This window comes from Nuphar pumila, chromosome 12 (genome assembly GCF_984573655.1).
Source record: "Nuphar pumila chromosome 12, dmNupPumi1.hap1.1, whole genome shotgun sequence".
Taxonomy (NCBI): Eukaryota; Viridiplantae; Streptophyta; class Magnoliopsida; order Nymphaeales; family Nymphaeaceae; genus Nuphar; species Nuphar pumila.
Window position 1 is genome coordinate 37,827,537 of NC_143260.1, and position 72,089 is coordinate 37,899,625.

Consider the following 72,089-nt stretch of genomic DNA (forward strand, 5'->3'; position numbering starts at 1 on the left):
ACTCCTATTTCAAAACATTCAATCCAGATTTGAATTTTAAAGCTTTATTTCAAAATCAATTTCAAAACCTGGGTTTTTATTCAATACTCTGTCATTTTCCAACCCCAGGACTTTGTATTTTGAAATATTTTCTCAGAAAACAATCCGGATTCCTTTCAAATTCAAACTTTAATCGATTTCAATTCACAGATGAGACCCATTTAGATGGTGTCGCTTCTGAATACCTCTATTCATCAAATTTCTCAATTTTTTTAAAGTTTCAGTCCGATCAGGACTCTGTCTCAGAGTCCTAATCCAGTCAGAAGTCTGGTTTTTAAGTCTGTTTTACTTCCATTCTCAATCTTTTTCGTTTGTTTTCGAAATTTAGGTCATTTCACAGAGTCTAGTTAGTTCAGGACTCTATTTTAGAGTTCGGTCGAGTTGGGAGTCTAACCCTGACTGTGTTTTCTGACTTATTTCATCATTTCTTGATGAAATCTTTTGAAAATTCTTTCATTTGGCTTTTAAAATCTAAAATCTCAGAGTCCTAAGAGTTTAGGACTCTAACCCGGAGTTCCAGTTCGCTTGAGACCCTATTTTCAAAGATCTTGAATTTCAAATACTGATTTTAACCCCTTTTCAAAGCCATTTTCAGTGTTTATTTCAAAAATGTTCAAAATTCGATGTGGGCCCACTCAGTTGGCACCATATCCAAAGGAATTCTAACTCAGTTAGGACCTTATGCCATTTCAAAAATCCTAATTTTAAATTTACTTTTGAAAATCTTTTGAAAACTCCTTCAATTTCAAGTTTTAAAACCGCTTTTTGAAAAACTCAAGTAGGGCCCACTTGGGCTGGCGCCATATTCGAGTAAGTCAGGGCTAGACTAGGGTTAGTTGATGTCTTGGTTAGTGTTAGAGGTTTAGAAAAGTCAAAACCATTTTGAAAAACTCATTTTTGAAAGTTAGTTTTTAAAAGTAGTGTTTTTAAAGGTTTTTAAAAGTGTTTTAAAAACCCAATGTGAGAGAATGCCAAGTGGCACCACATTTGGGGGATTCTTAGGTTTAGCTAGGGGTTAATTAGGAACTATTTAGGATAATTTAGACTAAGGGCATATAGGTAACTCCACCCAAAAATCGCCCCCCCCCCCCTTTAGAGTCCAAAATTTTCAAAATTGTCAATTTTTAAACCTAATTTTTTATTATAAATAGATACATAAGGGGGGTCGATTTTCCCATCTCTCTCCTATAGGATTCTTGGAGCTTCTCTCTCCTCTCCAGCCCTTCCTCCATTGCTGCAACTCCAAGGTATGAACTTCTTCACTTTTCTTATTTTATTTAATGTTTTTTAATGCTTTAAACCTAGATTTAGGCTTGGACACCCCTCCTTATGGAAGATCAACCATGGTTTCACCTCAAGAACTATCAAGAACCAGCAAGAACAATCCAAGAAGGTGATCTAACCCTGTTTTGGATAATTTACAGAGATTTTAATCCATTAGAATTGATTTTAACATGATTCTTTGCATTATTAACCAATAAAATATATGATTCACCCTTTTTAATGGGTGAAATCTATGTTTTAAAGGTGATATCAAATTCCAGCCATTGATTCCCTGTTTTTAATTTATTTTCATGGTTTATTCATGTTTGTTTTACGTTCTATAGCATAGAAATAATTTTTTTTACTGTTTATGGTTTATTTTATTTATTTACATTAGTTAATGCATGGTTTTTCAAGTTTTCTTAAATTTCTGTGTGTTTTAGGTTTAGAACAGTAAAGATGATGTTAGTTCGGATTGAAGCACTCATTGTTTATTTCTGATTTTTTTATATGTGATGCATGCATGAGTTATTGAGTTACTGTAGAAAAATCAGAGGTTTTGGATCTCGGGAACCCTGTCAAAAAAAATCAGACATCAAATCGGGGTTTTAAAGCTTTAAAATCGTGGTTAAAATCAAGAAGGTAACTTGTTGTGATGATATTTCTCTCATCTTATATCCGATGTTAGATCTGTAAAGTGCTATGGATTCACATTGAGTAGATCTGTCTTCTGTGAAATTTTCGGATTTTTTTATCACTGTTTAGTATTTTTCCCCTTTTAGAGAATCTGTTTTTAAATTTAAAGCTCGTTAGGGTTTACCAAAACCCTAATCAGACTTGTGTTAGTCATAAATCCCAAACCACAGATCCGATTTTAGATTTGTAAAAAGTGAGTATTGTTATTTTTATGTCTACTGTTCACCACTAAAATTTCAGAGAATTTTGTTTAGAATTGCTATTTATGTCTGTATTTTCAATCTGGAATAGCTGTTTTAATCCCTGTTAAGAGTGATATATTTTAGCTCAGATTTTCGGAAGGGTTTCTCCCTAACCGGAGATGATTTTTCCAATCTGTAAATTGGGAAATCTCTGTTTTTCTTCTTAGTAAGTCTCTGTAAAATTTCATAAATTTCCATGGAGATTTGACCCTTGGTTCATGTCTTGGATTGAAACTGGTTGGTGAATTAGGTCAAAAATAGCATATTTTTAGGGTTTAATGCAATTTTTGGATTAATGCAATGTCAAAAAATTATTTTTATAATTCCAATTCGACATTAAGGTTATAACAAGTGTAGGTACCAATTTTTATGGATTTTGGAATCCATTTGATGGCTGAATTAAGCAAATTGCAAAACCGGGTTCCTGAAAGATCCAAAACACTGCTAAAATCACAGTTTTTTTGATATTATTGGATTTTCGTGCATAAGCATATATTTTTAGGGTTTTATTATGTTCATAATCATATTAGGATGCTTTAGGTTTAATTTTGTATTCATTTGATTTTATTTAGTGCATAAAACCTAAGTTTTTACCAAAATCTCTTTTTAAAAAACCCTGATTTCAAGGCCATAGTCTTGCTATCGGGGGCAATTTGGTCATTTGACCTAAATTTCGAAATCCCTAACCCTAATTTTCATATTTTTAAGCATGTCACATCATATTTAGCTTAGTTTATTACATTCAAATTTCAAAACTTGCATTTTATCAAAATATCTTTCTGAAAACCCTAATTTCAAGGCCATAGTCTTGTTATTAGGGGTATTTTGGTCATTTAGACCCCAATTTCGAAATTTCATATTTTATCTTCCTTATTTATTCAATTTTATTTCATACTTTATCATTTTGATTTAAGGGAATCATGGCAAAAAGGCTTATATCTAGCAAAATCCCACAATTTCCTGATATTGTTGGATAAATCTAGAAAAGCCAACATATATTCATTAACCAAGTTTTCTAGTTTTGCAGATACATTGAAGACTTTATTTTTCATGTATTTAAATTTCAATAGTGATGTAATTTGTAATTAAACTTTGGAATAAGAATTTACATTTCCTGCTTAGCTTAGGTTGCATTGCATATAGTTTATTTTTATAATTTTAATGTGTGATGGATGATGATTCATGCATATTTTTACAAATTCACCATGGTCTACACGAATGGCACATGCACTAGCTTCTATGAAGTTTATAAACTTGGTGGAATTTGTATTTATGGCCATAGTCAGAATATGAATGATACTTAGATTTATGATCTTCACATTAGCCACATTCAGCCTACACTCTTAAGCTAACTTCAAAATGCACTGCATTTCTCAAAAATACGAAAAGTATTTCTCAATTCCTTAAATCCATATTCATTCATTTCATGCATTTGCCAATTCCAATCTCAATTCAAAGAAGTTCATTTTCTCAAAATCTCCTAAGTCTTATAGCAAAATCGATTTTCCCAAAAGCATTGAATTTCAAAGAATATTTCAAGTGTTTCTCAAGTTCAAAAACTCAATTTTCCAAAGTTATGCAGTCAATTTCAAAGTTTGAAGTTAGAATTTTTCTAAGTCTTATTCAAAAGAATATGGATTTGCCAATGATATTTCAAATATTTCCCAAGTTCCAAATTCAAATTTTCTAAGTTAGAATTTCAATTTCCAAGTTTGAATTCAGAGAAACCAAGTCTCTCAGAATCGATTTTCACCAAATGTCAAGGATTCCTCAAAATCGATTTTATTTCTCTCAGAAGTATATTTCAAATCCCAATTCACGATTTACATTTTCTAAATATTTCAATCATTCAAAGCAAACATCATGTTTTCAAATGTGCATTTTCTGAAAATTCATAGCACATGTCTGATTCTATGTGCATCTAGAAATTAGAATATGATTTAGACAAGTTGAATAGAGTAAAGCATAAGATTGATCCTTGGTTCAATTACCCCTGTTAAAGGTGGCAGGAACGGTTGAACCTCGTACCGACAGGCGAGTCCTATTCTACGGAATTTTCTCGCATTTTAAAACGGAGGCGAGTTATTTTCAAAAACTTTTTCAAAGGTCAGTTTGATTTGCAAAAGTAAAATTTTGCGATGATAACAGGTTTGGCGACCGTGATGGGACCTGTCTTCGCCTGATCAATCTAATGCTCTACTTAGTTCAAATTGTCAAAATCGATTTCCATGGAATGTCAGCTTTGCTTTATGATATCATGTGAACCTAGGAGCCTAGACTTGAACCCAGCTGACATGGAATGCATATAGACTAGGTATGGATTGGTAGGACCATATTGAGGAGAATTATTCATGCTCACATAGACTTAGGTCTAATACAACACTCCTCAATTTAGGAATTGTATGAAAACAATGTTTGCTTCTTCAAATATTTCAAAATTCTATCTCTTTAGGACTTAGAGCCTTCTGTTTGATTGCATGTGCTCATGTTTTTCAAAAATCACCCCACCTATATTGTCCCGGTCTTCACGTTGCTGGGCTCTCTTCCAGAACCATAGTTCGGGAAAGAGCCTCACAACTGGGCCACTTATTTGGGTGAAAACCCCCCTGCCACGTACCAAGGGCCATAGTCCAACGTATATCGGCAGGTGCTCAAGGATGTTGGAAAACTTGAACCTAGAACCGAAGAAATTGATTTTATGCCACGTACATCGAGCCTTGACTTGAGTATATAGGCATAACTGGATTGGATACAGTTGATCTGAACCTTAGAGTTAGGATTAAGGTCCTACAGCTATTTCAAAATTTGTGCATCTAGAGTCAGCTTTTAGGGAATGCTGTTTGTGCATACTTGTTTATGCAGAATGTGATTGAATGTGTTATTTTCTTTTTATTTTCCATATTTTTCCCAATTTTCTAAAATACTGAACGATTTTCTCAAAATTCCCCAATCTATGTCCATGTACTGTCCATGTTTTCAAACCTTGAATGATTTTCTAAATACTTCATTTTCCATTTATTTCTTCAAACCCTGGACGATTTTTCAAATTTCCCTTAATTTCCTTCAAAACTCCAGGTGATTTCCCATCTTTCCTGTCTTCTGGATCTCGAATTTCCTACTTTATTTTTATCCTGCCTGCATTCCTGTATTTTTCCAAGTCTTATTCCAATTTTCCATGTTTTCCAGTCCGATGGCATCCAGTCAGCTTGATTCAGTCTTCCCTGAGGGTCACATCTCCTACGAGGTGCGACAAAGTCTTCCCAAACATCGAGTCCTCAGCACCGGATCCTTCTTTCCCCGGTGGTATTATTCATGGTTCAAGAACTTCTCTCGTAGGTTTCCGGACCATCTGGACGAGTGTGGATTGGAACTGGAGTCCGCAGTGGGAAAGCAGACAGTCAACAGCAACTTGATTCATGCACTAGCAGAGCGGTGGAATCCGAGCACTTCTACCTTCTGGTTCCCGTGGGGCGAGATGACAGTACTGATGGATGAATTTTCAGAGATTATGGGATTGACCGAGCCAGCCGGTCAGCCTGGAGATCCATTGGAGAAACAGTTTCTGATTAATATTAAGGGTCTGGACCCTAAAGATGCCTTAGCTCGCATGACGGGACGCAAGTCTTGGCCTCTGATTGAAGAAGATGGAAATGAATATGTGGACCTGCTCGAAATCTACAGACAGCATGGGACATTTGTGGAAGTCAGCTCGTTGTCCAGGACAGCTCGAGAGAGAATTCAGCACGCGATGGTTTTGTGCACGGCAGGATTAGCTTTCTTTCCAGATGGACGAAATTACATGGATATCAGAATAGTTCAGCTTCTAAGGAGATGGGGAAGTTGACAGACCAGTCGCCTCTCAATAGCCATGCCCACACTCGCTTTTCTATACCGAGGGTTGACTCATTTCGCACTCGGAGAGTCGATCCTAGTCGAAGGGTGCACCTACGCGTTGCAATCTTGGTTTCTCCAGCATGTGCTAGCTCGAGCCAGTTCATTCAGATACAATGGTGAGAAGTTTCTTTCAGTTGCGCGATACTGGTTCTTGATCCACAACCTTCAGGAGGAAGAAGTCGTATGGGACTACTTTGATCGTCAAGAGTCACCTCCCAGATATACCTATGCATACGGCAAGCGGTTCAGGCTACTTGGCCCCTTCTTCTGCGCATACTATCATCCAGAGCGGTGCGTCAGGTAGTTCTCTCAGAGGCAGAAGCGCGTTGAGATTCGTCCACTAGCAGGGGTTCTGCCAGAATTTGACCTCGCATCAGATCAGTGGTCCGGAGCATACCATTCTGCCAGACATGGCTGGGATTCCTTTGTCCATCTTACTATTTTTCCTGGCCCTCGAGTATCGTCTGATTATCCAGAGTGGTGGAAAATTGTATGTCCCCCTCCCCTCTGTCAAGTATATTATTGATAAAATCATGTTTTTCCCCTCAATAAAATTCCTGTATTTTACATTTCACTTTGGTTTGACGACTGTAAACACCCCAAATTTTCACTCACATTCTTGACATTGCCCTTAATCGGCACATTTCAGTTCTCCAGAAGCAATGAAGGGCAAAATAGTCATTTTTAAAGATTTAACCTGACAGAAAGTCCTAAATTTTACTCTTGAGCCTCAAAATTTCTATATTTAGGTTCAGAGACATCTTCAAATGGCAAAATTTCAAAATCCTCTTTCTGGACAAAGAGTTAGAATTTCCAAGTCCGAGCTCAGAGTGACATTTCACTGAAACATGTCTTTGCATCGCATTGCATGAACACTTTGCATCATTTCATTGCATAGCACATCAGTTTGAGATCCAGAACTCCTAATTTTCAAAATTGTCCATCCAGATTTGATTTTTAAACTTTTCAAAATTGATTTTTAAAACCCTGGGTTTTCAAAATTGCCAATCTTTCCCATTTTACCCCTAGGACTTTGAATTACAAAAATTTTTCTCAAGAAAAACAATCTGGATATTTGGATAATGATTTTAAAGATTTTATCTCAAAACTTTTTGCAAAAGATTTTAAATTTCTTTACAAATTTTGTTTTTACATTTATCCATATTTTTGCCCTGAAAACCCAATTTTTCCAAATTCTTGAAAAACAAATAATGTTTTATCTCGTATTTTCAAATAAATTGAGCGGGACCCGCCTTTGAACTAGCATCATACTCAGACTCTCAGGTAAGTATCTTATTCTCAAGTGGGACCCACCCGGCGATGGCACCAATTTCGTAAATTCCTCTTCTTTTTATTTTCTTATTTTTATTTTATTTTTTTATGTTATGTTCTAAAGTAGTGGGCCCACACATTTGCGGCACTCCACTTGAAAATAAAAGATTTGCTAAAACAAAATAAAACTTTATTTTCAAAAAGAATTTAAAAAAAAAAATTGGCTGAGGTGGCATCTCCAATTTAATTTTATTCTTTTTATTTTTTTTATTTATTTCTTTTATTTACTATTCATTTTTTTAAAAGAAACAGCCCCAAAACGGCGCCACAGCCAAACTTTCCAAAAAAAAAAACATTCATTTTACCCAAAACTTAGGTAAATGAAATAATTTTTTTTTGAAAAACATAAGATGCGCCCCTTTTGGAAAACGGCTGATTTTCAAAATCTCAGTTTTCAAAAGTTTTAAAAACATAACGGAGCTCTTAAAAGAAGACGGCGTTTTTTTTTGTTTTTGAGGAAAGAGGCTGAAGGTCTTTAAAAGACCCAGCTATTGATTGAAAGAGGGGGGCAACCATTGAACGAGAGAGGGGGAAATTTTGAATTGGAGATTTCGGTTTTTGCAGGAGGCTCTCAAGGTGGAAAGGAGGTGGTTTTCCTATTCTTCAGCCATACATTTGCTATCGGAGATCGAGCTTCAGACACTACAGCCCCAGCCACGCAGGAGAGTCACCACCAGCGTCATCCTTCATCCACTCCAGCCCAGCAGCAGGAGAGCCACCATCGTTTTTCCCTCTTTTCCTTCAGCCCTCAGTAGAAGCCACCACACGGTTGCTGTCATTTACCTTCAACCCCATCAACAAAAGAGCCCAGCCGCAGGATTTCCACCAGGTGCTACCCTTCCTTCAACCCAGCCAGCAAAAGATTTCAACGTCTCTGCATATTCTTCAGCATACCAGCCGCAGGAGAAGCCATTCAGCGTGGAGCTCTTCCACCTTCAGCCAGCTGCATCACCATCCTCCACGTTACCTTCAACCTTCCCATCTTCTTCAGCCCTTCTCTAGCCCAACAGAGGAAATCCAGCAGTTGCTGCTCTCATCTCTTCCAGCCCAGCCCCAGGGGACCTAGCCGATCATCAACAAGAGATCCAGCCTCCCACCTGTGAGATTAGTTGCGGTAATAACCTTCCAGGAGATATTATTTCCTTTGATTCACGGTAGGCAATATCATTTCCATACTTAATGTTATTTTTCCTCTTTTTCCCCTTTCATTTTTTTTCTCTTGTTTTCCATTTCCCATGTCCCTATTCATCCAAAACGCAGCCTGTGTATTATTAGATTATCAATCGCAGCCTCAATGTCTAAAATTGTTTCTTGAAATGGCTATAATTTATCCATCGAATTCATGTTTCATTATGTAGAACTGAAACATTGATCAACGTCTCACCTTCTACATGTTATGTCATTTTTGAATTGGACTAAAATTGTCAATTCGGATCAGGTCTTCACATTTTCTCTATAGTTGTTTTGGGTGAAATTTTACATAGGTTTGAGGCCTGATCGTAACCAGCTTTTATATAGTAGCTTTAGAAATGTCTTTACTGAGAAGTCAGCAGGTCTGTTGATTATTTGTTGAAAATTTTTCTGTTAAGGGGATGATAGGATCGTAACATTGGTTCAAAAGGTTCTAAATGCTTGGCCTGCTCTTGTTCTCTTTGTGATAGCCGAGGATATCATATTGATGGCTTAATTATGAACTGTTTGCAGAGATTGGAAGTGATCGTTTATGAACAACCTTATATATATATATATATATATATATATATATATATATATATATATATTAGTTTTTCTTTCTTTTCAGGCCCGGATGTTCCTACATTCATCATCACTCAAATGATGCAATTACTAGCAACTCTCTGCAACGATCCATCGTTCAGTAGGGCAGAGTGTAGAAAATAAAAAGCCTGGTGAACAGATGACATGTTTTTTTTTTTTCCAGATTGTGGATATTTGTCGGTGGTTGCTGAATGCTTTAGGCTATGGTCTATTGGCCTTCAATAGTTTTTTTTTTCTGAAGTTATACAGATTTTTCTTGCAGGATTTCTGTTACTGTTTTGTTAAGAATGTTTTGGCAGGCTGTTTGTGTTTCGCCTCTCTTCTATAAGTAGTTTAAACCCTAAGGCTTTGTGATATATTTTCTGTGTATTGATTTTATGGTAATTTACCACAGTTAGCATTCTTTTATGATCAAATGAGTCTTTGTCTTTATGTGAAATGAGTCTTAAGGAGGAAGCATATCAAAGAAAATTTTTTCTATGTTTTGCCAATACTCTGCATACCCCTTTTTCTGTATTTTTTTTTATGCCATCAAGTCCATTTGTAATAGCTAATGTACGGAATTCATGGCAATTTGTTTTCCTTATTTTGGTCGGAAGGGTACAGAAATTCAGTCCCTTTGGTCGTTCACCATCATTACTATTCATGGGTGCATCATCCATATGTTTTCATTCCCCTTTTTGCAGGAATACCCATTCTTGATAATTGGTCATGTTCATGGATGTATATTTTTATATCCATTCATGATCTATAAACCATCTTTTGCATTCTTCATTATTGGTATATAGGGAAGATCCATACCCAATTTCGTTGAGAAATATGTTGTAATTTGAGAAATATGATTGTGTAAAGTCCCCTACAGAAACTGTATATAGCTGTATTTTCTGGTTTTACCCATTATATGGAATTTCCATTAAACATATATATTTTCTCATTATATGTATATATATATCTATGTATATGTATATCTATTGTATATCTACCTATATGTATGTGTATATATGTATATATATATCTATATATATATACATGTATATATACTTATATATATATATATATATATATCCCTTCATGTGTACTTGTTATTGCATATATTTTTCTTTTCTCTTACTTTTGTAAATATATCTTCATTGTCATATATCATTCATCACAAATTCAAGTATTTTTATATCTATATGTATATCTTTGTTGTATATAGTATATATATACCCATTCCCTTAGTTATCTTCTACTAACTCTCATTTTGCAGGAAAATCTAGAAGATGCTGATTCCTTGGCTCCATTTCATTTTTTTTTTTTTACTTTATGTTAGCAATGTAACAATCCAATGTAAACCTTGGAATAAGATTTACTTTTACTGCTTAGATTAGGCCGCATCTCATATAGTTTTGATTTTAGTAATATCCTGATTCTATGATGCATATATCTCAATTTTCCAAATTCACCGTGGATGAACACGAATGGCACGTGCACCAACTCTTAGAGAGTTGATGAACTCGGTGGAGTCCATATTTACGGCCCTAGTCGGAATATGGACGAGACCCAGATCCATCATCTCTCTACCAGTCACATTGAGCCTACACTCTTAGGCTATCTTGAAAATGCACCTCATATTTCCAATGTTTTCAGAACATTGTGAATTAACTCAAATAAACCCTGAATATATTCATGGCCACAGTCAGAATATGTGAAGGATTTACTTTGGCTTAATCCACATTTTTCCAACAAATTTTTCAAAAAGTTTTTCAAAGTACATTCATTCATTCAAATCATCTGCATCATTCATTTTTCTCATGATTTTCTCAAAAGATTTTCACTTCATGGAATCGACTTTCTCAAGAAACTATGATGATATTCGGAGTTGGATTTCCCAAATCAACTATTTTCCTGTGATTTTCCTTAAAAAGTTATCTTTTTAAGATCCATTTTCAAAGGAATTTCTCATTTTCTCAAGAATCCAAGTTGATTTTCAGATATTTCAAAAAACCAGATTCTCAGGATTTCAATTTCCTAAGTTTTGAATTTCCTTCTCCAACGAATCTTTCCTATAAATTTTCTATCATTTTCTTAAGAAAATTCTCAAAATCCAAGTTTTCCTGATAAGTGTTTTTCTTTTCAAATGATCATCTTTTCTCAAGAATTCCTTCATTTTCCTGAGATTCTTATTTTTTCATGGTTTTCTAAGTCTTTCTAAACTTTCTCAAAATTTTCTTGAGATTCTCATTTCTTCATGGTTTTCCAAAGACTTTATAAACTTTCTCAAGATTTTCTTGAAATTCTCATCTCTTCAAGATTTTCTAAGTCTTTATAAACTTTCCTGAGATTTTCACACCTTCTTCGCCTGAGTTTCCTGAGAGATTGATTTCCATCTTTTTCCTGAGAAATACTTTTCAACTTCAAATATTTTCTAAGCATACATCATATTTTCCAATTTACATCTTCCAAAATTCTCATAGCACATGCCTGAATTCTCTGTGCATTTAGGATAGAACATGATTTCGGTAATTTCACTACGTCAAGCACAATTTTGGTCCTTGGTTCGATTACCCCTGTTAAAGGCGGCAGGAACGGTCGAACCTCGTACCGACAGGTCGAGCCCCATCCCATGGATTTTCCCGCAATTTTTAAAACGGAGGCGAGTATTTCAAAACAATTTCCAAAATCCGGTCAAGTTTGAATCGCGAAAGCCATTCCATCTCTCTTCCGCAAGGAAGGGAAGATGGGAAAAATTTTGCGACGATAACAGGTTTGGCGACCGTGATGGGACCTGTCCTTGTCTGACCTAAATTGTGCTTGACTTAGTTTAATTATCAAAATTATGTTCACAAAATGTCAGCTCTTTTACTTTTGATATCATGCGAGCCTAGGAGCCTAGATTCTGACCTAGCTGACATTGATTGCATATAGACTAGGCATGGTTTGGTAGGACCAGATTGAGGAGATATTTTCATGCTCACATAGACTTAGGTCTAAATACAACTCTCCTCAATTTAGGATCTGAATGCAAACAATGTATGCTTCTTCAAAGTTTTCAAAATCTATCTCTCTAGGATTTAGAGCCCTCTATTTCTTGCATGTGATCATTTTTTTCAAACCCCAATTACCTATCATTACCCGGTCTTCACGTTGCTGGGCTCTCTTCCAGAACCCTAGTTCGGGACAGAGCCTCACAACTGGGCCAACTATTTGGGTTAACACCCCCCTACCACGTACCGCGGGCCACAGTCCGAAGTATATCGGTAGGCGCTCAAGGATGTTGGAAAACCTTACCTTAGAACCGGAGTTGAAATTATATGCTACGTACCTCGAATTTCGATTCAGGTATATCGGCATAACTGGATTGGATAAAGATGATCTGAACCTAGAGTTAGGATTAGGTCCTACAACTATTTTCAAAATGATGCATCTAGAGTCAGCCTTTTAGGGAGTGCTGAATGTGCATAAATGTTTGTGCAGGATGTGATTATATGTGTGATTTCCTCAATTCTTTATATTTCTCAATGTTTTCCAACTTATTAGGGCTTTTTCAAATATCCTTATTTTGCATGAGATATTTTTCTCAAACCCTGGATGATTTTCTCAAATATCCCATTTCTTCCAAAAATTCCAGGCGATTTTACATTCTACCTTTCTACTGGATCTCGAATTTCTAGCTGCATTTTTATCCTGCCTGCAAAATTTTTTCAAAATTTCTCACATTTTCCTAAGTCTCATTCTGAGTCTTTCTCTGTTTTCAGTTCGATGGCATCCAGTCAAGTCGATCCTATCTTTCCTGAAGGTCACATCTCCTTTGAGGTGCGACAAGGTCGTCCTGAACATCGAGCCCTTAGCACCGGAACTTTCATTCCCCGGTGGTATTATTCCTGGCTAAAGAGCTTTTCCCGAATGTTCTCGGACCATTTGAGCGAGTGCGGATTAGAACTGGTGTCAGCAGTTGGGAAGCAGACCATTAACGGCAACTTGATCCATGCAATGGCAGAACGATGGAATCCTCGAACATGTACCTTCTGGTTCCCATGGGGAGAGATGACCGTTTTAATGGATGAATTTTCAGAAATCATGGGATTACCAGAACCAGCCGGTCAGCCAAGCGATCCATTAGAATATCAATTCCTGATCAATGTCAAGGGTTTGGACCCCCGAGACTCCTTAGCTCGTATGACAGGCCGACGATCCTGGCCTTTGATCCAGTTGGAAGGGAATGAATATGTCGATTTGCTCGAGTTGTACCGCCAGTAGGGGACCTTCGTCGAAGTCAGCTCGCTATCAAGAACAGCCAAAGAAAGGATTCAGAATGCAATGGTTCTGTGCACCGTAGGATTATCCCTCTTCCTAGATGGACAAAACTACATGGACATCAGAATAATTCAGCTCATGAGAAGATGGGGAAGTCGGCAGACTAATCGCCTCTCTATAGCCATGGCAGCGCTCGCCTTCCTATATCGAGGTCTGACTCGATTCTCACTTGGAGAATCCATCTTAGTTGAAGGATGCATCTACGCGCTTCAATCCTGGTTCTTTTAGCATGTTCCAGCCCGAGCAAGCTCTTTCAGATATAATGGTCAAGAACTTCTTCCAGTGGCACAGTACCAGTCTATGATCAACAACATTCAAGAAGATGATGTAGTCTGGGACTATTTTGATCGGCAATTATCTCCTCCCAGATACACCTATGCTTATGGCAAGAGGTTCAAGTTACTGGGCCCATTCTTCTGCACTTACTACCAACCAGAGAGATGTGTCCGGCAATTCTCCCAGAGACAGCAGTACGTCGAAGCCCGATTGTTATCAGGTGTTATGGCAGAGTTTGATCTCACTTCCGCGCAATGGTCCGGGGCATATCATTCTGCCCGCTACAGCTGGGATTCCTTTGTCTCTCTTAAAATTTTCCCTGGTACTAGAGTGTCTGCTGATTATCGTGAATGGTGGCAAATTGTTTGTCCTCCACCTCTTTGTCAAGATCAATAAAATCATGTTTTCTCATTTTAATAAAATTCTCTCTTTTTCTATTATGGCTTGATGACCTCGCTTAGGTAACAAGGCATATTTTCGTTGTTTGTTTCTCGTGCTAAGAATTGACAATACAATTGTCGTGATTCTCGCAACGACTCAGTCCCTAGTAATGGGACATCTTTTTCGAATTGTCTATCATATTTTTCAATAAATATTTCTTCCAAAAGCCAATTCCTTCATAATCTAATTAGGTCTTTGCCCTGCAGAGAGCATCCGCAGCAAAATCTGAGAGCATCCATATCATTTGATGGTTAAGACAAGATCAGGCAAAAGAACAACGGTATCGCAGTACTCGTCAGCCTCAGAAGAAGAGATGGGCTCTCCCCGATCCGAGAAGAGTCAAGAGCAACAACAAGAGGATGATGGCATAGACCCTCAAATGTATGCCATGTTCCGAAAGATGATGAATAAAATGATGAGTGAACAGGCTGGGACTAGTGCAGAAAAAAATCAATTCAGAGAAAAGTTCCACGGGCACAAGAATAAGAAGGCTCCCAAGAAGCAGATTCAGTCAGAAGAAATCTCAGATGAATCCGAATCAACTGAAGACACTGAGGAAGAATATAAGGTGCATCCGGCATTTCAGAAACGTGGCCGAGAACAAAGGAGGAGCCGCAAAGCAAAGAATCAAGTTACAGAGGAACCCCTGCAGTCGCAATTCAGGGAAATGGCCCGAGTTGTTAAGGATCTCCAAGCCCGTGACAAGGGCAAGAAAGTCTTTACCAGTGAGGACTTCTATGACGGCCTCGAAGGGGATGATGATCTCGAAAACCTTCCCCAAAAATTCATCAAGTTCGATGGCTCTGGCGATCCGAAAGCCCATCTCGCCACTTTCTTCGCAGAGTGTTCAAGATTCAAGAGAGATAACAGAGCATTGTTCCTGTGTTTCCCTCGCAGCTTGGAAGGAGTTGCAGCTAAATGGTATGCTGAGCACATCAACCCCATCGAGCTCAAGGAGTTCGATAAAGTGGTAAATTTATTTATTGAACGCTTTTTGTTCAATACAGAAGCGCTCCCGACATTAAGTCATCTCTACAGTCTGAGGCAGAATGAGAATGAAAAAGCACGGGACTTCATTCACAGATGGAGGTCAGCCTGTAATAAGATGAGAGATCCTATCTCGGAAAGGCATGCATTGTCCCTAATCCTCAACAATTTTTCGCAGTCGTTAAGAGGATTGATCTCCACAGCGCCATCCAGGACCTTCATTGAGCTGACTGAACGAGCCGAATGGCTCGAGCTGAGTGTGAAAAATGGAGTCTATGAAGGCTTTACCTTTTCCAAGAACAACTCTCAGGGTGAGCAGAAGAAGAAAGCTCACTTCACCTTCTCTGCCAACAATAACAACAACAACAGCCGAAATCAGTACAAAGGGCAGAAGAAAGATTACTGCTACGGTACAGGCAATCCTAGCAATAAAGGAGATCAGAAAACGAAGCCTGCTCCTCAATACAGCAAGCCTTCTCAGCAAGACCAAGGGCCGAAACTGCGTGAAAAGGTTAAACATGAAGGATAGAGTTATGATCGAAAATTTACTCCTCTCGACCAATCATTCGAAGATGTGCTCGAGTATATGCTGTCGAAAGAGATGGTCAAGTTGCCTAGATTGGCTGATCCCCCTGTGCCTATGGGGAAATGGAAGGATCAATTCTGCAAGTTCCACAGAACAGTGGGACATAGCACTGAGAACTGTTTCGTTCTCAAGAACATTGTGCATGATCTTATCGATAAAAATCTATTGGTAGAAGGAGAAGAAGAAGAAAAAATGGACATTCTTAAGCAGCCTTTTCCTGCACACACCACAGCAGTAGTATCTGCCCAACCATTCCTGCCTCACGAACACATCAAGCCGTGTTCTACACAAGATCTACAAGTTCAACATCAGGTATCAGTGCTTCGACAAGCGACTCCTGATTCTAAGAAGATGGATCTAATCTCAGCATTGGGTAAGATGAAAGTCTCCGAAGCATCGGTAAAGTCAGTCCCCAAGTCAAAGGGACTTCCTGATTTTCTCAATCAAATCATCAAGCCCAAGCCGGGGAATTCAAGTCAGAAGCCTCTGACCGCTCTGTCTAATGTTTCCATTCTTGACTTGGCCAAGAGTTCCTGCAAGCATCAGCAAGTACTGGACGATCTGCTCAGAAAAATCAAAGTTAAGCCCAGTATTACTCCTGAAGACATGGCACAAATTGTGAATTCAGCTATGACTAATGCGCTGATTACTTTCTCGGATGAGGACCTTCCAAAGCCTCATTCCTTTCACAATAATGCTCTTTACATCGTCGTTCGGGTAAGGGGAATGACAGTACCCCATATACTAGTTGATGGAGGCAGCAGCCTCAACATATGTCCCGAAATGACCGCAAAGGCGCTAGGCATTAAGGAAGAAGAATACATTCCAGATCCTATCACCATCTATGGGTTTGACAACCATGGTCAGACGGCAAAAGGCAAGATATTCCTGGAAGTATTCATTAATTATTCGGTACATTCAGTGCTTTTTCATGTGGTCAATGTGCCACCCACCTACAATTTGCTGCTCGGAAGGACATGGATTCATAATGCAAATGCATTACCTTCCACCTTACATCAATGCGTAAAATGGTCAAAAGGTGGAATGATTACAACAGTGCTCGGAGAGGACCCGGAAGAAAGGCTCCCACAGCCTATGATACCTCGACCATCATTCACTGCAGATATTCCTAGCATCAGAGAGAATGAAGAAATCAGTCTCAAAGAAAGTCATGAGATACTCCAGGCAACATCAGAATTATCCCTGCACACTGTAGCCATGACCCGGTGGAAAGGTCCCAAGTTCTTCAAGATTGGAGGTCGTGTCAGCTACGACACTGTCAAAGATCATCCATTGTTTCCACAATTCATGAAAGTAAGAAAGAGATTCGATTTACTTCTGAAGCATGGTTATCAACCCTTTAAAGGACTGGGCAAAAATGAAGATGGTCGTGTCGAGCCAATGATCCAAAAGCATCGTCCCCACAGGGCAGGATTAGGGTTTTCCGGCCGGAGCTCACCAAAGAAGACTGTTTTTGTTAGAGGGGCACATTGAGAATCGTTGTTGCATTTCCTTTCTATTCCTTTCAAAATAAATGTCTCAATGTCTTTTATCAATTCAAATCAATAAAATGTCAAGTTTCCTTGTCTATCTGGATGCCATCTGCCTCTTTTGTCTCTACATCCTCATTTTATAACTCAATGTCATTTTATGCATAATTCTTTTTTTAATGATGGTTTGTTGTATGATGGACGATTTTTCCTGAATCCCATTTCTTATCCAAAATTTCAGAAATGTCTTCCCGAGCAATCAAGAAACTCGTTATCAATCCAAAGGCTTTCCAGAAATCGGCAGCAATTCACTGAGTCAAAGCAAGCACAGGAGATGACAAGATTGCAAAACAGTTAGATGATTATGCAGAATTTGATCCGTCTCTTCAGGAATTACCAGAATTCGCCTCAGTTCAGAAGCAAGATGAACCATCCGCTCTAGTACAAGATCCTACTGAAGATGTCAATATCGGCTCAGAGGAAGATCTCAAGATTCTCAAGATCGGTACCAGTCTAAGTCCGAAAGAGAAAGAAAGGCTTACAAAGTTCCTCAAGCAACATGAAGAAGTGTTCGCGTGGACATATGAAGATATGCCGGGTTTAGATCCCAAATTGGTCGAACACCGACTCGTTTTGAAGCCAGATGTAAAGCCAGTTAAGCAAAAGCTAAGAAAAATGGATCCTAGAATAGAGCAACAAGTCAAAGAAGGACTTGAAGATCTGCTAAAAGCAGGATTTATTCGAACTATTGACTATCCAGACTGGTTAGCCAATATCGTTGTTGTCCCAAAGAAAAGTGGCAAAGTCAGGATTTGCATAGACTTCAGAGACCTCAACAAGGCAACTCCGAAGGATGACTATCCACTGCCAAGCATTGATCTGCTGATTGACAGCACAGCGGGACATGCCATGTTCTCCTTCATGGATGGATATTCCGGCTACAACCAGATTAAGTTGGCCGCTCGCGACCAATCTAAAACTTCCTTTACTATGCCTTGGGGCACTTTTTGCTATACAGTTATGCCTTTTGGGCTCAAGAATGCTGGAGCAACATATCAATGGGCGATGGCCGTTATCTTTCATGATCAAATGCGCAAAATCATGGGTGCGTATGTTGATGATATTCTCGTGAAATCTAAAGAGGGAGAGGATCACCTCGAAGCACTTGATCAAGTCTTTAAAAGACTTATTCTTTACAAGTTAAGGCTTAACCCACAAAAGTGTGTCTTTGGAGTCGAATCAGGCAAACTGTTGGGTTTTCTGGTCAGTAAAAAAGGAATTGAAGTTGACCCAGCCAAAGCCAAGGCTATCATTGATATGCCACCCCCGAAAAATCTCAAAGAGTTGCGTAGCCTTCAGGGACGCATGCAATCAATTCGGCGATTTATTTCCAACTTGGCGATGAGATGTGAACCTTTCAACCACTTGCTCAGAAAAGGAGTAAAGTTTGAATGGGGACCAGAGTGTCAGCTATCGTTCGATCGGATCAAGAAGTATCTTCTCAATCCTCCAATCCTGAAGCCGCCAGAATTGGGAAAACCTCTTCTGTTATACATCTCAGTCAATCAAGTCGCATGTGGCAGATTCTTGGCCCAATACAAAGAAGGCAGCCTGATAGAACATGCCATCTATTATGTGAGTAAGACTTTCATAGATTATGAAAAGAAATACTCTCAAATAGAGAAGACCTGCCTAGCTCTGGTATGGATGTGTCAGAAGCTAAGACACTACCTGCTAGCATCAGAAGTCAAAATCTTGTCTAAACTCAATCCTCTCAAGTATATTTTAGAGCAGCCTTTCCTCAGCGGACGAGTCACAAAATGGCAAGTCTTATTGATGCAGTATGACTTAGAATATGTCTCGCAGCAATCAATCAAAGGCCAAGCAATTGCAGACCAATTGGCGGATTTTCCTCTGGTAGAGGAAGTGAAAGCCGAAGATGATTTCCCTGGTGAGCAGATTTGCAATATCCAGCAATTTTCAGTATGGAATTTATTTTTCGATGGTTCTAAGAATATGGCCGGAATAGGCATCGGAATTTTATTAATCACTCCTGAGAAGGAGATGATTCCATTTTCCCTCAAGTTAGATTTTCAATGCACTCATAATATGGCTGAATATGAAGCCCTAATTCAAGGTCTAAAGATTCTACTAGACTTCAATGTCAAGAGAGTACATGCCTACGGTGACTCATTACTCGTTGTCAATCAAGTTCGAGCCGAATGGCAAGTGAAAGATCAGAAGTTATTTCCCTATCAGAAAATTGTTTCAGCTCTTGTCTGCAAGTTTGAAGAATTTCAGTTATTCCACATCAAGAGAGATTTTAATCAAGTGGCTGATAGTCTCGCCAGTTTAGGCTCCATTATGGCATTCAGAAATGGAGAATCTTGTCGCTCTTTTGAAATTGGCAGACTTGACCAACCTGCTTTCCTTCCAGCGGAACAAGTAAACCAGGCTGAGCAAAGGAAGAAACCTTGGTATTACAACATCAAAAATTTCATAGAAACCAGCGAATTTCCTCCAGAACTCTCAAAGAAAGAGCAGCAAGCAATCCAGCGTATGTCTACTCGATACTTCATTTTGGCCAATGTCCTCTATCGCCGTGGATTCAGTTCAGAGTATTCCAGATGTTTAGATGAAGACGAAGCCAAAGAAGTCGTGCGAGAAGCACACGAAGGCATTTGTGGTGGCCACGTCGGCTACCAAACCCTTGTCAAGCAAATCATAAGAGCAGGGTATTATTGGAAGACTATGCAACAAGACTGTTATCATTATGTGAAGAAGTATGTACAATGTCAGATACATGCACCTTTCATCCATGCTCCAGCAACTTATTTACAGTCGGTTGTTTCTCCATGGCCGTTCTCCATGTGGGCCTTCGATGTCGTAGGTCCCATCACTCCTTCAGCTTCAAATGGCCATAAATATTTCCTTGCTGCAACAGAATATTTCACCAAGTGGGTAGAAGCTATCACTCTTCGCACAGTAGAAGGCCGACATGTGGTCTCTTTTATTCACAAGAGCATCCTTTGTCGTTTCGGCATCCCGCATGACATTGTATCAGATAATGGTAGTCATTTCAAGAATGAAAGAATGAAGACATTCTGCTCAAAATTCAAGATCTATCACCATTTTTCCGCTCCATATTATCCTCAAGGGAATGGTCAGGCAGAGGCCACCAACAAGATTTTAATTCGTATCTTGGAGCGAACTGTGGAAACAGGCCGTGACTGGCATGAGAAGATCCACGATGCACTATGGGCCTACCAGACCACTATTCGCACCCCAACGAATGCTACTCCATCAGAATTGGTATATGGAACAGAAGTAGTATTGCCGCTACATGTTCAAAAGCCCGCTTTGAAATTTGCATCGCTGCTAGAATTACCCCTTGATCGATATCAGCAGCAGCGATTGGTACAGTTAGACTTACTCGACGAGAGAAGGCTGAAAGCAGCAGAACATGCTCAATCCTATCGTCAGAGAGTAGCCAGACAGTATGCGAAGTCTGTCATCGAAAGAAGGTTCAAAGTCAATGATTTAGTACTTCGATCCACGGCTTATCTCAAGCATCATACCGGCGGGAAATGGTCGCCAAATTGGGAAGGCCCATATGTCGTCAAAGAAGCATTACCCCGAAACTCATATCGGCTCATCAACGCTGATGGGGTAGAATTGCCAGATCCCATTAATGCTCGACACTTGAAAAAGTTCTACACTTGAAACATTTAGTCTCCTCTTGTAATCTGCCTGTTTCCTTCAAATAATGATTCAACTTTCCTAGTTACACTGGGGCATTTTAAAATTTTGTTCTGTATGCAGGCAGGATAAACAAATTCCTCATTTCACGCACTTGTGTATTCATGTGCATCAATTCATATTCATTTGCATTCAACTACATTAACAACAAGCCCAGTCAGTAGTGGGATTTCAATAAACAGTCCCATCACAATTTCTAATGATTCAAAATTTGAAGGTAATTACCAATACTGAACTAAAACCCAGTGCTCGAACTGGTATTATTTCAAAATCCAGTACTCAAACTGGCACATTTTTAAAATCCCAATTTTTCAGAAAACCGAGTTCCGACTCGGGTTTTTTATTCAAATCATTTTCATTTATTGATCAGGGTTCCGACTCGAGATCTCTCTATGTATTTGAGCTCAGATTCGAGCTCCTCATTTTCATTTGTTGATCCGAGTTCCGACTTGTGATCTCACTATCTTATTCAAGCTCAGAGGCGAGCTCTTCATTTTCTTTTGTTGATCCGGGTTCCGACTCGAAATCTCTTTAGTTACTCGAGCTCAGATTCGAGCTCTTCATTTTTCCTCTGTTGATCCGAGTTCCGACTCGTGATCTCATTATCTTATTCGAGCTCAGATATGAGCTCTTCATTTTCTTTTGTTGATCCGGGTTCCGACTCGAGATCTCTTTAGTTACTCGAGCCTTGACTCAAGCGCTTCATTTTCTTCTGTTGATCCGGGTTCCGACTCGTGATCTCTGAATTTTATTCGAGCTCTGACTCGAACTCATCATTCTCCTTTGATTAATCCAAGTCATTTCAATCATCAAAGTCTGTCAATTGCTCGAATTTGACATTTTGACCTCCAAATTCCAATTTAAATCTTCAAATCAGGCAATTCTCCAATTTCGACCTCTGGGTCACCCAATTTCCAATTCTCAATTTCAATTACCAATTTCCAATTTTCGACCTTCGGGTCAATCAATTGCCAAATTTTTGACCTTCGGGTCAATCAATTTCCAATTTTCGACCTTTGGGTCAATCAATTCTCAATTTTGACCTTCGGGGTCAAACATTTTCGACCTTTCGGTCAATCAATTGCCAATTTTTTGACCTTCGGGTCAATCAATTTCCAATTTTCGACCTTCGGGTCAATCAATTCTCAATTTCGACCTTCGGGGTCACACAATTTCGACCTTTCGGTCAACCAATGCCAAATTTTCGACCTTCGGGTCAATCAATTCTCAATTTCGACCGTCAGGTCATCCAATTTTGACCTTCGGGTCATTCAATTTTCAACAACCAATTTTCCAATTTCCAATTTCGACCTTCGGGTCAATCAATATCAATATCCAAGTTCAATCATTTTCTCTTGCGAGAGACCCTTTTAGGGAGAGTTCGAGGGAGCTCGTTCTTTTCGCATGCTATCCAATTTGTTCACTTAGCCCTTTTTTATAGAGTGTTTGAAGGGACTCGCGTCTTTGTGAACCGTTTGCAAAATAATTTCCAATTTCACACGAGGAACCCTTTTTAAGGGAGAAGCTCGACGGAGACTCATTTTTCTTGTGACCCCCCAATTTCATACTAGGCCATCTTCATCATGAAGGACCCTCTTTGCAGGGAGAGTATGATGGACTCGTTCCTTTCATGACCCAATTTTCAGACCTCACTATTATCGGCCCCCTTTCCATAAGAGAAGCCTAATATTATGGAGTTTTGACGAAAGCTCAATTTCTCTTCGAAAGTTCGTTTTGCAAACACCTCCTCTTCGGGGAAGAGAGGAGTATTTCCCATTTCCCATTCAGGTAAGGGCTAAGCCTAAGTCTCTCTTTTTGGGGAAAAAGAGAGAAGAATTTTCGTCATGGATGTGTTGAGCCGGATTTCAAATACTCATTTTCACCAAGGATTTCAAGAAAATTTTGTCAATTTGTCAAATCAATTATTTGTTGATTTCAGAATCTTTACGGCACAAATCTTTATTTCAGTTTGCCTTTAGCATTACTTCCAAAAGAGTGAAGCTTTTGCGAGAAGAGATTCAAAACTCAAATTCTTTCTATTGGCCAACCAAAAGGATGAAGGATAAGTCCTCGATATGGCCAGAAAAGAAGATTCAATGTTATCGAAAAGTCGTAGATGATCGATATTGATCGCAGTCAATGGCGCATCTTTAAAGGCTATTCTTGTAAGGACGAGGCAGTGGAAATATCCTGAGCGCTAGAAAAGAGAGCATTTACCCAAGCCTTGTCTCCTCCAAATCACCTAAGCTGCAATTAAATATCCACAAAAGGGATCTCTCACCTGTCGTCAAGATGAAGGCAAATTAGGCGAATAGACCCCCGGGGCCAAAGAAGATTCGAAACATCTCCAAGATGACAGAGTTTGTGACGGATCCTTCCAGAGAAAGTCCAAAGCACTGTCAAGATGAAGGTAGATGCGATGGACCTCTCGACAATCCCTAAAAGATATTTAATTTCAGCTATCGCCCAAAGATCTCCAAACCCATCATCCAAGAAGGATCGAAACATCTCCAAGTTGAAGGAGTTTGTGACGTACCCTTCTCAAAAGAGAGAAAGAGAGGAAAAAGAAAGAGAGAAAAGTCAGAACATCTGCAAAATAAAGGAGAATGTAGCAAAAACCCAGAGAGCCAAAAGAGTGCAGAAAGATTATCATGAGAGAAGCCCTCAGGATATCAAACTGCCAGATCTATCAAGAATCCTCTTTAATCTTGTGAAATTCTATTATCAATACTCTTTCATCAATTGCTTTCATAAATATCAAATTCTCTTTCTTGCTCATATCAAGGAAATTGATAACTTCCTTGAAGAAGGTCAATTGCAAGCAATTTGGATTTCAAGTCTCGATTCTACGAAGTGAACCTTGTTTGGAGGTAATGCTTTAGGTAGAAAAGAAGGAATGTCTTTGCAACAATGTGCAACATTTTCAAAAATTTTGAATCAACAGCAGAATTTCCAACATTTTGACAATATTTTCTAGCTATCCTGACATGAAGTGAGAGCTCGATGTCCATTTTCGATGCATCCTGACACCAATTTTAAATCCCTCCTAAGGACTTGATTCCTTCCCTTCTTTGAGAGCATGAACTCTTAGATTGCACACTTCCCTGTGTCCCCACTGTCCCACCATAGACAGTCCCATTTCGGTTCGAGGTCGAACCACCAATCATTTTCCAGCAAAAGGCAATTTCAAAAGTTAATTAGTCTCAGCTATGAGGCGCCCAAAATCAACCCCTTTTCAAGCTTTAGGGACCCCATTTTCCTTCTTTTTGCAAAACCTGTAGGATTTATTGTGCAAAATCCGAAGGTTCCATCATACCAATTCATCTTCCGCCCGATCAGGATAAGGGTACAAACCTGAGCCTCAATCAAAGAGGTATTTCATCTTCCGCCCGATCAGGATAAGGGTACAAACCTGAGCCTCAATCAAAGAGGTATTTCATCTTCCGCTCGATCAGGATAAGGGTATAAACCTGAGCCTCCTTTAATGAGGTATTCCATTTTTCTGCCCGATCAGGTCAAGGGTTAAAAACCTGAGCTTCGTTCCACACGAAGCATTTTCTGTCCCATCCAGGTTAAGAGCAAAAACCTGAACTTCGCTTTCACTGAGCGAATTTATTTCCTCTTTATTCTCCATTTCATATTTACCATCTTCTTCGGGCTAACTTCTTCATACCTAGTCAGATCCTTCTAACTGGGGCATTTTTTTTATATATAGCCCAAATTTGGTGTGTTTTCTTTGCCACTAAGCTTGACCACAAGCCGGCTTAGTAGCAAAGAGGGGCATCTGTAAACACCCCAAATTTTCACTCACATTCTTGACATTGCCCTTAATCGGCACATTTCAGTTCTCCAGAAGCAATGAAGGGCAAAATAGTCATTTTTAAAGATTGAACCTGGCAGAAAGTCCTAAATTTTACTCTTGAGCCTCAAAATTTCTATATTTAGGTTCAGAGACATCTTCAAATGGCAAAATTTCAAAATCCTCTTTCTGGACAAAGAGTTAGAATTTCCAAGTCCGAGCTTAGAGTGACATTTCACTGAAACATGTCTTTGCATCGCATTGCATGAACACTTTGCATCATTTCATTGCATAGCATATCAGTTTGAGATCCAGAACTCCTAATTTTCAAAATTGTCCATCCAGATTTGATTTTTAAACTTTTCAAAATTAATTTTTAAAACCCTGGGTTTTCAAAATTGCCAATCTTTCCCATTTTACCCCCAGGACTTTGAATTACAAAAATTTTTCTCAAGAAAAACAATCTGGATATTTGGATATTGATTTTAAAGATTTTATCTCAAAACTTTTTGCAAAAGATTTTAAATTTCTTTACAAATTTTGTTTTTACATTTATCCATATTTTTGCCCTGAAAACCCAATTTTTCCAAATTCTTGAAAAATAAATAATGTTTTATCTCGTATTTTCAAATAAATGGAGTGGGACCCGCCTTTGAACTAGCATCATACTCAGACTCTCAGGTAAGTATCTTATTCTCAAGTGGGACCCACCCGGAGATGGCACCAATTTCGTAAATTCCTCTTCTTTTTATTTTCTTATTTTTATTTTATTTTTTTATGTTATGTTCTAAAGTAGTGGGCCCACACATTTGCGGCACTCCACTTGAAAATAAAAGATTTGCTAAAACAAAATAAAACTTTATTTTCAAAAAGAATTAAAAAAAAAAATTGGCTGAGGTGGCATCTCCAATTTAATTTTATTCTTTTTATTTTTTTTATTTATTTCTTTTATTTACTATTCATTTTTTTAAAAGAAACAGCCCCAAAACGGCGCCACAGCCAAACTTTCCAAAAAAAAAACATTCATTTTACCCAAAACTTAGGTAAATGAAATAATTTTTTTTTGAAAAACATAAGATGCGCCCCTTTTGGAAAATGGCTGATTTTCAAAATCTCAGTTTTCAAAAGTTTTAAAAACATAACAGAGCTCTTAAAAGAAGACGGCGTTTTTTTTTGTTTTTGAGGAAAGAGGCTGAAGGTCTTTAAAAGACCCAGCTATTGATTGAAAGAGGGGGGCAACCATTGAACGAGAGAGGGGGAAATTTTGAATTGGAGATTTCGGTTTTTGCAGGAGGCTCTCAAGGTGGAAAGGAGGTGGTTTTCCTATTCTTCAGCCATACATTTGCTATCGGAGATCGAGCTTCAGACACTACAGCCCCAGCCACGCAGGAGAGTCACCACCAGCGTCATCCTTCATCCACTCCAGCCCAGCAACAGGAGAGCCACCATCGTTTTTCCCTCTTTTCCTTCAGCCCTCAGTAGAAGCCACCACACGGTTGCTGTCATTTACCTTCAACCCCATCAACAAAAGAGCCCAGCCGCAGGATTTCCACCAGGTGCTACCCTTCCTTCAACCCAGCCAGCAAAAGATTTCAACGTCTCTGCATATTCTTCAGCATACCAGCCGCAGGAGAAGCCATTCAGCGTGGAACTCTTCCACCTTCAGCCAGCTGCATCACCATCCTCCACGTTACCTTCAACCTTCCCATCTTCTTCAGCCCTTCTCTAGCCCAACAGAGGAAATCCAGCAGTTGCTGCTCTCATCTCTTCCAGCCCAGCCCCAGGGGACCTAGCCGATCATCAACAAGAGATCCAGCCTCCCACCTGTGAGATTAGTTGCGGTAATAACCTTCCAGGAGATATTATTTCCTTTCATTCACGGTAGGCAATATCATTTCCATACTTAATGTCATTTTTCCTCTTTTTCCCCTTTCATTTTTTTTTCTCTTGTTTTCCATTTCCCATGTCCCTATTCATCCAAAACGCAGCCTGTGTATTATTAGATTATCAATCGCAGCCTCAATGTCTAAAATTGTTTCTTGAAATGGCTATAATTTATCCATCGAATTCATGTTTCATTATGTAGAACTGAAACATTGATCAACGTCTCACCTTCTACATGTTATGTCGTTTTTGAATTGGACTGAAATTGTCAATTCGGATCAGGTCTTCACATTTTCTCTATAGTTGTTTTGGGTGAAATTTTACATAGGTTTGAGGCCTGATCGTAACCAGCTTTTATATAGTAGCTTTAGAAATGTCTTTACTGAGAAGTCAGCAGGTCTGTTGATTATTTGTTGAAAATTTTTCTGTTAAGGGGATGATAGGATCGTAACATTGGTTCAAAAGGTTCTAAATGCTTGGCCTGCTCTTGTTCTCTTTGTGATAGCCGAGGATATCATATTGATGGCTTAATTATGAACTGTTTGCAGAGATTGGAAGTGATCGTTTATGAACAACCTTATATATATATATATATTTTTTTTTTAGTTTTTCTTTCTTTTCAGGCCCGGATGTTCCTACATTCATCATCACTCAAATGATGCAATTACTAGCAACTCTCTGCAACGATCCATCGTTCAGTAGGGCAGAGTGTAGAAAATAAAAAGCCTGGTGAACAGATGACATGTTTTTTTTTTTTTTCCAGATTGTGGATATTTGTCGGTGGTTGCTGAATGCTTTAGGCTATGGTCTATTGGCCTTCAATAGTTTTTTTTTTTCTGAAGTTATACAGATTTTTCTTGCAGGATTTCTGTTACTGTTTTGTTAAGAATGTTTTGGCAGGCTGTTTGTGTTTCGCCTCTCTTCTATAAGTAGTTTAAACCCTAAGGCTTTGTGATATATTTTCTGTGTATTGATTTTATGGTAATTTACCACAGTTAGCATTCTTTTATGATCAAATGAGTCTTTGTCTTTATGTGAAATGAGTCTTAAGGAGGAAGCATATCAAAGAAAATTTTTTCTATGTTTTGCCAATACTCTGCATACCCCTTTTTCTATATTTTTTTTTATGCCATCAAGTCCATTTGTAATAGCTAATGTACGGAATTCATGGCAATTTGTTTTCCTTATTTTGGTCGGAAGGGTACAGAAATTCAGTCCCTTTGGTCGTTCACCATCATTACTATTCATGGGTGCATCATCCATATGTTTTCATTCCCCTTTTTGCAGGAATACCCATTCTTGATAATTGGTCATGTTCATGGATGTATATTTTTATATCCATTCATGATCTATAAACCATCTTTTGCATTCTTCATTATTGGTATATAGGGAAGATCCATACCCAATTTCGTTGAGAAATATGTTGTAATTTGAGAAATATGATTGTGTAAAGTCCCCTACAGAAACTGTATATAGCTGTATTTTCTGGTTTTACCCATTATATGGAATTTCCATTAAACATATATATTTTCTCATTATATGTATATATATATCTATGTATATGTATATCTATTGTATATCTACCTATATGTATGCGTATATATGTATATATATATCTATATATATATACATGTATATATACTTATATATATATATATATATATATCCCTTCATGTGTACTTGTTATTGCATATATTTTTCTTTTCTCTTACTTTTGTAAATATATCTTCATTGTCATATATCATTCATCACAAATTCAAGTATTTTTATATCTATATGTATATCTTTGTTGTATATAGTATATATATACCCATTCCCTTAGTTATCTTCTACTAACTCTCATTTTGCAGGAAAATCTAGAAGATGCTGATTCCTTGGCTCCATTTCATTTTTTTTTTTTTACTTTATGTTAGCAATGTAACAATCCAATGTAAACCTTGGAATAAGATTTACTTTTACTGCTTAGATTAGGCCGCATCTCATATAGTTTTGATTTTAGTAATATCCTGATTCTATGATGCATATATCTCAATTTTCCAAATTCACCGTGGATGAACACGAATGGCACGTGCACCAACTCTTAGAGAGTTGATGAACTCGGTGGAGTCCATATTTACGGCCCTAGTCGGAATATGGACGAGACCCAGATCCATCATCTCTCTACCAGTCACATTGAGCCTACACTCTTAGGCTATCTTGAAAATGCACCTCATATTTCCAATGTTTTCAGAACATTGTGAATTAACTCAAATAAACCCTCAATATATTCATGGCCACAGTCAGAATATGTGAAGGATTTACTTTGGCTTAATCCACATTTTTCCAACAAATTTTTCAAAAAGTTTTTCAAAGTACATTCATTCATTCAAATCATCAGCATCATTCATTTTTCTCATGATTTTCTCAAAAGATTTTCACTTCATGGAATCGACTTTCTCAAGAAACTATGATGATATTCGGAGTTGGATTTCCCAAATCAACTGTTTTCCTGTGATTTTCCTTAAAAAGTTGTCTTTTTAAGATCCATTTTCAAAGGAATTTCTCATTTTCTCAAGAATCCAAGTTGATTTTCAGATATTTCAAAAAACCAGATTCTCCGGATTTCAATTTCCTAAGTTTTGAATTTCCTTCTTCAACGAATCTTTCCTATAAATTTTCTATCATTTTCTTAAGAAAATTCTCAAAATCCAAGTTTTCCTGATAAGTGTTTTTCTTTTCAAATGATCATCTTTTCTCAAGAATTCCTTCATTTTCCTAAGATTCTTATTTTTTCATGGTTTTCTAAGTCTTTCTAAACTTTCTCAAAATTTTCTTGAGATTCTCATTTCTTCATGGTTTTTCAAAGACTTTATAAACTTTCTCAAGATTTTCTTGAAATTCTCATCTCTTCAAGATTTTCTAAGTCTTTATAAACTTTCCTGAGATTTTCACACCTTCTTCGCCTGAGTTTCCTGAGAGATTGATTTTCATCTTTTTCCTGAGAAATACTTTTCAACTTCAAATATTTTCTAAGCATACATCATATTTTCCAATTTACATCTTCCAAAATTCTCATAGCACATGCCTGAATTCTCTGTGCATTTAGGATAGAACATGATTTCGGTAATTTCACTACGTCAAGCACAATTTTGGTCCTTGGTTCGATTACCCCTGTTAAAGGCGGCAGGAACGGTCGAACCTCGTACCGACAGGTCGAGCCCCATCCCATGGATTTTCCCGCAATTTTTAAAACGGAGGTGAGTATTTCAAAACAATTTCCAAAATTCGGTCAAGTTTAAATTGCGAAAGCCATTCCATCTCTCTTCCGCAAGGAAGGGAAGATGGGAAAAATTTTGCGACGATAACAACGACCTCGCCTAGGTAACAAGGCATATTTTCAGTTGTTTATCTTGCAAAGAATAGCAACACAATTGTCATAATCCCAGCGACGACTCAATCCCTAGTAATGGGATATTATTTCAATTGTCTACCAAAATTCTCAACAAATATTTTTCTCCAAACCAAATTTCCTTCAGAAGCCTAACCATCAGTTCTGCCCTGCAGAGAGCATCATCAACATCCAAGAGAACATTTGTGATACCCGATGGTTCATACAAGATCCAGAAAGAAAACCACATCAGTTGAAGTCAGTAGCTTCAGAAGAAGAGATGGACTCACCTCGATCCATCCAGAGTCAGGGTCAGCAGGCGGATGATGGCATCGATCCCCAAATGTACGTCATGTTCAAAAAAATGATGACCAAGATGCTGGCAGAGCAAGCTGAGGCCAGTACTGAGCAAATTCAGACCAAACAGAAAGATAAGGGTCATGCCGTCAAGAATGTGAAGATCATTAAAAAGCAGAATCGCCATGAGGAAATGTCTGATGAGTCAGAATCAGCAGATGATACTGACAAAGAGTATAAAAACAAGCAAGAATTCAAAAGGTCGACTCAGGGGCAGGGGTCGGCCTACAAATCCAAGAATCAGTCTGTTGACGACCCTACGCAGTCACAACTGAAAGATGTGATGAAGATGGTTAAGGATCTTCAAGCTCGTGACAAGGGCAAAAGAGTCTTTACAAGTGAAGACTTCTATGATGCACTGGATGGGGATGATGATCTCGATAACCTCCCCAAGAAATTCATTAAGTTTGATGGTTTGGGTGACCCAAAGTCACACCTCGCCCTTTTCTTCGCAGAGTGTTCCAAGTTGAGGAGGAATAACCGAGCCTTATTTCTTTGTTTCCCTCGCAGTCTGGAGGGTATTGCAGCAAAATGGTATTCAGAGCATATTAATCCCATAGAGCTGAAAGAGTTTGATAAAGTCGTCAATTTGTTTATTGAGCGCTTTTTATTCAATGTTGAAGCACTCCCGACTCTCAGTCATCTCTGCAGTCTGAGGCAGAAGGAAAACGAGAAGGCCAGGGATTTCATTCACAGATGGAGATCCGCTTGCAATAAGATGCGTGAGCCAATAGCAGAAAGACACGCACTATCTTTGATCCTGAGCAACTTCTCGCAACCCCTGAGGGGACTGATTTCTACATCTCCATCGAAGAGCTTCATAGAACTGACAGAACGAGCTGAATGGATTGAGTTGAGTATGGAAAATGGATCTTATGAAGGTTTCATATTCACCAAAAGCAGCAGTCAGCAAGAATCTAACAAGAAAACCCATTTTACCTACTCTACCAGCAACAACAAGAACCATTATAAGGGAAATGTGAAAGATCACAGCTCTGACCCAGGGGGACCAAACCCCAACAAAAATGAGCAAAAAGGTGAGTCGATTCCCCAGTATGATAAGCAACCTCAGCGATCTTTTGAGCAAGGGTCGAGACCTCAAGAAAAGTCGAAGCACGACAACTGGAGTTTTAAACGTGACTTTACTCCCCTAGATCAACCGCGTGAAGAAATCCTTGAATATATGTTGGCCAAAGAGATTATTAAGCTCCCAAGAGTCGATGATCCTCCTATCACTAGGGGAAGATTTAAAGGACAGATTCAGCAAGTTCCACCGAACTGTGGGACATGATACCGAGAACTGTTTCGTTCTCAAAAACATCATACAAGATTATATTGACAAAAATCTGTTAGTAGAAGGGGCTGAAGATGAGAAAATGGAGATTCTAAAACAGCCTTTCTTGCAGCACTCCACAGCAATGATATCTGATCATCCCTTTCAGCCACAAGATCATATCCGACCATGCCCTAGCAGTGATATCAAGGTGCAGCATCAGGTATTAGTATTGCATAAGGCCCAGTCCAGTTCTCAAAAGATGGACCTCGTTTCAGCATTCAGTAAGCTGAAAGTTTCGAGAGAACCCGCTAGAATATCTCCAGAGGTAGCCAAAAGAATGCCATGGTTACCCAAGAACCTTGTCAAATCTACTTCGGAAAAAGGGAGAAAACCAGAAGAAAAGGTCGACACGGTGCAAAGACCAATCACTGCCCTCTCTAATATCCCTATCCTTGAGTTGGCACGTGCCTCTCCTAAGCATCAGCAAGTTCTGGACAAATGCTCCACACCTGAAGACATGGCTCAGATCGTTAATCAGGCCATGACCAATGCTCCCATAACCTTCTCAGATGAGGATCTACCAAAACCTCACGCATTTCATAACAATGCCTTGTACATTGTGGTGCGAACCCAGGGAATGACTGTACCCCACGTGCTTGTAGATGGAGGCAGTAGCCTCAACATTTGTCCTGAAATGACTGCCAAGGCTCTGGGTATAAAAGAAGAAGAGTATACACCGGATCCGATCACCATTTATGGGTTTGATAATCATGGACAGACAGCAAAGGGAAAGATCTTCTTGGAAATATTTATCAACTACTCTGTTCATACAGTGCTTTTCCATGTCGTTAATGTGCCACCAACGTATAATCTTCTACTCGGAAGAACATGGATTCATAATGCCAACACCGTGCCATCCACTCTGCATTAAGTGGTCTAAAGGTGGCATGATAACTACTGTTTTGGGGGAAGATCCTGAAGAGAGGCTACCTCAACCTATGATCCCTAGGCCAACTTATACTGCTGATATCCCTAGCATTAGGGAAAGTGAAGAAATTGTTCTCAGTGAAAGCCTTGAAATGCTAAAGTTAGGAGCAACATTAGAGACAAATCACACAGCAGCGATGGTCCAATGGCAAGGACCACATTTCTTTAAGATTGGGGGTCGTCTCGGTTATAGTACTTTCAAGGATCATCCTCTTTTCCCGCAGTTTGTTAGGACCAAGAAAGGATTTGACCTGTTACTGAAGCATGGTTATCAGCCTTTCAAAGGATTGGGCAAGAACGGAGATGGCCGACTAGAGCCAGTGATCCCTGACCATCATCCGCGCAGGGCAGGACTAGGATTCATGGGCAAAAGATCTCACAAAAATACTGTCTTCATTAAAGGGATCCATTAAAAATTTTCTACCATCTGTCTTTTCTATTTCATTCATTTGATTTTTTGCAGTTTGTAGGGACAATGTCCCATTTCAGTTCATTTTAAATGTCCTTATTTCATTTCAAGTCTTCAATAAAGTTATCAATTTTCTCGTCTATCTGGATGTCATCTTTCTCTTATTCCTCTGCAATTTGTCTTCAAAATTCATTTGTTCTTATCTTTTTTATTCCCATGCAATTTATGTCATAGTAAAGGAGCTTTCTCTAAAAGATATTCCTTTTCAAAATTTCAGAATGTCTTCTCAACCGATAAAAAGGTTAGTCATTAATCCTTCAATCCTATCGAAACCGGCAAAGATATATCGGGTCCGAGCAAGAGCAGGGGACAGTAAGGTCACAAAGCAGTCAGAAGAAATGGTAGAATTCGATTTGTCGCTTCCAGAGTTGCCAGAATTTGCAGCGATTCAGAAACAAGATGAACCATCGACCCTAGTCCAGGATCCGACTGAGGACATCAACATTGGTTCAGAAGATAGTTCGAAAATTCTCAAGATCGGCACCAGCCTAAGTATAAATGAGAAGGAAAGGCTCATTGACTTTCTTAAGCAGCACCAAGAAGTATTCGCATGGACTTATGAAGATATGCCCGGTTTAGATCCTAAATTGGTGGAACATCGACTCGTTCTGAAGCCTGATGTGAAACCTGTTAAACAGAAGTTAAGGAAAATGGATCCTCGAATCGAGCAACAGGTCAAGGAAGGACTTGAGGACTTGCTTAAAGCAGGATTCATTCGAGCAATAGATTATCCGGACTGGTTGGCGAATATCGTTGCAGTTCCCAAGAAAAATGGCAAAGTGCGAATTTGTATCGACTTTCGCGATCTCAATAAAGCTACTCCGAAGGATGACTATCCCCTCCCAAATATTGACCTCCTAGTTGATAGCACGGCTGGGCATGTCATGTTTTCCTTCATGGACGGATACTCCGGATATAATCAGATCAAGTTAGCCGCTCGTGACCAATCCAAAACATCCTTCACTACGCCATGGGGCACTTTCTGTTATATAGTCATGCCGTTTGGGCTCAAAAATGCTGGGGCAACCTATCAGCGTGCAATGGCTGCCATTTTCCATGATCAGATGCACAAGACCATGGATGCATACGTTGATGACATCTTGGTCAAATCCAAGGAGGAAGGAGACCATATCGATGCCTTAAGTCAAGTCTTCAAGCGGCTTATTCTTTATAAGCTAAGACTCAACCCTCAGAAGTGTGTCTTCGGAGTTGAATCAGGCAAATTGCTAGGCTTCTTGGTCAGCAAAAAGGGGATAGAAATGGATCCCGCTAAAGCAAAGGCCATCATTGACATGCCACCTCCAACTACTCTTAAGGAATTGCGTAGTCTTTAGGGACGTATGCAATCAATTCGGAGATTCATATCCAACCTTGCCATGAGATGTGAACCTTTCAATCATCTACTCAAAAAAAGAGTGAAATTTGAATGGGGACCAGAGTGTCAGCAATCGTTTGAGCGTATCAAGAAATATCTTCTTAATCCGCCCATTCTAAAGCCACCAGAATTGGGAAAGCCTCTCTTGCTATACGTTTCAGTTAACCAATCCGCTTGTGGCGGATTCTTGGCACAATATGAAGAAGGCAGTTTGGTTGAACATGTCATTTACTATGTAAGCAAGACTTTCATTGACTACGAGAAGAAATATTCTCAAATAGAGAAGACATGCCTAGCACTGGTATGGATGTGTCAGAAGCTGAGACATTACTTGTTAGCATCAGAAGTCAAGATTCTCTCAAAACTTAATCCTCTCAAGTATATTCTCGAACAACCATTTCTTAGTGGACGGATTGCTAAGTGGCAAGTCCTGTTAATACAGTATGATCTGGGGTATGTTTCTCAACAATCTATCAAAGGTCAAGCAATTGCAGACCAATTGGCAGATTTTCCTTTAGCAGAAGATGTTAAAATCGAGGATAGCTTTCCCGATGAGCGGATCTGTAATGTTCAACAATCCCCAGTTTGGAATCTGTTTTTCGACGGATCCAAGAACATGGCCGGCATAGGAGTCAGAATCTTGCTGATCACACCAGAGAAAGAGATGATTCTCTTTTCTCTGAAACTGGATTTTCAGTGTACCCATAATATGGCCGAGTATGAAGCTTTAATACAAGGTATGAGAATTTTGCAAGACTTCAATGTTCAGAGGGTACATGCTTTCGGCGATTCATTGCTCGTCGTCAGCCAAGTCAAAGTTGAATGGCAGGTAAAAGATCAGAAGCTGCTCCCTTACCAAAAGATCGCTTTATCCCTTATTAACAATTTCGATGAATTTCAGCTTTTCCATATCAAAAGAGAGTTTAATCAAATAGCTGATGGTTTGGCCAGCCTGGGCTCCATTATGTCTTTCAGAAATGGAGAATCCTGTCGCTCCTTTGAAATCGGTAGACTTGACCAACCTGCCTTCGTTTCGGTAATGCAAGTCAACCAGGCCGAACAGAAAAAGAAGCCTTGGTATCAAGATATCAAAAACTTTATTGAAACTGGTGAGCTTCCACCAGAACTATCAAAGAAGGAGCAAAAAGCAATTCGGCATATGTCCGCCCGCTATTTTATCCTTGCCAATGTTCTTTATCGTCGTGGGTTCAGTTCTGAGTATTCCAGGTGCTTAGACGAATAAGAAGCTAAAGAAATCATACGAGAAGCGCATGAAGGTATTTGCGGTGGTCATGTCGGCTACCAAACCCTTGTTAAACAAATCATTCGGGCAGAATACTATTGGAGAACCATGCAGCAAGACTGCTATCGTTTTGTGAAGAAGTGTGTTCAGTGTCAGATACACGCACCTTCCATTCATGCGCCAGCCACGTACTTGCAATCAGTCGTGTCTCCATGTCCATTTTCTATGTAGGCCTTCGACGTCGTAGGACCCATCTCTCCTTCAGCTTCTAATGGTCATAAATATTTTCTTGCCGCAACAGAGTATTTCACCAAATGGGTTGAAGTCGTCACTCTGCGGACAGTGGAAGGTCGACATGTAGTCTCGTTCATTCATAAGAACATTCTTTGTCGTTTCGGTATACCACACGACATCGTGTCAGATAATGGTACTCATTTCAAAAATGAGAGAATGAAGATCTTTTGTTCAAAATTCAGAATTCATCATCATTTTTCAGCTCCTTATTATCCACAAGGAAATGGTCAGGCAGAAGCAACCAACAAAAGTTTGATTCGCATCTTGGAAAGAACAGTCGAGACGGGTCGTGATTGGCATGAGAAAATTCATGATGCACTTTGGGCATATCGAACTACCATTCGAACCCCAACCAATGCGACTCCTTCAGAACTTGTTTATGGGACTGAGGTGGTGTTACCTCTTCATGTTCAGAAACCCGCCCTTAAGTTCGCATCTCTTTTAGAGCTACCACTCGATCAATATCAGCAACAAAGATTGGTACAGTTAGATTTACTCGATGAAAAAAGACTCAAAGCAGTAGAACACGCTCAGTCTTATCGTCAGAGGATAGCAAGGCAATATGCCAAGTCAGTCATCGAAAGGAGATTCCAAGTTAATGACTTGGTCCTTAGATCAACGGCTCATCTCAAGCATCGTCCACGTGGCAAATGGTCACCAAACTGGGAAGGTCCCTACGTGGTGAAAGAAGCGTTGCCCTGTAATTCATATCGTTTGATTAATGCAGACGGGGTAGAACTATCCGACCCCATTAATGCTCGACATCTGAAGAAATTCTATACCTAGAAAATCTCTATCCTATCTTTTGTATTCTTCAAAAAATTCTCCTCAATAAATGATTAATTATTCTTTGGTCAAAATACCCCTCTTCCCCAGAATATACTGGGGCATTCTTGTTAAAGTTGCCTTTTATCCAAAACAATTTGTGTGCAGGCAGGATCTAATAAATCTCTCATTTTGCACGCATGTGCACTCAGTTGCATCCATTTGCATTTGCACGCATTCATCTGCATCAATTTGCATTGAATTTCCCATTCAGGATAAGGGATAAATCCTGAGACCCCGGCAAGTCGTCCAAGTCATCGTCAATTGATTACCCTTCAAAACCCAGTGCTCGTACTGGTAATCTTTTAAAAACCAGTGCTCGTACTAGTAATCTTTTGAAAACCCAGTGCTCATAATGGTAGTCTTTTAAAATTCAGTGCTCATACTGATAACCTTTTAAAATCCAGTGCTCGTACTGGTAACCTTTTAAAGTCCAGTGCTCGTACTGGTATCCTTTAAAAATCCAGTGCTCGTACTGGTAATCTTTTAAAATACAGTGCTCATAATGGTAGTCTTTTAAAATTCAGTGCTCGTACTGATAACTTTTTAAAATCCAGTGCTCGTACTGGTAGCCTTTTAAAGTCCAGTGCTCGTACTGGTATCCTTTAAAAAATCCAGTGCTCGTACTGATAATCTTTTAAAATACAGTGCTCGTATTGGTACTTTGCAAAAGTTCGGTCTTCATACTGGTCACAACATAACTCTCACATTGAGGTTCAGGCTCAATCTTTAGACCTGCGAACCAAACAATCTGTACCAGACTCTTGGGTCGTTCCATTCTGTTAATCTAACATTCGGGTTGCCGATTTTGTCAAGACCTCTAGTCATTCGTGTTATCAAGCAGTTCTTTGAGTTATCAAAAGCTATCAAAATCAATCGCCAAGTATCTCTCTTGCGAGGGACCCTTTTTCCAGGGAGAGTTCAAGGGAGCTCGTTTCTTTTCGCATGTCTTTATTGTTCGTTCGTTGAACCCCTTTTTCTAGGGAGAGTTTGAAGGGACTCGTGATTCACGAACAGTTTGCAAAATAATCTTTGTTGTAACACAAGGAACCCTTTTCTAGGGAGAGTTTCGACGGAAGCTCGTCCTCCTTGTAGCCTTAAATGTCTTTTGTTAGGCCACCTCCGTCGTCGAGGACCCTTTTTCCAGGGAGAGTGTGATGGACTCGTTCCTCTATGATATCCTTTCAATCTATGTTAGCGGCCCCCTTTCCATAAGAGAAGCCTAGAAATAGGGAGTTTTGACGAAAACTCTATTTCTCTTCGAAAGTTCATTTTGCAAACACCTCCTCTTCAGGGAAGAGAGGAGTATCTTTTGTTACCCGTTCAGGTACGGGTCAAGCCTGAGTCTCTCCTTTAGGGAAAGGAGAGGAGAATCTAGCCACGGATGTGTCATATAGATCTCAAATGATTTCCTTCACCAAGGATTCCAAGAATATTTTGCCAATTTGCCATAAAAAAAAATAGTTGTTGATTTCAAAATCTTTATCGCATAAAATTGTACCTCAAAATACCTTCAGTATTACTTCCGAAGTGACAAAGCTTTTGCGAAAAAGGATTCAATATTCAAAATCTTTCTATTGGCCAACCAAAAGGATGAAGAATAAATCCGCGATATGGCCAGCAAAGAAAATTCAATGTTGTTGCAAAGCCAGAAGTGATTGATATTGATCACAGTCAATGGCATATTTTTAAAGATCATTCTTGGAAAATAAGCAGTCGAAATATCCTGGGTGACACAAACAAAAAAATTCACTCAATCTCCATGTCCCTTCAATCACCTAAGCTGCAATTAAATATCTGCAAAAGGGATCTCTCAACTGTCGTCAAGATGAAGGCGAATTAGACGAGTCGACCCCCGGGGCCAAAGAAGATTTGGATCATCTCCAAGATGACGGAGTTTGTGACGGATCCTTCCAGGGAAAGTCCAGATCACCGTCGAGATGAAGGCGAGTGTGATGGACCTCCCGACAATCCCTAAAAGGTATTTAATTTCTGTTATCATCAAGAGATTCCTAACCAATGAGCCAATAACCGTCAATATAATCCCTGAGAGAAAAGAAGGATCGGAACATCTCTGAGATGAAGGAGTTTGTGACGTACCCTTCCAAAAAAATAAAGAGAGAAAAAGCTAGGACATCTCCAAAATGAAGGATGATGTAATTCCCGAAAAATCCAAGAGAGCTCCAATTCTGTCAAAAAAGAGTGCAGAAAGATCATCATGAGAAAAGAATCCCAGGATATCAGACTGCCGAATCTATCAAGAATCTTCTTTAATTTTGTGAAATTCTTTTATCAATATCCTTTCGCTAATAGCTCTCGCAATATCAAGAATACATTCTTTTTCGTCCATATCAATGAAATTGATAGCCTCCTTGAAGGAAAGTCAATTGCAAGTAATTTGAATTCGAATCTTGATTCTACGGAGTTAAGCCCAGTCGGAGGTAATACTTCAGGTAGAAAAGAGGGAATATTTTTCATATATATATGTGCTTATAATTCTTGAATTAACTACAAGTTTTTATCTTATTGGCAATCTTTTTAAGTTATCCTGACATGAAGTGAGAACTTGATGTTTATTTTGATGTATCCAGGCGTTGTTGTTATCCCTTTTAGGATCGGATGATGGGAGTTGTCCAAGATCCTTCCCTTCTTGTTTTGATCTGAGTGCCTGGGCTCTCAGATTCGCACACTTCCCTGTGCTCCCCACTGTCCCACCATAGACAGTTCCCGTTCAGGTTAAGGGTTAAACCTGAATTTTCCGCAAAAGGTCATCTGTCTTAAAAGCCATCCAGTCTTAGCAATGAGACGTCCAAGATCAATCCCTTTTCAAGCTTTAGGGAACCCCCTTTCTTCCTTTTGCAAACCCCTCTCGGATTTATTGTGCAGAATTCGAAGGTCCCATCATGGTTTCTTCATTTGAGGATTCCGTATATCGTCCCCTTTCAGGTTAAGGGTTAAGCCTGAGCCTCGTTTTTCCACGAGGTATCGTCCCCTTTCAGGTTAAGGGTTAAGCCTGAGCCTCATTTTTCCATGAGGTATCGTCCCCTTTCAGGTTAAGGGTTAAGCCTGAGCCTCGTTTTTCCACGAGGTATCGTCCCCTTTCAGGTTAAGGGTTAAGCCTGAGCCTCGTTTTTCCACGAGGTATTGTCCCCTTTCAGGTTAAGGGTTAAGCCTGAGCCTCATTTTTCCACGAGGTATCGTCCCCTTTCAGGTTAAGGGTTAAGCCTGAGCCTCGTTTTTCCATGAGGTATCGTCCCCTTTCAGGTTAAGGGTTAAGCCTGAGCTTCGTTCCATACGAGGTATTTCCTGTCCCATCCAGGTTAAGGACAAAACCTGAATCTCACTTCTTTTCGAAATAAAATTTTCTCCTTATTCTTCATTTTATATCTATCATCATCCTTTGAACTAATTCTTTCATACCCAGTCAGATTCATCTAACTGGGGCATTTTTATAGTCCAAATTTGGTATGTTTTCTTTGCCACTAAGCTTGGCTTTCAACCGGCTTAGCAGCAAAGAGGGGCATCTGTAAACACACCAAATTTTTACCTTCATCCAGTGTTTGTTCATTTCATAAGTCATCACAGATCATTGCATGTCATTGCACGCATTCTACATAGCATTGTATGACATTGCATCTCATTTTCGAGATCCAGCACTCCTATTTCAAAACATTCAATCCAGATTTGAATTTTAAAGCTTTATTTCAAAATCAATTTCAAAACCTGGGTTTTTATTCAATACTCTGTCATTTTCCAACCCCAGGACTTTGTATTTTGAAATATTTTCTCAGAAAACAATCTGGATTCCTTTCAAATTCAAACTTTAATCGATTTCAATTCACAGATGAGACCCATTTAGATGGTGTCGCTTCTGAATGCCTCTATTCATCAAATTTCTCAAATTTTTGAAAGCTTCAGTCCGATCAGGACTCTGTCTCAGAGTCCTAATCCGGTCAGAAGTCTGGTTTTTAAGTCTGTTTTACTTCCATTCTCAATCTTTTTCGTTTGTTTTCGAAATTTAGGTCATTTCACAGAGTCCAGTTAGTTCAGGACTCTATTTTAGAGTTCGGTCGAGTTGGGACTCTAACCCTGACTGTGTTTTCTGACTTATTTCATCATTTCTTGATAAAATCTTTTGAAAATTCTTTCATTTGGCTTTTAAAATCTAAAATCTCAGAGTCCTAAGAGTTCAGTTCTCTAACCCGGAGTTCCAGTTCGCTTGAGACCCTATTTTCAAAGATCTTGAATTTCAAATACTGATTTTAACCCCTTTTCAAAGCCATTTTCAGTGTTTATTTCAAAAATATTCAAAATTCGATGTGGGCCCACTCAGTTGGCACCATATCCAGAGGAATTCTAACTCAGTTAGGACCTTATGCCATTTCAAAAATCCTAATTTTAAATTTACTTTTGAAAATCTTTTGAAAACTTCTTCAATTTCAAGTTTTAAAATCGCTTTTTGAAAAACTCAAGTAGGGCCCACTTGGGGTGGCGCCATATTCGAGTAAGTCAGGGCTAGACTAGGGTTAGTTGATGTCTTGGTTAGTGTTAGAGGTTTAGAAAAGTCAAAACCATTTTGAAAAACTCATTTTTGAAAGTTAGTTTTTAAAACTAGTGTTTTTAAAGGTTTTTAAAAGTGTTTTAAAAACCCAATGTGAGAGAATGCCAAGTGGCACCACATTTGGGGGATTCTTAGGTTTAGCTAGGGGTTAATTAGGAACTATTTAGGATAATTTAGACTAAGGGCATATAGGTAACTCCACCCAAAAATCGCCCCCCCTTTAGAGTCCAAAATTTTCAAAATTGTCAATTTTTAAACCAAATTTTTTATTATAAATAGATACATAAGGGGGGTCGATTTTCCCATCTCTCTCCTATTGGATTCTTGGAGCTTCTCTCTCCTCTTTAGCCCTTCCTCCATTGCTGCAACTCCAAGGTATGAACTTCTTCACTTTTCTTATTTTATTTAATGCTTTTTAATGCTTTAAACCTAGATTTAGGCTTGGACACCCCTCCTTATGGAAGATCAACCATGGTTTCACCTCAAGAACTATCAAGAACCAACAAGAACAATCCAAGAAGGTGATCTAACCCTGTTTTGGATAATTTACAGAGATTTTAATCCATTAGAATTGATTTTAACATGATTCTTTGCATTATTAACCAATAAAATATATGATTTACCCTTTTTAATGAGTTAAATCTATGTTTTAAAGGTGATATCAAATTCCAGCCATTGATTCCCTGTTTTTAATTTATTTTCATGGTTTATTCATGTTTGTTTTACGTTCTATAGCATAGAAATAATTTTTTTTTACTGTTTATGGTTTATTTTATTTATTTACATTAGTTAATGCATGGTTTTTCAAGTTTTCTTAAATTTTTGTGTGTTTTAGGTTTAGAACAGTAAAGATGATGTTAGTTAGGATTGAAGCACTCATTGTTTATTTCTGATTTTTTTATATGTGATGCATGCATGAGTTATTGAGTTACTGTAGAAAAATCAGAGGTTTTGGATCTCGGGAACCCTGTCAAAAAAAATCAGACATCAAATCGGGTTTTTAAAGCTTTAAAATCGTGGTTAAAATCAAGAAGGTAACTTGCTGTGATGATATTTCTCTCATCTTATATCCGATTTTAGATCTGTAAAATGCTATGGATTCACATTGAGTAGATCTGTCTTCTGTGAAATTTTCGGATTTTTTTATCACTGTTTAGTATTTTTTCCCTTTTAGAGAATCTGTTTTTAAATTTAAAGCTCGTTAGGGTTTACCAAAACCCTAATCAGACTTGTGTTAGTCATAAATCCCAAACCACAGATCCGATTTTAGATCTGTAAAAAGTGAGTATTGTTATTTTTCTGTCTACTGTTCACCACTAAAATTTCAGAGATTTTTGTTTAGAATTGCTATTTATGTCTGTATTTTAAATCTGGAATAGCTGTTTTAATCCCTCTTAAGAGTGATATATTTTAGCTCAGATTGCCGGAAGGGTTTCTCCCTAACCAGAGATGATTTTTCCAATCTGTAAATTGGGAAATCTTTGTTTTTATTCTTAGTAAATCTCTGTAAAATTTCATAAATTTCTATGGAGATTTGACCCCTGGTTCATGTCTTGGATTGAAACTGGTTGGTGAATTAGGTCAAAAATAGCATATTTTTAGGGTTTAATGCAATTTTCGGATTAATGCAATGTCAAAAAATTATTTTTATAATTCCAATTCGACATTAGGGTTATAACAAGTGCAGGTACCAATTTTTATGGATTTTGGAATCCATTTGATGGCTGAATTAAGCAAATTGCAAAACCGGGTTCCTGAAAGATCCAAAACACTGCTAAAATCACAGTTTTTGTGATATTATTGGATTTTCGTGCATAAGCATATATTTTTAGGGTTTTATTATGTTCATAATCATATTAGGATGTTTTAGGTTTAATTTTGTATTCATTTGATTTTATTTAGTGCATAAAACCTAAGTTTTTACCAAAATCTCTTTTTAAAAAACCCTGATTTCAAGGCCATAGTCTTGCTATCGGGGGCAATTTGGTCATTTGACCTAAATTTCGAAATCCCTAACCCTAATTTTCATATTTTTAAGCATGTCACATCATATTTAGCTTAGTTTATTACATTCAAATTTCAAAACTTGCATTTTATCAAAATATCTTTCTGAAAACCCTAATTTCAAGGCCATAGTCTTGTTATTAGGGGTATTTTGGTCATTTGGACCCCAATTTCGAAATTTCATATTTTATCTTCTTTATTTATTCAATTTTATTTCATACTTTATCATTTTGATTTAAGGGAATCATGGCAAAAAGGCTTATATCTAGCAAAATCCCACAATTTCCTGATATTGTTGGATAAATCTAGAAAACCCAACATATATTCATTAACCAAGTTTTCTAGTTTTGCAGGTACATTGAAGACTTTATTTTTCATGTATTTAAATTTCAATAGTGATGTAATTTGTAATTAAACTTTGGAATAAGAATTTACATTTCCTGCTTAGCTTAGGTTGCATTGCATATAGTTTATTTTTATAATTTTAATGTGTGATGGATGATGATTTATGCATATTTTTACAAATTCACCATGGTCTACACGAATGGCACATGCACTAGCTTCTATGAAGTTTATAAACTTGGTGGAATTTGTATTTATGGCCATAGTCAGAATATGAATGATACTTAGATTTATGATCTTCACATTAGCCACATTCAGCCTACACTCTTAGGCTAACTTCAAAATGCACTGCATTTCTCAAAAATACAAAAAGTATTTCTCAATTCCTTAAATCCATATTCATTCATTTCATGCATTTGCCAATTCCAATCTCAATTCAAAGAAGTTCATTTTCTCAAAATCTCCTAAGTCTTATAGCAAAATCGATTTTCCCAAAAGCATTGAATTTCAAAGAATATTTCAAGTGTTTCTCAAGTTCAAAAACTCAATTTTCCAAAGTTATGCAGTCAATTTCAAAGTTTGAAGTTAGAATTTTTCTAAGTCTTATTCAAAAGAATATGGATTTGCCAATGATATTTCAAATATTTCCCAAGTTCCAAATTCAAATTTTCTAAGTTAGAATTTCAATTTCCAAGTTTGAATTCAGAGAAACCAAGTCTCTCAGAATCGATTTTCACCAAATGTCAAGGATTCCTCAAAATCGATTTTATTTCTCTCAGAAGTATATTTCAAATCCCAATTCACGATTTACATTTTCTAAATATTTCAATCATTCAAAGCAAACATCATGTTTTCAAATATGCATTTTCTGAAAATTCATAGCACATGTCTGATTCTATGTGCATCTAGAAATTAGAATATGATTTAGACAAGTTGAATAGAGTAAAGCATAAGATTGATCCTTGGTTCAATTACCCCTGTTAAAGGTGGCAGGAACGGTTGAACCTCGTACCGACAGGCGAGTCCCATTCTACGGAATTTTCCCGCATTTTAAAACGGAGGCGAGTTATTTTCAAAAACTTTTTCAAAGGTCAGTTTGATTTGCAAAAGTAAAATTTTGCGATGATAACAAATACTCTTCACAATCATGCATAAACGGTCAAAACATGATTGACTCAAATTATACTCGGACTTCAAATTCATTAGTTGAAAAACTGCAGACAAGATAGTGTGACTCTCGCAACCGTTCCAAAGTGGCTCATCAGCATCTCTAAGTAAATCATAAAATCTACTAGTTGCATCGTTTGGTGATTCTTCATCTACTGCAGTTCTTATATCACTAAGACTCATAGTAGAACCCAGTTTTGTTCCTGCAGCATCAAATATCAAATCAATATATGGATTATTGTGCACCACATTCATCCGTGCATCAAAATTGTTTCTAAATTCTTCTCCACGAAACATTCAATTCTGATAATTACTCACAAAACTCTTTTTGTATAGGTGATGTCTAACGCCATAAGGTTCTATAAATTGATTATTCTTACAAATCTTGCAGGGACACCTAATCCGACCTGTGGGATCCACTGTACTGACACTTGTCATTGCAAATTCAATAAAACTTTCAATACCATCCATATATTCATGTGATAACTCATTGTTCACTATCCTACTGTACATCCATTCACGGTTTGCAGTCATTTTATCATATGATGTTACGAATAATAACCTAACCAGTTAAAAGAGAACCATCAGAATGCTATGATAAAGAAAATATCAAATTTATCATGCAATATATGATGTCATACAATAACAAGAATTATGATGCATGCATTGATAACTTAATATTTTCATGTGCAAACTATTAATGACACGATATAATCATTTAAAGCATGCTTTCATTATACAATTTCACATGGAAGCTATAATCAAATTAAAAGTAACTACATGCAAGCATGGATACAATTACATCAAACATTGCAATACATCGAAATCATTCATATCAAACATGTACCTACAGCAAACACACGTCAATATTTCACTAAATACTACCATGCCTAGCATGAAATCCGTACTCCAAAAATAAGAACACTTCTATTCTCATACATTAAAATCATGCTCAGCATGATCTCCGAACTCCAACAAAGCAACCCTAGATATCAACAACTAAGTGAGTGTGTGAACAATAAAGTGTTACATTCAATAAATTAAATAACATGTGATGTGCTTGCATCACTTACTCACCACGGGTATTTACTCGATTTGCATTGTTTTTGTTACTTACTTATCACGGGTGGCTGAGCACAAGCGGGTTCCATTGAGAAATCTGCAAAAAACATTGATTTAAAATGAAGTCACCACCTGCCGAAAAAAAAAAAAACTGAGGCAAATGAAAACATCTTGCATAGGCCTTGAGAAGCCCAGCACCCAATGAACTACCAAAACGCATGGGGTCGACCCCCTGCCAAAAAACGCAGGGGGTTGACCCCCTGTCGGAAAATGCAAATTACATGCGCATCTTCGGGCGGCGACGGAAGGCTGACAGGGATCGACATCCGGCGAACGATGGACGATGGGGGCCGGAGAGAGGCCGACGGGACGGATAGGGCGGCGGGAGGAAGAGGGCGGCGGGCGGAAGCGGGAGCAGCGAAAGAAGAAAAGAAAAAGAGGGTTGGGATTAGGGGTTATACGATATTTAGTGATGGCTTAGCGACAGATTAATTCTGTCGCTAAGCCGTCGTAAATCAAAACACGAAAATGGTGACGAAACATATTTCATCGCCAATTCCGTCACTAAATCATGACAGAATATTTTTCGTCGCAAAAGACGTCGCTAAATGGTGCATCCATTACAACAAAATATTCCCTCACAAAATCCGTCGCTAATTAGCGACGGATTTTGCGAGGGGATATATTTCGTCGCTATTTTCGTAAATTTCATTGATTATAGGGACGAATGTGTTTCTCTTGTTAATCTGTCGCTAACTAGCGATAGAATTATTCTGTTGCTAATCACCTATTTTCTTGTTGTGAAAACTCTGAATCAAGCTCCACAACTCATCAAGTTGAATGATGCTACCCACGCTGGGAGGAGCCCTCATACCCCTCTTCTGTAAAGGTAAAAACTCTGAATCAGGCTCCACAACTTTTCAAGTTGAATGATGCTACCCACACTAGGAGGCGCCCCCTGACTCCTCTCCTGTAAGGGTAAAAACTCTGAATCAGAATCCACAACTCATTTAGTTGAACGATGATACCCACATTGGGAGGAGCCCCCAAACCCTCATCCTGTAAGGGTAAAAACTCTGAATCGGGCTCCACAACAGTCAATGTGCAGGTCAGTCGGTGCTTGATTGAGCAATGTAAGATCTTCTGCTGGATGTGCACAGAAGCAGAAAGAGAAGGGAGAGAGAGTGTGAGAGGGTTGATGTTCATGACCTCTTCCAAGAAAGATTTCTTTCTCGGATAATCCTGCAGTGTAGAGACTGGGTCTTAAATAATCATCTTTGGGGCACTTAAGTCTTTACAACCACTCTTTTTCTAGAATCGTCATTTTTTTTTGCACCAATGGAGGAGAGGGTACTTAAGTCTTTGCAATCGCATCAAACTCCAACGCTAATTAATGCTGACAAACATGAGGATACGAGGCGCACATGCTTAAATGCGTGGTGCTTTTTGGGACCCCCGAGCATGAGATGCCCTGTTCGGGGGGGGGTAACATATAACTTGCTTCGGGGGGGTGGAGGTCCAAAGTTCTCTCCGCCACAGGGATAGACCGGCCGGGATGGAGACCTTATCCCTTGCACCGGCCCTAGTCGACTGCCATCCCTATCTAGCTTCAAGCTGATATAGTCGCACCCCTTTTTCCGAATTGAATTTTTTTAGGTGAGGATACATGCAAATGAGTGAACCAGCCACAGCTGGGAAATGTCCAAATGGGACTAAGTTGGAGCAAATTGTGGATCCTAACAAAGGCACTAATCCTATTAGCCACAAATCTGGTTCGGCCACTTTCCCAAGTCATGGTGCAAACTTTTCGCAATGCTACCTAAGATTTCTTGAGGCAACAATGAAGCAGAGTTCTGAGAGTGCGTTTGAATGCCCTTAATTTAAGGACAATCAGGGGATCTCAAAAGTTCAAACCCCACTGTTCTGTCCAGTTTTGAAGGCATGGTCAGTGCATTGATGGTTTTGATTAGGTTTGATTGGGACAATCGTGAAGGTACGTACGTAGCCAGGTTCAGGTTGGGGTTACGTTAGGTCAAGAAGATAAAAGCTCAAACCTGACCCATATAATCTAAAAGTAAACTTTTTTTTACTTAAAAATATATACAAAACATATACTTGGGTCAAGTCATATTAGGTCAAATACCCAATACAAATCATAACTCAAACCCGACCCACATATTACTTGGAACAGTTTCAAGTCGATCTCAGCATTTTTTATGTCGTACTAATCCAGTATACGGCTTCGGGTTAGGTACCTGACATGGAACTCTCTCTCTCTCTCTCTCTCTCTCTCTCTCTCTCTCTCATGCATTAAATGTGCTCTAGGTAGGGCTGTGAACGGGCCAGATCCCCGCTAAAACGGGTAGATCCAAAACCAGATCTGGCTAAGTGATGCAGGTCTCAGATCTGAATTCGGGTCTGACCAAATTTTTCATAAGAAAACGATACCCAGATCCAACATGAATTACATAAACCAAACCCTGTCCATACTTGATAAAATATAAGCTTCTTAAGTTTTTTACATTGAAAAATTGTAGATCTTAATTGAAACTTGGGTCAGACCGGGGTTAGGTATAAAATATCATAAACCATATTTAACCTATTTAATAATCTTACCTCATGGATCCAATCCCGATAGTTGATCAAACCCAACCCTATAAGATCCAGTACTGATCGAGATCGGCTCATACAGGATCCTTTGACACCCCTAGCTGTAGGGCATCCTTACCTTACATTGAGGGATTAAGCCTAATCTTCCTAAATCTAGAAAGTGTTTACAAGTTTTCAATTTTATATCACCAAGGAATAAATTCTAGTAGTAGACTAGAAAAATATCAAGAATTTGATGGAACAGTGATAGAGTGAGACACATATGGTTAAGATGTGAAGATGCTGCTACATGTCCCTCATCTATGTCCCTCATCTGCAATCACATTTATGAACACGATAAGAAAAAAGCTGAAAAATATATCTGAAAGCAAAATCTGCCACCTTCGCCCCAAGGGGGTTTGGCGAAGCAGAGTGGGGTTCTTGGCTAGTTGACGGGGGCAGTCAAGTTTCGATTCTCATGGGTGTCGCTCCCTCTATGCAAGCCAATGTGTAGCATAGGCCCCGCGGGTATGTCGGGCTCCTAGCTGCCAGCAGGCTCAACTAGGGTGATCAGGTTCTCATGTCGGGTGTAATTTCTTGGGCTTATAAATTCAAAAAAAAAAAAAATCTGCCACCTTCTTTAAGGATTCACATGTGAAGTTTGTGGGCATCCTTTTTCCAACATGACCATGCAATCCATAGTGAGAAATATTTTTATCGGTAATTTCACGTTTTTCAAAAACTCGTGAGAAATTGAAAAAAAAGTCATAAATCTTGCATTTTTTGGCAAAATCTTGGGAATAAAAAATTTAATTAAAAAATGTAAAAAATATTTTTTATAAGAAAATATTAAATTTTTTTTTAAATTAAAAATACATGGTTTTTTCATAATAAATAGCCGTTTAAAACATAAATATCACGTTTAAATCATGGTATTTATGTTTTTTTCATAAATCGCATGATATTTTGAAAATCTCACGAGAAATTATCGTTTTAAACTTTCGGGCAATTTCTTGTGATATTATCATGAAATTTTTCATAAATCTTGCGATATTTGTCACTGTGATGCAATCATTCTCCAACCGGGTACCCATCCTCACAAAGTCCTTTTTAGAATACTTATTATTTATTTTTATCATTTTTTTGAGTCCTGATTGGGTGCAATCACATGTCATAAATTTTGTGCATTAAGCACCTAATTGCCCTCCATCAGGCCTTGGGCTCCACAACTGACAGGCATGTCTTCAAGATGGGGGGATCAATCATATTGCACCTGATCTTTTCACTTTTCTTTTTAGCATGGTCTTGCTTCATTTCCTTTTTGCTTTTTATTAAAGGTAAAAAGAAAAGTTTAAAGTAGAGGCAACAATCTCATAAGGGCATCCTAGATAGAGGTAATGGATGGGTAATGACGCCATTAAGTACAAACGAGTTTGGATCTGCTTTGTGCAAATTGTTTTGATGCAAATTGTCCTTATGGATGGATCCCACATGTTCCAAACATAGATAACCAACTTTTAGATCATGTTTTTTCAATGAAAAAACGTGATTTTATGACCTAGAAAAATATCACACATTGTAGGCATTTGATTTTTGAAATCTTAGTTGGACAATTTAAAAGCCTATCCCCACTAAGTGAATCATGTAGATCACATCTGGTTGGTTTTATTAAAAACAATAAAAAAAAGTTGGTAGGTCATGGTGACAATACCAAATGTGCCCCCCTTAGATGGTATCGCCAAAAAAAGTAATTAAAGGAAACACATGACAAATCCTAAAATTGACAAACCATTGAAAATAGGGATGCCAATGAATCGGATTTGATCAGCTATCTATCTGACAGAGTTAGATTCTGTTTAGTTGCATTTGGTAAACCAAAACCATATACGAATGCAGATATGGTTTTATGTTTTCCGAATTTGAGGAATATTTGAATCCGTTTACATGAAAAAAAAAACTGATTTGGTAAAAGCATTTTATCATCTGAGTCTGAATCCAAATTGGAATTTGTTTATCCAACATCCCATTAGTAGAATATGATAATTGGCCACATCCAATCCAAATTTAAACCATTTACATCCCTACTTGAAACTAATTAAGATGAGTCCCCTCTATAGGGATGGTAGTCGATGCGGGGTGGGTGGGTGGGGAAGGAACGGGCTCCGTTTGGACCGTGGATGGACTTACGCTCTCCCCCACATTGCCATGCCCCTCCCAGCCCTGCCCGATCCCCATTAGTAAACCTTTCTCTCCTTCTTTAGGAATGGCAATGGATGGAGGGAAAATGGGGCTCCACCCCACTTCGCCCCGTTTGGAGCGGAGGACATGAAACAGGGATCGAGGTCAAAGTCAAAAGCCATGCAAAAATGGAGGGGATGAAGGGAAAATTTTTGAGACGGGGTGGGGGTGGAGACCTTATCCCTGCCCCGCCCTGGTCCATTGCCATCCCTACCCCTCTAGTGTTTGTCTCTAAGTAAATCTACTTATTTTATTCTAGGCTGCACTTGTAGGAGCTCCGCTAGCACAAGCATTATTGGAGGGTGATATTTTGACATTGAGTAAATCTTTTTTTTTAATAATAACATTGAGTAAATCTACTTATTTTTATCTTAGACAGAATTTGTAAGATCCCCCTAGCACAAACATGATTGGAAGTTGATTCCAAGTAAGAAATAATATCAGTCTTGTTTCTCCCTTGGGTAAGAGGTAAGCCTTAACTTTTTCTTTGTTTTATTCAAGCATGTTCTTCATCTTCCATTTTACAACTTCTAGCGCTATTACAAAATTGCATAGAGCTGCATTTTTTCTTGTACCAACCAAATGATACTTTAGTTGGGATGTTCCTTCATGTATCTTATTTGTACAATTGTTACAACTAACTCCTAGCCTATTATTCTCATGCAAGGCAACACATAATCCCAAGTTGGGTCTCTTGAACTCATGTTAAGAAAAAAAAGAAAGAATTTGACAAAGCCCCTTCATATAAGATGTAGATCTGACATTATACCTTACTGTTTTGACTTCTTTCAACTTTGAAAATATAGGTCTAGCATAATTTCTCATGAATCTCACCTTTCTCAGTTTAGATTAACGTAAAGTGGTAAACCGTTGAAGATCTTGCACAAATCATATAATATATTGGTAAAATATTATAAAATATAAATAGTGTACACATATATTTATATATTTTATATAAAATATGAGTTAACATGACCCGGGCCGAGTCACCGAGTTGATCCCGGCCAAGTCACGAGTCACTTAAGGATGAGCTGAGTGGCGAGTCACTCAGTTTTAAAACCATGGGTATAATAATTTAAGTAGAATCCTGGGAGAAGTGACTCACCCCATAACTCTGGCGGTGCATGTCTGATGCAACAATGATAAGTCAAAGCCTATGTCACAAGGATTCTTCAACGCATCCTTGTGTCATGTTCCTTCGTATATTATTTATAATAAAAATTTACACAAAAATGGTGTGTTTTGTGTCCTTTTACCCGTGTCCTTGTGACATAGGTCAAAGATTTGGTGGGGCATAGTGCCAATGAAATGGTGCCCAAACATGTTAAACCAATTATGATATAGTCCCAAATTTTGCATACTTAGCTTTCGATCCAAATGATGCAGACCCAATTGTAGGAGACCTCAATTCATATCCATTATCCCAAGATTTCAACATGGATCCAAGTATTGCAAGATCAGATCCAAGTCCAATGCCTCAATCATTAAAAGATCCATTGAATGCTATATATCTAGAAGAATTTGATCTAATATGGCATTTGCTGGAGTGAAGCAAGGAGAAGAGCGAATCAACAATGACAAACCCATATTCACCAAGGCACCCCAATGGATTGTATCTACCGAACCAAGATCCACCCAGTCAAAACAAGATCCATTTCATGAAGTGGGCCAAGTGGATCAGATCCTTCAGACCAAGGTCCAGCCGCCCAAAACCAATCCATGCAGGGGTATTCTTGGTATTAATAAAAAATCATAGGTCTACCTTAGAGGGCGCCCAACCATCTTGAATGTATCCTAGATGAGTGTGAAAATCTGTTTAAGAAGACCCTAGGTGTTATCCTAACCCTATAAAAGTTTTATCTAAGAATAGAGTGAAGACTTCAAGAAACCTCTTTGGGTTTTATGAGGCTCTTAAGAATTTTAAATTAGTTTTAATATTTCTTTAATATTTTTTGTTAATTGTCTTTGACAATTATGAGCTTCCTTGAGCCTATATATAGAGGTTCCCTTATGCTGAAAAAGTAGCTAAGCATTTTCAGTTGAAAAAGGTTTTCTTTTAAAAAATTGTCTCTTTCTTTTTTGAGCCCTAGGCTTTAGTCTACTCCCTCTCTCCTAAACCCTAGGCCCCCGTGTCTCTCTTTCTTCTAGTCAAGTCTCTCTCTTAGCTCAACTTTTAGGTGTGATAGATCCTTGCGGTCAATCTCACTTATTGGACCAAGGTACTACCAAGGCCCACACAAGTTGTTTGTGCTCGTGTTGGTGTTTCAAGTCATCCCCAGCCATGTAGTCTAGATATTTTTTAGTACTCTAAGACATCTTTCCTAGGGCTTGGTAAGTTGAACTCACCCCCACCTAGGCTCAAACTCACTTTTGGAGCATCTTTACCCAAACTGAATGTAGTTAACCCAATACATTCTGCGTATTGAGATTTGCATAATTTAGCTTGACTTCCTTAGGTCATATCTCTCTAACCAAAAGAAGTTTGATTCTTAAATTTGAACCCCAACTCAACCCATATGTCCCTAGCTTACCATTCAAAAATCAGCTCAAACTCTCAACCAATAAGAACCACTCTATTTATCGAAACCTGTCAAAATAGAAAATCAAACCTGAGCAAATTTTTTATGGTCTGATCCTGAGCTCATAAATCCCCAACCAAGTGGAGTTTGACCTTGTAGTTTATTGTAGTGTTTTCTCCACGTGTCTTCTAGCTATCCTTCAAATTTGAGTCATTTATGTTTAGCCAATTAGTAAAAATCATATTTTTTCTAAAGTCTCTTAAAAATTTTAAAACCTATTTTTTGACCTATATCCTGTTTTGACTTAACCTACCTAACCTGAGCCAAGTTTCAAACTCAGCTTTACCTTGGGCTCACTCAAAATGTAACAACTTGGTATCGAAGCAAATATGATATAAACTTGTGAATCGACCCCAATGATGAACTTTAAAATCGCCAACCGGTTTGCCAACAAAAAGAGCAACACCAAGCACGGTGTAATTGGGCATTGCATAAGCGGTTCCCAAAGTGTTCCTCAAGACATTCTTAATTGCTTGCAGCGAGCCCTTAACTCGGTGGAAAGCAGCCTAGAGGAAATGCAAGTATTTTTACCATTGTGCCAAACCCCTATTTAGAGTAGTAATGTTCTTAAAGAGTGTGTCAACTCTTCGACATGTGAATTAACTTCATTACCGCCAACCATTGACCAACCAGATGAGAGCAACCTTGTTATCATTCCTGAGAACAATATGGTTCCTGATGTCGATGTGGTTCTCAAGGTCACTGCATATCCTGATGGATTGTTAAAAGAGACACAAGTGCAACAAGATGATATTTCACTTTCGCAAGTGAATGAAATCCCTCCTCTTTTTCCCCCTCTCTAAAAAATGAACTCACATGTTGAATTAAATGATGTAAGGCAATGTATAAGCCTAATGAATTCTCACAATAGGAGTTTAGGGTATTCCTCAGATCACCCCAATGGCTAGGATATACAGTGACCGATGGCATAAGCAACACCTCAAGACACCCACTCGGGTCACATTTAAAAAAAGACTCTGAAGGGAGTCTTCACTTCCTTATTGCAAGGACCTTTGTATCATGTGTGAGGTTTGGCCCAAACCCACCTCGATAAATGAAAGTGTAGTAGGATCGAGGCAACGAGCTATAGAGGGGGGGTCAATAGTGCTTTTAAATAACGTCTTCAGAATTTTGACAGATTTTGCAATTCGCAAAGCAATCACACAAAGAACACAATAATTTATCCTGGTTCGGTCTTTCCCGGCCTACATCCAGTCCCCAAGCAAAACCAGCTTGAGATTTCCACTATCAACTTTGTGTAACTACAAGATCATACAGACCAAATCTGGTCCCACTTTCAGTAACACACCTACTGAAAGCAAACAACTCCTTTAAACCAAGGAGTCCTTCCTTTTACAGAAAAAAGAAATAAGTAACAACTTACAAAACAACCAATGAGCCCTTCTTATGAATGCAAATGAGATGCAATTGACTTTTGAGGTTGTTGAAATACTTTACTCATGAATTCACTGTCTCTCAAAGGAATTTGAGTAAAAAACTAAAGTGAAAAATATCAAGTGAGTGAGAAACTGAATATGAGTGAAAAGCAAAAAGTAATTCAATGTAATTGCATTCAAATTGATTGATTTTGAATATAGAATGCACTCATATTTATAGTTGAAAGATTTCATACGTTGAGGGTATGAAAGGGTGTCAAAACAGTCCATTTTAAACGATCAAAACGTTTGAAAAATGAAAAGACACGTCTTTTAAAAGTTTCAGGAAAAACGGCAAAATTAGTCGACTGGAACAGTAGTTAGTCGACTAATAATTAGCTATTAGTAGACTAACAGTTATCGTCGGTCGACTAATGTGTTTATCAAGCCGTTTGAAAATCTGAACTTTTGAAACTTAGTCGACTAGAGAAAAAACTAATCGACTGATAATATCATCAGTAGACTGAAAAACCTTTCAGTCGACTGCTGCTAAACTTTTCTGAAAATACATGTTCTGTTCAGTCGACTGATAAAATCATTAGTCGACTGCTGCTAAATTTCTAGAAAACAAATATTATGTTCGGTCGACTGATAAAACTTCAGTCGACTAATTTGACAAAAATGACATTTTGTTTAGAAAATTTGGTGCGAAAGGATTAGTCGACTGATGAGTCTATTGGTCGACTAATAAACAAAAAAATTTAAATAAAGAGTTTTCTAAAAAGATTTTCATGAAGGGTTCTTTTAGAAAAGTTTTTCTAAAAACTTTTTAGGTGAAATGCAACCAAAATATGCACTCTAAGTAAGGCTCTTACAAGAATCTAAGACTTTTAATGAATTTAACATTTGCACACTAGTCTTCAAAGATTCTTCATCGAATTCTTCAATGATTGTCTTCTTTCTTCATTGCCTTAGCTGAAATGCAGTTGATTCACTTGTTCATCATCAAAACCTTGTACTTGAAGTATCATGTACGGTTTCATTGTCGTAACAATCTCCCTCTTTTTTTATGATGACAAACTAATCAAAGATGGAGCATTTAGATGCATAGATGGAGATTTTACTCCCCCTATCAATATGTTGCAAAACATTAAAAGTTAGTACATTCAAAGCACATATATCACATATTGATTGGTTTGCATTTCCATCATTACTTCATGCATTTTTAAAACTTTTTTATAAATACAATTTTCAATGCTTTTACATGATGTAATTTCCATGTCATGATGCAATATGCAATTTCTATCTTTTTCTTATAATTTCTCATGCAAGTTCTATCTTTTTCTCCTAATTTCTCATGCAAGTTTTATCTTTTTCTCATTTCTATGTGATGCAATTTCTCATGTAATTTCCGTCTTTTTCTCCCCCTTTGTCATAAGCAAAAAGAGTAAGGGCAGAAATAGCATAAACAAAATGCAAATTCAAGTTCAAAATATTACAACCCATAAAGTATCAAAGTTCAGTAAAGATAGAAAACAAAGATCAAGAGAAGTGTTGGTTGATCATCTCCTTGAGTTCAGCAATATCTTTCTGAATTGAAGAAAGTTGTTGAGTTACATCTTCACGAAAAGTGTGTTGATGCAGCTCCAAAGCTTCCATTCGCTGTAAAACTTCATCATTGTCTTGACTAGTAGAAAATTTCTTTCATTTTGTTTGAGATGAAGGTGTCACAGAAGATGGTGAGGGTTCAGAAATTGATGGTTCAGATGGTTCAGTTTGATCAATATACCAGTTTAAAGGAGGTGGATATTTGATTTTCATACGTTTAAAAAGAGTTTGATAAAAGAACTTCTTTTGTTCAATATATTTTTCATTGGTTAAGGGTACTTTGAAATATCTGAAAATACGAGTAAGAAGACATCCATACGGATGAAAAGGTTTTTGTTTCCACAAATTAGTAAAATACACGTTGGCCCAATTTACCGAAATATTTCCAAATAAGACATAAAGAGTCGTAGATAGATCTGTGGAATAGTAATCAAAAGAACCAGTTTTAGGTAGAACATTGTGGGCAAGAATTTGTCCAGCAATGCATGCACGAATTTGAAGATTGGTATTTTTGAAAGGAGGACAATGAGGTGCACCGGGAAGAAGAATTTGTTCAAAAAAAAAATCATCATTAAGTTCAATAGTATTGAAAAGAGTTTCTGAAAGTGGAATATCTAGGATTTGTCCAAGCAGTTTAGAATCAAACTCAATTTCAACATTGCGAACAAGAGAGGAAAGAAATCCAATTTCATGATCAATTTGTAAATTTGTGTAAAACAAGTGGATCAGAAAAGGATAATGAAGAGGGTCTGCACCGGCGTCAAAAAGATGTGAAATACCTGGAAATAATTCTTTGATTTTGTAACAAGAAAACAGATGAAACAGGACATTTCGGCCTGGTAAAATAGGAAATGCAGAAATCGATCCAAAAGTATCATATAAAAGAGGATTTTTGAGTAGTCTGAGAGAAAATCCATGACGTACATGTGGTGTAGTTGGAGGAGAACCTTGTGTGGATGCAGTCTTCTGACGAGGCATGGTTGATAAGGAACGAAACAGATTCACCTGTAAAAAATTTGCAGTTGCAGAGAGTGATTGATCAACACAGTCGTTGAGAAGAACAATTGAAGATGGTGTTGATGTCGGCTTCCAAATGCTTTAAAAATAACATCCGGCGGAAGGAAGATGTTGTCGGACGTTGTGGCGGAGAACCAATGCAACTTTGTGCAAAGTGAAAGATGTGCCTTCTACAATCAAGATCGTTGGTAGTGGCGAAAATAATCGACAGTAACAACACACCGAAAGAGATGTCGAATTTCCACAAATTTTAGGCAAGAATGAAGAAGCGATGAGGAGTTCGTCTGCAAGAAGATGACGTGGTGGATGACGGCAGGTGAGAAGAGGCTGCCACAAGAGGATTCCGGCAAGAACTGAAGGATCACGGCAAGAGGATTCCGGCGAAAAGGGATTCGAACGACACTCTGAGGGATTTTTGGAACAGAGAAAGGAGAGAGAGAGAGGTGTGAACACCCCAAATTTTCCAAAACTCCAGCATTCCCTTTTTGCCCCCGACTCACCTTCTCTGAATAATCAGGTCAATTTTTAACAAAAAATTCCATTCATTTCTCGGATTCGTTGGGATCCAAACTCACTTTTCTTAACCCATTTTCTGAAAAAATTTTCCAAAAATAAACTCAAATTCTTAGTAAAGCCTTCTTTGGTAAATATTTGTGAAATTTTATAAATGGTCTAGAAATCCCATAAGTTTTTAGAGTTTTGTTTTCAAAAAATACAAAAAATAGAAAATTTCAAAGAAAAAGAGCAAAAAATCAAAATCTCAAGAAAAGAACAAAAAAAAAGGATAGGGAAATAAAAAAGAAAATACAAAAAGTTCTTAAAAACCACCTTTTTGAAAAATCATTCTTTTGATAAAATCCATTTTTGAAAAGGCTCGTTTTGGAAAAATCAGTAAAATCGAAGGGGGTGTTGAAAAAGGAAAAGAGAAAACCCTAAAGTCGTGAGGATGTCTCTCTCGAAACCCTCCCTCTCTCCCCTTCTCAGCTCTTGAAACCCTTTTCCCCATCGCCTTTCCCCCCTTCTCGGCTCTTCAAACCCTTTTTCCCATCGCCTCTCTCCGTCACCGCCCATCTCCAATAAACCCACCGAAACCCTCCTCCTCCTCCGCTCATCTCCAACCGACTACCCTCCTGAACCTTCCCCTTTTCCTCTTTAAAAAGAGCACACTGGGCTCCCAATCGGGATCCATCTTCACCCTTCCCCCCTTCTGGCCTCCATTACGATCCACACCCCTCTTCTCTTCATGCATCCACCACGTTCTTCCTCTCCTTCGCGTGTTTTTCTGATCCTTCCCCAACCGACTGAAGGAATTCGATTGATTCTCAAAAATTATAGGTAAGTAACCCTTCTCTCTCTGATTCCTTCAGAAATCTCCCTTTTCTTTCATAGGACCACCTTATTTTCCTTAGGTTTTCGTGTTTCTCTCTGTCATTTTCCGCATTTTTTTTCTTTTACAAGGCATAAGGGTAGGATCGACCTGCCTGTAGCAGGAACGATTCACCCTATGCGACATCAATGGAACCCATAAGTTCCAACAAACCTTTTCTTCTTTTGCTGCAAAATTTGGTTTTCTTAACCTTCGGCATCTTTTTTTTTTCCTTTTATGATTCTAGTATTATTTCTGTTAAGCTTTCTGTTTAAATTTAATTTTATCCGCCTTTGTCTCATTGTATTGTTTATTGTGAGTCAGCATTTTTTTTCTCTTTTCTTCTCATTCATCACATGATCCGTGATTCCTTCATTCTCTGCTATATGATATTAGTATTGCTGTGTGAAATACACTCAGTATCTTCTCTCTTCACCTATGCATTCCTCCACCTTCACTCATGGAATCCATCCATCCAAAGTGGTCGTATGCCTAAGGTTTTGTTGGGATAGCTTGTGGGAAAACTATGATGGCTTCAGTAAAGAACAAGATTCTGAATCTAAGGATCAAGGTTGTTGTTGTTGGTAGGGGTGAGATTGCTCGTGCCAAAGAGTTTGGCGATACCTTATCAGAGAGGCCGATCAAGGTTGCGATAGGTGCAGGGTTGCTCATATATCATCTGTTTCATTGACATCTTGGGAAATATATCTTGATAATTGTGATCACCTTGTTGTGTGAGTATTTAATTTTGCACACTGTTGCATTTGTATAGCAACATTAATTTGGCAAGTATTGAAAGCAAGTTCTTGAATATTTTCTTTTCCTTCTCTTTTTGACTCGGATGGTATGTATTCTCTTGTGCAGCAAAAACTGGAACTCTGAATGTTATTTCGACATTATTATAGGATTGTTGCTTTTGGTAATGCAGATTATAGGTGCATGCATTGTATGGGTTTCATTGTATATTTGTGATTCATTACATTAAAAGAAATAACATGATGCACAGTGAACCTATGTTATTAGTTTATACAGGATGTCTGTATATCCCAGTATGTCCTCAGCATTCTCCACATGATATTTGTGGCATCTTGTTGCATTGATATGATACTTATTGCACCCTGCCTCACATCATTTAACATAGCTTGGGTGTATGACCATAATATTTGTAGATATACCCTGTCTCCACTCAAATTAACCTGCCTCTCAAATTCGGGGAGTGTAACTAGTAATAAGTTATTGGGTATGAAAACATTTGATGAACACAGTTATGCAATGAAGGTTATAGAAAGATATGAAGGAGAGCTGAGGAATCATCCCTTTTTAATTCAGATTTAACTATTTTAAAGTGATTGGCGCGTTAAGGACTGGAGATATCCATATAAGAAGGCAAATGCCTTGTCATTGAGATCCGTAGCGGATCTCTTGCAGTTTCAGCAGTTCATTACTATGTTCCTGTAATCACTAGTGGCTTCAGCAGGTCATATATGCTTTCAAAGCTGGCAACAAGGTATGATCTAACATTCACCTCCTCTGTTTTATGCTTATATCCTCACACTTGTCGTCATCTCATGTATATCCATCTTGTTCCCTTCCCCACACTTCCAGCACCCACTTAGTCACCCATGATCCCTCAGCAATTACCTGCAGTATATATATATATATATATATATATATATATATATATATATATATATATATATATATATATATATATATATATATAAGTTTTACCTGTGGTTATCAATAAGAACATGCCTTGTGATTCCAGCTCAAACCACCCATGTCTCTTATACATTCTTACAATATATATATATATATATATATATATATATATATATATATATATATATATATATATATATATATATATATATATCAGATCACATTCGTCTGTCACATTGCACAAATCTCTCATTTGCACAGAATGTTAGCATCAGCAGGAGTTTTATTTGTCCACACTTGATTCCATTTACTGTTCCCTTTTTTATTTTACTGTAATATACTTAGTATCATTAGCACATTCTGTATTTACTATAACATTAGCCTTTAGCTTAAATACTTGTCGTGCATAATGTTTTTAGCAGTAGCACTCATATATAATGTTAGACTTTGTACTTATTAACATTCAAGTTCATTTGCTGTCGATTTCATTTACTGCAGCATTCTTAGCATGTTTAGCATTAGCATACATTTATTTATTACCTAGGCTTATTGTTAATTATTGTTATTTACTTTAGTGTCCATCTAGCACTAAGGTCTGCTATTGGTGATTGATCATCAAACTCTATGTTGTATATGTATTTTAACACGCTGTGCATATATATCAATATTTATATATTGCACATCGGAGTAATATCTACACTATCTCACTGCACTTGTGCACCTATTCAGTGACTACCTACCACCATACACCTTTTCTACTGCAAAATTTCTACTTGTGCAGCATCTACCGTAACTTTCTACAGGCATGCAGCAGTGTTTAGGCACTGCTGTAATTTCCTAAGGAGTATTAGCAGAGACGCTGACCACTGTGGCATATACACAACACCCCTGTTGTTTTCGTCGCGAAATTTTTCCCCCGTCTTCCCTTTCTTGCGGAAGAGAAAAAGAGAGAAACGCTTTCGCGATTCAAACTTGACCGGATTTTGGAAATTGCTTTTGAAATACTCGCCTCCGTTTTGAAAATTGCGGGAAAATCCATGGGATGGGGCTCGACCTGTCTTTATGAGGTTCGACCGTTCCTGCCGCCTTTAACAGGGGTAATCGAACCAAGGACCAAAATTGGGCTTGACTTAGTTAAATCATCAAAATCATGTTCTATCCTAAATGCACAGAGAATTCAGGCATGTGCTATGAGATTTCTGAAAATGCGGCTTGGGAAAACATGATGTATGCTTGGGAAATATTTGGAGTTTAAAAGAATCTCTCAGGAAAAAGGTCAATTTCTCAGGAAACTCAGATGAAAAAGAGTTTTTGAAATCATGGGAAAGTTTATAAAGTTGTGGGAAAATCAAGAATAGTTGAAAATCCTGGGAAAATGGAGGTGATTCTTGAGAAAAGATGAAACTTTTGAAAAGGGAAACACTTCTTAGGAAAACTTGGACTTCGAGAGTTTTTTTAGGAAAATAATGGAAGATTTATAGGAAAACTCATTGGAAAAGGAAATTCAAAACTTGGGGAATCGAAATCCTGGGAATTTTACCTTTTAAAATAATTGGAAATCGATTTTGGATCTTGGAGAAAGATTGGAAAACTCTTTTGAATCTCTTAAGAAAATATCATTTTCCAGGGAAAACTGTGGAAAAACTTGTCTTTGGAAAACCGATTTTGAAAAATCCTTAGAGTTTCTTGAGAAATCGATTTCTTGAGAATGAAGTTTTCTTGAGAAAATCAATGATTTTATGATGCAAATGACATGAGTGAATGAATGCACTTTGAAAAGATTTTCTAAGAGATTTGTTGGAAAAATATGCATTAAGTCAAGATAAATCCTTCACATATCCTGACTGTGGCCATGAATATGTTCAGAATTTAGTTGATTTGATGCACATGATTTTGAAAACTTTGGAAATATGATGTGCATTTTAAGATAGCCTAAGAGTGTAGGATCAATGTGACTAGTAGAAAGATGACGGATCTGGGTCTCGTCCATATTCCGACTAGGGCCGTAAATATGGATCCCACCGAGTCCATCAACTCCCTAAGAGTTGGTGCATGTGCCATTCGTGAACATCCATAGTGCTTTTGAAATAAGATGTATGCATCACATAAGCAGGATATTGCATAAATTCAAACTATATGATATGCATCCTAGTCTAAGGAGGAAATTAACTTTCTTATTCCAAAATTTACATTATTACATCACTAAATAAAGGAAATAAAAGAAATTTGCAGACTTCAGCTCCTTCTTTTGATTGTTCCTGCCAAACTTGAAATTGGGTTAGCTCAAATATGTGGGTTTTTTCAAGATTTTCCAATAATATTATGAAATTATTGGATTTAATTGGATATAAACCCTATTCTCATGCTTCCTTGATATTTTGAAATGATGAAAATGCAAGAAATTCAGTGGAAAACAGTTTGAAATTCGGAATTGGGGTCAAAATGACCAAAATACCCCTAAAATTTACATCAATGGCCATAGTCAGGATGTAAACAAAACTTAGGATTTTATCTTTTATAAAATAACATTGGATCCACACTGGATCCTTTTCAAAAATCATCATATTTTCTTTAAATATTTTTCTCTTTTATCAGAGTTTGGTCTAAAATTGATTTCAATATGTATACCAATAGCCATAGTCAGGGTATACTGAGAGTTAATTTCTTTTTAAACTCTATAAAAGCACCAAAATATGTTTTATTTTTTACCTGAATTTAAATATAATTATTTTATAATGCATTCAATGACCATAGTCAGGGATGTATTATATCTTCAATATTATTTTAATTCACTTAAAGAATGAAATATGCTTTTCAAATCCAACTTCAAAATTCTTTAAATTCATTCATCATTTAGATAGAATTGCATCATATTTTCAAAATTTCTTTTTCAAAATTCCAAGTTACTCTTTTTATTTATTTCACAGATTAAATTTTATTTATAGATTCAAATTCAATTATATCTCATTTCAAGATTCAAAATTTTAATTTCAAAGTCCAATTTGACTTTGAAATTTCAAAATCATTTTTTATTCAAATTTCAACTTCCAAATAAAAATCCAAACTTCAAAGCTCAATTTAACTTTAAAGTCATCTTTTGTTACAAAATCAAGTTTTATTTTTCTCATTCAAAATCAAAGCTTGAGATTGATTCTGAATCTCAAAACTTGACCCTTTTTAAATTTTAAATCCAATCTAGGTTTTCAAAAACCCTGATCCATCTTCAAAAGTCTCATTCAAACTTTCAGAATCCAAATACAAAATTAGATCCTAATCCCCACTTGGATCTAGATTTCCAAGTGTAAACTCCACTTTTTGGATCTCAGACTTCAGATCCAAATTTCCTTTAAGATCCAGAGTCTAATTCCATCATGGATCTCAGATTTCAGATCCAAAAACCCATTTTAGGATCCAGAATTCAACCTCATCTTGGATCTCTGACTTGAGATCCAATTCCATTTTAGGATCCAGAATCAAATCCATCTTGGATCTCAGACTTCAGATCCAAAATCTTTTTTAGGATGCAGAATTCAATTCTATCTTGGATCTCAGACTTCAGATCCAAATTCCATTTTAGGAATCTGGATTTTAGAATTCAACTTCCTTATTGGATCTCAGACTTCAGATCCAACTCCAAATTTCAAATCCAATTCCATTTTCAGATCTCATTTGGGCTTCTTAAATCCAATTTTATTGTCAAATTCCATTTGGATTTCTCAAAATTCCATCCTGATTTCAAATTTTAAATCTGAAAGTCAATTCCATTTCAAATTTCATCTCTTCTCCTAAACCTAGGCTCAAAGTCCATTTCTGACTTTGAAATTTCCTTCCTTTTCTTCTTTTATCTCAACTTCAAAATCATTCCTTTCAAAGTCCATATTTATTTTTCCCAACTTTGATTATTTCAAAAACTTAGAACTTTAAATCTCAAGTTCTAAGTCAGAAACCATTTCTTCACTCTATCATCAAGTTCATCTCAGAAAACTTGGAAATTTTTAAAACATTTTCTCAAAAGAGCATACATCCTTGCATTTGCACAAGCATGACCCTTTGTGCATTTTTTTTAGACTTAGAATAAATTCTTAGATAATCTTTTAGCAAAGCAAAAGGCATAAATTCGATCCTTGATTTGATTACCCCTGGTAAAGGCGCCAGGAACGGTCGAACCTCGTACCGATGAGCGAGCCCCGTCTCCCAATTTTCCCGCAAAATATTTCAAAACGGAGGTGAGTTATTTTCTTAAATATTTTCAAATTAAGGTCAAGTGAGACCTTCGCAGAAAATTTCCTCTCTCTCTTCTTTCTTTTCTTTTCTCTTCTCTCTTCTTTTCTGACTTTTATTTTCTCCCTTTAAAAAGGAGGAAATAAAGGCTAGAAAGGAAAAAGAGAAGGAAGTGAGAGAAATACCAAGAGAGGAAAAATTTTGCGATGATCACAAGAGGGTATCGTTTAAGAAAAACAAAATGGGCGTAAAAATGAAACGGTGCCCTTTAAAAAAATGGGTGTTAAAAAAATCCAAGGGGTATCGGGTCCCTTTAGTTGAAATTTAAAAAAAATATCAGTCGACTAGAACTTTATCGGTCGACTAATAAGGTGCGATTCCTTTAATAAAAAATTTTAAAAACATCAGTCAACTAGAAGTTTATCGGTCGACTAATATGGTGCGATTTTGAGACTTTGATAAAAAAATAGCATTTTATAAATCTAAAAATGAGCAAATGCCTAGTTCTCTCCTAATTCTCATAAAATCTTCATTTTTAAGTGGTTTAGTGAAGATATCGGCATGTTTTTCATTAGTGGATATAAAATTTAACAAAATGTCGCCTTTTAACACATGGACTCTTAAAAAACGATATCTAACTTCAATATGCTTAGTCCTTGAGTGATGAACAGGATTTTTTGAAAGATTTATAGCACTAGTGTTATCACAATAAATAGTTGTTGTGGAGTAATTCAAACCAAAATCTTTTAAGGTCTGTTTCATTCATAGTACTTGTGAACACGCTAAACTAGTTGCTATATATTTTGCTTCAGTTGTTGAGAGTGACACTGAATTTTGCTTTTTACTAAACCAAGAGACTAAGGCATTTCCTAAGAAATGACAAGTTTCACTAGTACTCTTGCGATCAGATTTACTATCTGCAAAATCTGCATCACTATATGAAACTAAATCAAAGGAAGATGATTTTGGGTAAAACAAACCAAAATCTGAAGTATCTTTCAAGTAACAAAGAAATTGTTTTACTGCAGTTAAATGAGATTCCTTTGGATTAGCTTGAAATCTAGCACATTCGTGCAAAGTTCTATTCTTTCTTTCAACAACTCCATTTTGTGGAGCCGCTCTAGGAAAAGCAAAGTTGTGAGATATACCATGTAAATCACAATACTTTAGAAAATATTCATTTTCAAATTCACCACCATGATCACTACGCATTTTAATAATAGATGTAAATTTTTTATTTGTAATTCTTTTATAAAGTTTAGAAAATTCAAAAAAAGCATCATTTTTTCTTTTTAGAAAAATCACCCATGTAAATCGAGAATAATCATCTACTATAACAAAAGCATACTTGCTACCGTTCAAACTTTGATTTCTAGATGGTCCAAATAGATCTAAATGTAAAAGTTCAAGAGGACGTTTTGTTGAAACTATATCTTTTGCCTTAAAAGAACTCTTGATTTGTTTACCCATTTGGCAAGCATCACATAAGTGATCCTTCTTATATGGTATTCTAGGTAGGCCTCTAACAAGATCATTCTTGGATAACTTGGAAATAATTTTAAAGTTAACATGTCCAAGTCTTTTGTGCCATAACCATTGAATTTCATTTGAAACAATAAGACATTTTTCATTAAAAGTGGGTAACTCATCTAGATAAAGTTCATACACATTGTTCCTTCTTTTACCTTTAAAAATGATCTTTTTAGATTGAAAATCAGAAATTAAACATAAATCATGTTCAAAAGAAACAAGAAAACCTTTATCACATAATTGACTAATGGATAATAAATTATGCATTAAACCATCTACTAAAAGAACATTTTCTATCAAGGGAAATTTTGGATTACTAATTTTACCTATACCGATTACTTTTCCCTTGTTATTGTCACCAAAGGTGACGGTTCCTCCATCCTTACTTTGGAGGGTGGAAAATAACTCCGGCCTTCTAGTCATATGTTTGGAACAACCGTTGTTCAATATCCATTTGCTCCTTATTTTGTATACCTGCAACAAAATTAGAAGACAAAGCATTTGACCCCTTTCTATTTTCGGGTCTATGAGAGTTAGTCTTAGTAACCCATATCCATTTGGATTTTGGTTTCCTTTGATAAAAAGTATTTTTTCTATAACAAGATTTAGCATTTCTAGAGTAATCATGTCTAGGCTTATAAGCATTATAAGTTCTATGATTAGATGCATTTATATTATAACTAGAAAATTTAGTTCTTTAAACAAATGGTTGAGAATATTGTCTTTGATTCTTCACCACATAGTTTGGTTTATTTTGAGTATCAAAGAAGCTATATCCTAATCCGGTTTTATTAACCGAGCATCTTTGAGAACCAAGAAGTCTTTCTAGATTCTCTTGACCATTTATGAATTTGGTCACTATAGAAAGAAGATCATTTGATTTTTCTTTTAGACTCGTTATTTCTTTTTGTAAGAGATTGGTTCTAATTCCAATTTCTTTTATCTCAAATGCTTGACAAGAGTTTTTCTTCTTGAGATCTTCTATCTCTTGAAGTAACACTTTGTTTTGAGAGTCAAGAGTTGAATTTTTAGTTTTTAACTCTTTGTTTTTAGAACTTAAACTCTTAAATTTAGCATATAAATCATTGAATGCTTCTAATAAATCATCATACTCAAATTGACTTACCGAGTCTTCTTGTGCTACAAAGCACATGTTAGCGACTTCTTCATTTGATTCTTCATCGGAAGAGGAGTCACTATCATCCCAACATACTTGAAATGCCTTTTTCTTCTTGAATTGGTCATTGGTCTTCATTTTGAGAAGAGGACAATCTTTCTTGATGTGTCCTGCCTTTTTGTAGTTAAAGCACCTGACTTCATTAGGATTGGAAGAATCCACTTTCTTTACCTTTCTTTGAAATCTTCCTTTTTTATGAATCTTTTGAATTGCCTTGTGATGAAGGCAATATCTTCATTTCATCTTCATCTTCTTCTGAATTTTCAGAGTCAGAAGTAGCCTTAAAAGTAAGAGATTTCTTTTTGGGTTCTTCTTCTTGTCTGTCTTGAAGTTGGACTTCATATGCCATTAAGTTACCAACCAAATCTTTAAGAGTGAGAGTGTTTAAATCATTTGCTTTCTCAATAGTTGTGATTTTTCTCTCCCATTCAGAAGTTAAGCACCTAAGATTTTTTTGACTAAATCCACTTGTGAATATTTTTTTCCAAGGGATTTTAGAGTGTTAGTGATATCGGTCATTCTTGTTACCATGTCCGATATAGATTAATTTTGCTTCATTTTAAACAATTCAAATTTATGAACTAAAGAAACAATTTTAGATTTTTTTACCTTTGATGTACCTTCGTGAGTTACAAGAAGAGTATGCCAGATTTCATTTGCTGTAGAGCATTGAAAGATGTGATTGAACTCTACATTGTCAATGGCACAATACAATGCATTCATAGCCTTAGCATTAAGTGAGGCAGTCTTCTTTTCTTCATCTGTCCATTGACTGAAATCAGTTGATGGCATTTGGTACTTTTCTGAAACAACTCTCCAAATTTTGAGATCCATGAATTGTAAAAATACTGTCATTCTCACTTTCCAGTATCCATAGTTTGTTCTGTCGAAGAGAGGAGGACGAACAGAGGAGCATCCTTCTTTGTGCTGAGATGATGTTGTTGTCATGCTAGATGATGGTCAAATCAAAATAATAGCAAACCTACTCTGATACCAAATGAAAGTGCAGTAGGATCGAGACAACGAGCACTAGAGGGGGGTGAATAGTGCTTTTAAATAACGTCTTCAGAATTTTGACAGATTTTGCAATTCGCAAAGCAATCACACAAAGAACACAATAATTTATCCTGGTTCGGTCTTTCCCGACCTACATCCAGTCCCCAAGCAAAACCAGTTTGAGATTTCCACTATCAACCTTTTGTAACTAGAAGATCATACAGACCAAATCTGGTCCTACTTCCAGTAACACACCTACTGAAAGCAAACAACTCCTTTAAACCAAAGAGTCCTTCCTTTTACAGAAAAAAGAAATAAGTAACAACTTACAAAATAACCTATGAGCCCTTATTATGAATGCAAATGAGATGCAATTGGCTTTTGAGGTTGTTGAAATACTCTACTCGCGAATTCATTGTCTCTCAAAGGAATTTGAGTGAAAAAACTGAAGTGAAAAATATCAAGTGAGTGAGAAACTGAATATGAGTGAAAAGCAAAGAGTAATTCAATGTAATTGCATTCAAATTGATTGATTTTGAATGTAGAATGCACTCATATTTATAGTTGAAAGATTTCATACGTTGAGGGTATGAAAGGCTGTCAAAACAGTCCATTTTAAATGATCAAAATATTTGAAAAATGAAAAGACACGCATTTTAAAAGTTTCAGGAAAAACAACAAAATTAGTCAACTGAAACAGTAGTTAGTCGACTGATAATTAGCTATTAGTAGACTGACAGTTATCGTTGGTCGACTAATGTGTTTATCAAGTCGTTTGAAAATCTGAACTTTTGAAACTTAGTCGACTAGAGAAAAAATTAGCCGACTGATAATATCATCAGTAGACTGAAAAACCTTTCAGTCGACTGCTGCTAAACTTTTCTGAAAATACATGTTTTGTTCAGTCGACTGATAAAATCATTAGTCGACTGCTGCTAAATTTCTAGAAAACATACATTCTGTCTGGTCGATTGATAAAACCTTCGGTCGACTAATTTGACAAAAATGACATTTTGTTTAGAAAATTTGGCGCGAAAGGATTAGTCGACTGGTGAGTTTATTGGTCGACTAATAAACACAAAAAATTAAATAAAGAGTTTTCTAAAAAGATTTTCATGAAGGGTTCTTTTAGAAAAGTTTTTCTAAAGACTTTTTAGGTGAAATGCAACCGAAATATGCATTCTAAGTAAGACTCTTACAAGAATCTAAGACTTTTAATAAATTTAACATTTGCACACTAGTCTTCAAAGATTCTTCATCAAATTCTTCAATGATTGTCATCTTTCTTCATTGCCTTAGCTGAAATGCAGTTGATTCACTTGCTCATCATCAAAACCTTGTACTTGAAGTATCATGTACGACTTCATTGTCGTAACAATAAACGTATGCAAAAATTCTAGAGAAGGACAAAATGAGATTTTCCATGTCTAAGATATGATGGACCCAAAACTCATACTCATGATGAATGAAGACCCTTGTGATGATCGTGATGTGAGAGGCGAAATCGACTACTTTTTCGTGTGCACGAGAGAGCACTTCCCACAATGCATCATGAGAGAAGCTTAGCATGTAGACCGGGTTGTGGATACTAACAAGGATGGTTGTCTCACTCTTCAAGGACCTCAAAATGAACGTGTTTCTATCTGTATTAAGGTTCAACTGTCTTATCAGTCCCTCACTCTCTTCTTTCCATCTCTCTACGCAAATCTCCAAAGCCTTGCGAAGGTTCTTTGGACCCATCGTAGAGTGTCAAGGATCTAAAGATGATGTTTGAAGCATGGCTTCCCCCTTGGAAGGTAATGCATTTGCTTGGTCGGAAGGAGCCGAGCTCGCTTTCGGGGAGCTTAAGCAAGCCATGTGCAAGGCCCTTGCAATCACCTTAACCAAAGTCTCTAAAGTATTCATTGTAGAGGCCAAGGTGTGGGATATCAGGAATTGAGCATATTTAATTATTGTGAATTCTCATGTGGGTGATACTGGAAATAAAATCCATTTAAGGCTTGCAAATTTCGATGTGGGTGACATAAAAAATAGAGTTCATTCAAGGTTGAAAGGCCAATTGATGGCTTTTGAAAACCCGCCAACCATGCCATAGCCTTGCCAATGTATGAGAAGAAGGTGATCAATTTGGCACTTGTGAGAAAAAGAATGTATTTCTATGGAAGGCGCTTCGTGAACTGCACCAACCATAAGAGCATGAAGTTATTCATAAAGCAAGGTGTTACAACCCCTTGTCAACACCAATGGGACGCCAAGATGATAACGCACAAAGTCCTATCCCAAGGCAAAGACTTTGAAAATAGAGTGACGCAACAGAAAGAGAACATCGGTGCAGGTGTTGTTTCTCATTACTTAAGCTCAAATCTCAATGAAAGTACCCTAAAGAAGAAAATACAACTCATAGTGTTTGGATCAAACCCAATCATTGTTTTTTATCCGAGTAGAAGCCAACATCGGATCCACCATCAGTGAAGTGATCTCCCTCCTTTAGAACCTCACAATTGCAAATGGCTCACGTGTTGGAAGGATGTGTGGGTGTCCCTTAGTGCTCAAGACTAAAAATCAGCCCGCCTAATAGGATGAAGGGGCACTTCCACATTCGTGTTTTAATACCTCCCTCAAAAGCCAACTCTTTGAACATTGTCAGGGATGATACGGTCCCAAATTCTACGGACTTAGCTTCTGATCCAAACAATGTGAACCCAATTGTGGAAGACTCTGATTCGTATTCGTTGTCTCAAGATCTCAACAAGGATCAAAGTGTTGCAAGCATAGATCCAAGTCCAATGCCTCAATCATTAGAAGAGGATTCATTAAATGTTACATATCCAAAAGAACCAAATCAAGTTATGTGTTTATTTGAGCAAAGCAAGGAGATGAGCAAATCAACAATGACGAACCTATATCCACCAAGGCACCTCAATGGATCATATCCACCAGACCAAAGTTCGCCTACTCAAAACAAGATCCATTTTATGAAGTGAACCAAGTGGATCGAATCCTTCAAGCCAAGGTCCAGCTGCCCAAGTCTGATCTATGCAATGTCATTTTTGGTATTAATAAAAAATTGTAACTCCACCTTGAAGGGTGCTCAATTATCTTGAATATCGCCTAGATGGGTCTGCAAAGTTGTTTAAGAATACCCTAGGTATTATCATAACCCTATGAAGGTTTTGTCTAAGAACGTGGAGACTAACTAACTTGGAATTCCTAAGAGCCTTGTGAAACCCAAAGAGGCTCATCTTTGAGTTTCACAAAGCTCTTAGGAATTCCAAGTTAGTTTTAACATTGCTTTAATATTTTTTGTTATTTGTATTAGGAAATTATGAACCCCTTAGAGCCTATATATAGAGGTTCCCTGTGTTGGAAAAGTAACAAAGGATTTTGAATTGAAAAAGGCTTTTTTTTTAAATATCATCAATCTCTCTCTTGATCCCCTAAGCTTTCATCTACTCTCTTTCTCTCTTGGCCCCTAGGCCCTCATCAACTTGACCCCTAGGCCTCTCTTTCTTCTATCCAAGTCTCTCTCTTGACTCGACTTTTGGGTGTGCTCAATCCTTATGGTCAAGCCCACTTAGTGACCAAGGTGTTGCAAGCCATCCTCAGTATCAACCGTGCAGACTAGACCTTTTTTAGTACTC